Genomic DNA, 71223 nt, shown 5'->3' on the forward strand with positions numbered 1-71223 from the left:
AAAATATAAATCTGACAGTGGGGATGATTGAAACAAAATCTCCATTGGCTTCAATGGCAGCAGAACTGAGTTCCATAGTTTTACAGATAACACTTATATTTCTACAAATAATGTTATATTCAAGTAAGTTGCTAATATATGGAATCAGGATTCATTTTTCCCTCTTTTTTTTTTCCCTCTATCCTAATTTTTTGGAATTTCAATGTGAGTTTAACCTTGAACTTTAAATCACGTATTAAATTTAACCCCATAATACTGAATATTATTGTCTTTCCTAAATAAAATGAAAACTCACTGCTTCTAAGTGGAATTCATCCTATTAGGCAGATGCAAACCTGAAAAGTCAGTGGAATGCTAAAGTGATTGTAATTTATTAATAAATAGGACAAGAATTCTGGAATTTATCAGCCCCATGTAGATCTTTCAGAGATCTAGTACTTGATGCTGGATAAATCACATGGCACCAAGCTATTGAATGTCCCCTTTAAACAAGAATAATAATACTTACCTACATCATGTTCACAGTGGCATGCTCTCTTGTCCAATCCGGTTCCCAAAACCCGGGGCAGACTTTCGACTGACTTTCCTGTTTGTTAGGTCAGCCCTAACTCACCATCTTCTGTAAAGAGTCATGGCCTGGGGCGGGGGGGGGGAAGTGGCTGTGGATGTCTGCAAAATGGATATGATATCAACCAGCAGTGATTTTAGAAATGCGTCTTTAAGGTTTTAATGTACTCCTACTCCCTCCTTATCCCGACAGCTCGGTCGCTTGTTTTGTTTGCTCCACCAGTGGACTTCATAACATCACAATCTGTTGCCATGGAAATGGCTGTGATTTTTGCAAATTCAGCTCTGTGTCTTCACGACGAAATCAGGCAGCATAAAAAGAAATGGGCGATAGGGAAAAAGCCCTTGTTTAAGGGCAAAAGCAATTTGATTCTAAATTCAGGCCTAGAACCTTTGACTTCAGTGGGATAACTTCCCATACGAGCACCTGTTGAAGTTATGCTCTGCTGCTGTTCCCTGGCTTCCCTGGTTGCTTTGGGAAAGGGTGGCCACATCAAGTTTGCTTGAAGGCTGCCTAGCAGAGCAGCCTGATTCAAGTCTCTGGGCTTACTATAGTACAACTAAATCATGATAAAATTATGATAATGATACTGTAAACATGGCTAATAGCATGGGAAATATCCACCCAAACACAGGGCTCGAATGAATTGTCTGTATTTTCACTGCTGTAATTTATCTGCCACCTCAAGCATGTAAGAGCCTGCATTTGGGCCATATTCTGTAGATTCGCACTTTGGCTGCATTTTGAAGTTGGCTTGCATAACCACCCCAGAAGAATTATTTCACTTTTGCTATACTGAGTAATTCCCCATGTAAGTAGTTTCTTTCCAATTACAGGTGACTTTATTCTGAAGTAACTTCTCTGGTTTGGGTAACAATAATTTTTCTGAAATAAAATTATTATTATTTTAGAATAAAATTCCCTGCAACAGAAAATATATTGGAATACCTAAATTAAAGGTATCCAGTGGATCCCCTGTTTAGACAAAACCCATAGGTAGAATTCACAGCATATCCACTGACAAAGTGGGCAAACCTAGACACACACTAAGACCCTATATAGTAAAATTGAGACATGTAGTTCAAAATCCAAAGTTTTGAATACTGCAATAAACCAGGAAAGGCCTTCTTTTGGAGACTGGCAGTTTATTTGAAGCTGATGTGGATACTGAACCCCCCCAAATACACACACACTGCCTGCTGTTAAACTTCGCTCTCCTCTGAGATCACCCCAACAGTACAAAACAAAGATGTGCAATTCTGATAAAATCTGGGGGAGAAGCTGTGACTAGTCACTTTGATAAAAACTCTTAGGTGGAATTTATAATCTATTTATTGTAAAATTAGTTCTACAGAGGGCTTTGTTTTCAAAGTGAGACTTCATTACCAAAATTTCTTCAGATCTCCTCCGATGCTCACTGTAGTTGCTCTCTAACACTGGAGATGTGTGTATCCCATAGCCGTACACCTTTAAAGTTCTCCAAATGCCTAAAGTTCTGCCTAAAGTTCAGCCTATGCATTATGCTGCCTCACAGGGAAGACAAGCAGAGCACACGGGCTGGTTCCTTCTGCAGAGGCTGTTGCAGTTTAGACATTTATGGAGCCAGAGAAAGGAAGGGTGATTGTGATTCTTCAGTTCAGTGGTTACATTTCAACCCATTGCAGCCAACAGTGTCTTTTTCAAGGATCAGTCATGGGATTAAGTACTGAAGTAAGCCCAGGGATGGGAGTTGGAATGTGGGTTGTTTGGTTTTTTTTTGCTGTATGATCTTTTCTAAAGAGAATCTGTTCCAAGACTCCTTTGATCAGCAACATTACTTTGCAAAGGTACTTTATGACAAACTGTTGGATAAGGTCATTGATCATTATGGTGCAGAGCTAGCTAATGAATCTATATAATGTGAGGCTGATCAGACCAAATGTTTATGGTAGAAAGAATAAGGAGGCCAAAGCGATTATTGGAGTAAATTGAATATTTTGAGAGCTACTGAAAAAGTCTTCTTTCCAAATGGTAGTGTTAGCAAACAGTTACAGACTCGAACCGCATTCATTGGAAAGACATACCTTGGCACAACTACAGAAAACAGAGTTAGCAGAAGGTGAAAAAGAAGGACAAGTTGGTTTGCATAAATGTAGGACAACTGTAAGACACTTCAAAACTGCTCCGTGAAAAGGGATGCAATCATGTGTCTAGCTAAGCTGGCATAATTGTATGAAGCCTCGGCTTAAATTTTGCTGTGCCTGTTACAAACCTGAAGACAGGGATATGCACTGAAAAGCTTGTCTTTCTCCCATTTACAGCATTTGGTCTAATGAATTGTACTGCCTTTCTCTGCCTTACATGATTTACTTATATAATGTAAACGTGCACCCACCGCTCAGGAAAATTGTTATGGTGTAAGAGCAAACACACGTATGTGAGCAAACAGCTTGAGGACAAAGCTGTGATCACATGGGAGCAGATCTCTCTGAGGCTCTAAATACATGTTCAAAGCAGGATTTTGTACCTGATTAGTTCCTGGATGTAAATTTCAAAATAAATATTGGTATTCAGTGCAAGATAATTACTAGAGGCATTATGAGCCTGACCACTTACTGTCAAAAGCAAAAGCTATGCTTGTTTAATGATGTGAACAGAATGGCAACCCTTATATCTGAACCAGTTTGAATCACATTACAAGAAGATGAAAATAGCACTTGAAACAATGCAACAGGGATCCCGTGTGAATTTGAATTGAAGAGCAGGCTGCAGAATCAGACTATCAACTGTGTGTTTTGGGTAGACTTTGACTGCTGATCAGGATTCAAATGCTTTTCTTAAAGCTCTCACGCACTTTGTTAAGTTCTGTGTGTGCTTTGAGCAAAAGGTAACGCATCGGTATAAATTCCATTGTGCTGAACAGTTAACACCAAAAGAGAGCTAAGTGGTTAAAATAATAGTTACTGAATAAATTCAGGCACCAGTAAGGTAATAATAAGCTCAGTGTTGAAAAAACAAGATGAGGAGCCAAAGACAGTGGCAGATACCACCACTGCATTTTGAAATGAAGCATTGTTATTTTACTAAAAAAAAAAGCAAGCCATTAGTTTGAGGAGAACCAACTTAGTAAAGAAGGTTCAGAAGTGTTACGTCTATTCTTAGTAGATACCTCTTTCCAAATTTTCTCTATAGCTTGAACCCAGCCCAGCAATTAAAAGCCTTCAAAATGCCATGACCTGACTCTTCAGGGTTCTAGAAGAAGAAGAAGTAACCTCTGGACCACTTACCTGAAGTAAAACTAGTTAGTCCCACGCTCTGGGAGACAGACTGAACTACACATAGCAGGGACTAGATGTCAGGAAAGGATTAACCGTACTAACTACAGAGCAGTTGTACTCACTGGCAAATCTCATCAGAGCACCATACGGGAGGGACAGTTGCACACAACAAGGAGAGCCTTTGAAAAGCACCGTTACATGCCAAGGTACCTGGGCAACAGCCCCCCACACGTTCTGCTTGGGCTGGAGCTTGAGGACAGTATGACTGATACGCTACCAGGAGGACTGGCACAGGAAAAAACCTTATGGAAGTTACAGAAACAAATTATTAATTATTTTTTAAGTCTAACAAAGCACAAAAATCCCTCATTAATCTTTCTGCTAGATGATCATCCAGTGGCGCAAACTTCTGATCGATTCTCATTTTAAATATTGAGCTTATGCTGAATATCAAAGGCTTATCATAATTTGGCCAAGCTGGGATTCCACGCAAGTTCATAGATAGTGATTTACAAGTTGCAACTGCCTCATCTTTGTTATGCTCTGTTGTGTCAGTTCAAGTATAACATACCTGGCTTTATGGTCACAAGTGCTAGAATAAAAATCAGCATAAATACAAGAGAAATTGAGTTTTTAAGAAAACAAAGTATCAAAAACATAATGCCTTTTTCCTAAACTGAGAGTATCACTTATTAGAATTACCAGATCTGAGACTTAGAGGCCAGAGGAAAAGAAAAATGTTGCCAATACCGAACAAAAACAAGAATTACCAAAATTATTGTCACCGCAGATCAAACGGAACATGATAACAAATTACTCCTATCTCAAACTGAAAAAAGAGATAAATTTCAGACAGTGGTTGCTAACCCAGGAAGATAACAGATAGTCCATTCCCATAAAAGTAATGTATTATCATTCACCCCTGGGTCAATTTTACAGGAAGAATCAAAGCTCCTTCGACAAAACTCGGGATAGTCTACGAGGATAGAGACAGCGTGAGCGAGAGGTTATAACAGCTGCTGGAGGTAGGATTATGTAGTTTACACATCTTATTTTTCAATCGTTATTCAGATATAGCTGAGGTTAGGTGATAACCTATTGCCAATGCTTTTGCCACACCTTCCACACAAAGGCTATTTCTAAGCACGCATGGGATTGTTTTTCTTGTATAATCTCATAGGGTAGTCACTAATCAGGGTGAATAATACTTCAGGAGACTGCTTGTTAGGCCTTTCCTTGCACTGAGCAATTTTTATATTTGTCAATCTAGCTTGCCAAGGCCCTATCCCCGACTTTCCTGCTCCGTTAAATTTTCAGGAATGCCCTGAAGGGCCCCTCTCCTTCCTTGTGTCAGACACTACAGGTGCCCTCGCAATGCCGGACGTCGCCAGCTGTGAGTCCTTCCTTCCACCCCCAAGCCATTCACTCTTCATCCTATATACGTGTCGGACTCTTGTGGCTCTTTCCTCCAGACCTATCTTTCACGCCGTTGTTAATTCTCTTTTCCTACAGTGAGAAGACAAGCAGAGACGAGATGTTTTGTTGTTATACTGCGTGCGGTTAATGGCTTTGATCTGTAGACAATTACAGGTCATACTGAGGCTTCTGGTTCCGCCAGCTCTATATCTGAGCTTCACATATTGCCTGTTTAGCTTTCTCATTTGATTCTGCTTAAATCTGTAAATACCTATGCATTTATGCCTAGGCCATTCTTTGAGAAATTGTGGAACTGGCTGGATGTATTATTCAAAAGTTCCCACGTTACAACCAGAAAGACAAATGACGCCAGCCTGGGAATAAAACCTTGCTTCATTTGGCTACCTGTGTTATCTGCAGCACTTGTCCTGGGGCGAGCTATTTGGAGGATATACAGAAGCACGCGCGACTTTCATGTTGCTGTTAAGGTGAAGCCATTGTGACAAGAGCTGTGACTAGTTTTCATAAAGATAGTTTGAAAAGACAAAACCAGGACATGGGCTTTACTTCACAGGTAGGTGAAAGAAGGCAAGGGGCACAGCTAGAGGAACTAGGAACCAAGAACAGCCAGCTAGAGAAAGTTCTGTGATCAAAGTCCAAGAAAAGGTTTTTTTTTCATTAAATTTGCCATTAGAGATATTGAGGAGGCCTATGTATTAAATTCCTGAGTTTTGAGGCACTGTAATAGAGCTGTCAAACAAAGATATAGAAAGTGCTACTGTTTCCACTAGACATGACAAGCTAAGGATTCCCAACAAAGTAAGCTGTCGAGGCCACCTGAAGAGGGATAATGAAAGTGATTACATCAGCAAAGAGGAAGGAACAATCCAGGTAAAGAGTTGGTGGATGTTTGATCTTGGAGGGTTGCTGTTACCTCCAGTGCAGTCATCCAAAGCTGTCTAAAAATTAAATAGGCTAAAAGAACAAGAATGCCTAGGATTTCTTCCAGGAATTTCTGTAGTTACCTACTAGGCATCAAAGGAGACTTCTTTTGAACCTTCAAATATACAAGGAGGTCACATGCACTAGTGACTGCAGATTTGGTAACCTATTATTCATTATTTTCTTTTATTGATTGTTTTACAGTCCCCAAGGCATGTGTGTTGCTTTCTGTGACACAGAAAAAAAAAGGGTCTGTAAAATCTTGGGGTTTTTTACAGGAGTAAGAGCGACTGTCTGTCATTGTTAATGACAATGGCGGCTTACTTCTTCCCCTATTCATTCCGATTAGGGGCTGTCATACAAATATTAAATCTGATTTTTTATGATGAATGATGTCCTGCAACCAGGGAAAAAAAAGGTCAGGTTGACCTAAGATATTTCCTCTACATGTAATCTTATTTAACAATTATCTTTAAAATCCCCAAATGACAATAAATTATTTGGCTTAACCACTTCGTTAATTTTTTTTAAAAGAACATTAGATGCAATACTTGGGTTATACTGACGTTCAGGACAAAGGGACAAGCCAAAGTAATGAGAAAATTGTGGAAGAAGTAAGGTACCACCCACGAATATAAATAGCCACTAATTAAATAGCTCTAGTTATAAAAATCATATACTTGGTTTATAACTCTAGGTGGCAGCAGTGGAACGAAATAGAGAAAAATGTATGCTTATGATTATACTTGCTCACTGTTAATACAAAAATTCATTAATTAAATAGTGCTGATGGTGTTTCTTGACACAATATCACTTTTATACTCTAGATGGCAGCAGCATCACAAAATACAGAAAAATAAGATTCGTTGTATTCATGCTGTGTCCAAATATGCAGCTCCCTCAAGTTTTTGGAGGTCAAAGTTGGAGAGATCAAAATGCAATTTCCTGTAGGCACTTTCCCACCACAAAAGGAGGAAAAAAACCTAACAGTGGTTGTTAAATACCATGTACAATTAGAGGTAAATCACTTCTGAAGTAAGGCTACGTTTTACTTGTCTTAGAACATTCTGGGTTTTACTAACGGGGAACTGGTGTGCAGGAAACGTAACGGGCAGCACCTCCCCAGCTGGGTGTGGTATACTGACCCTTGAAAACCTGTGCCTGTGCATACCTCTCGTGGGCCTTGCTCTCGTGTGTCAGGGCAGTTGCAGCTTCTGCAAGAGAAAGTGATAACAGCAACTATATCGCGTGTTTGGTCTTCAAAGTCTAAGTTTTTACGTGTATCAGTCCAGGAGGACTTTGTACATGTAAGTCTGGTCAAAGGACTTTGAGGTGAGAAGGTGGCATTTGTTTTAGATTATACAAAGTTTTGGTAAAACCCTTTTTGAACATTGTTTGAATAGGAAGCATCACAGGTGCCAGCTCAGAAGAAGGCTGACCTGGAGGTAGAAGTAGGAGGGACTAGAACCACACAACCTCAGCTCCCCTGCTTTTTCCTCGCCTGATGGAGGCAAGGTCCCAACTGGATGAAAAGCTCAAGCAGTCCAGGAGTACCTTCCTATTCAAATCATTACCTGCCAGGTGAGGTTATATAAAATTCTGCAGAGAATTATTTAAGCGTAGCAAGTCTGTTGTTTGGATTGTTGTGGGTGTGCCCCTGGTTAATTTTACTGCTGCTAGGGCCAAAAGAGCACGTACCCACCAGAGACTCTGTGATAGGCAGTGCAGTACATCACCGGGTGTAAATGCTGCAGATGGAGGGAAATCCAGTGTATGAAGAGATTCTCTTCAGTGTGAGGAGAAAAAAGAATTGAGTTTATTGCTAACATAGAGGAGGGACTTAAGGAAAATGGGGCACTTGCTTTCTCCAGCTGGCTGGTGTGTTATCCTTGGTCTCGGAGGCTTCTTGAGGGTTAAGAAGGGTTTTGCCTGGTCCAGTTTTAATTGTGTCAGGAGCGTGTTTTGTCAGACACAGATTATTGCCCAGTGCCACGGTAGGGTCACACTGTGGAGGTGACTCCTTTGACATATTTTGGGAGCATGCTGTGTTCAAAGGTACAAATCTGTATGCTGAGTGGGATGACTGTGATCTGTTAGTGGGATCTACGAGCAGGACTATGTGAGAGACCCAAACACTAACTGGGGGCCCATCAGGGTCTTCCTTGACTGCTTAATGTTCACACAATATGGAAACGGTCTTGATCTGTGCAGCTTCTGAAAATAATGGCTTTTTAATTAAATTATTTTTTTGTTTTAAAAACTATTAAATCTCTAGTAAAAAAAAAAACAACAGGGAACTAAAATTGTGCTGGTATCACCAGAATTAAGCTAAAGTGATAGTTAAGGCAGTCCACTTACTGAGTGAACCCTGACGGAAGTATTTGGTTATATGAATAGCTGTTTGTTAGCTATTGATATATCGGATTGGAATTAAATCATGCAATTAATTAAATCATCGGATTATCAGTTCCACAGACTGCCTGTAAATGCTAAATAATTCATTATGAGCTCTTTGATTATAAACCCTAAACAATTTCATCTGCTGAATCTGTAACTCAGAAATGGTTAATATTTTGACACGGAAGTGAAAAAAAAACCCTCTAGCACCTGAACAAAACTTTCTGGCAAAGATATGAAGGTCTCCTTTCATTTTGGTTCCTCTGCGGTGGCTAATACCTACCTTTTCTCAAAAGTACGCTTACCCAACTATTGTTTCAGACTGCTTAAAACTATTATAAAGTTTTCTGGCACTTTTCCCAGATAAACTACAGGTGCTTATAATGAACTGGCTTAACTGCATTTTCAAAGCCTAAAATTAAGTTAAAACTACTTTGGCTGTGTCTCACCAAGGAAAAACAAGGATTAAAGTAGATAAAGGAAAAAGCAAATACTGAAGATTGCAAAAATTTTGCAACTTTTCTGTTCTCTGGTCTTACAGTCTCTTGGAAGAAGAGGTGAAGTAATCGCAGGACCCAGTGGGGGGTGCTGGTCCTGTGCTCGCTACAGGCCCAGAAGGATGCTCATGTGCTGGGCTGCACGGGCTGCTCTGAAGCTCTGCAATTAGATGTGCTGAGGTTTCTATTTTCTGGTGGATGCCAGGTGCCACTTGGACTGTGAAGCACGCCGTAAGCTTTGTCTTCGGCGGTCCTATGTAACTTCATGGTTGCAAGCCAGTGATGTGTATGAGATCAGAGGTTTCTGAGGATTAGACATAGCATAGCCACTTGTCCTGCAGGTACAAGTACCTGCTGGGAGGGTTGTTCCAGGGAGACGGTGGTTCCATGGAAATAGTATTTTTTTGCTGTTAAAATGAGATTCCTGTTGAACTTAACACTGTGGCATTAATTTTGCAAGACGTGTATGTGCACGTTCTCTCTTTTACTCCCTCCATGCTGTAGCCAGATTCACAGACAAAGCTGCTTTACTGGTGGGATGAAAAAGTGCAGTGAAAGTAAGGGTGTTGTATCCTTCACCCGGGTAACATCTCTCTGTTCCTTCTCTGCTTTGAATGCATTCTTTTAAGGTTTGGACAACTCTTGATGGTAGAGATCCCACTACCTGGTGCCAGCTAATGTTGCTGATGGGATGAGGGCAAGAACTGCTGCTGCCTTCTCCATAGTAATATGAATATATATAGTAATAGTAGTAGTGTTATTTTCTGCCCGCCATTTAACGTGTCAGCTCAACAGCAGCTATATACTGCAAGACGAATCAGCAGGGTTCATCATTTTGTTTATTTCCTCTTTATTGCAATGATCTCGAATATTTCTTGGGGGGGGTTTCTGTGCCTGAGGCTGTATCAGACTCACCTACTGTCTGACCTACAGTTTAGCTGTATGGGGAAAGGACTGAAGACATGTTCTAGACAGAATATCTTGGAGTAATGCTGGAAGAAGAATGGTACAAGAAGGCTATAGAATGTATGTTTTCTTTGGGGAGGAAAAAATGCATTAAGACAGAAATGTTTTCTGCATGTGCCTGACTGCCTGGCTCACTGATACAATGCCACTTCATTGAAGTGGTCCTCTCAGCCTGTGAGGTACCATCGTTAGCCAGAGAGACATAAATTACTCCTTGCTTTGTGAACTACGATAATGATCATGCAAGGGCATGTCTTAATTTGCTGAAATGAGACAATGACTGAAGGTGCTGAAAAGCACCGGCTGAGGTTGTCACAGGATCCTTGCAGCAGAACCTGGCCTCTTTGAAGTGTTCTCCAGCACTTTTTAATTTTTTTTTTTCCTTATGCCTTATAGAGCATTCCCGTGACTTCCAACACACAGGTACCCCCATTCACAGTCTCAAGCTGTGCAACCATAAATCCTAAAGAAGGCGATTCACCAGCACCTCGATCTGCCTCTGGTGGACATCCTCTGCTGGTAGAGCCTTGGAAATATCACGAAGAGCAGGGAAATTCTCCAACTAATATTTGGTTAATAAAGAGATGTTTGCTTAATAGCATGTGAAGGTTAGGTAGTGAGGAGGGCTTTCGTGCAGGTAATTTGAACTGTTCCCTGGTAAAAATTAGGGCAGGACCTTTCATTAGAAGCCCATGAAAAAGAAGCTACTCAATTAGAATTCTAAATCATTGCATCATGGCACCATTTGGGTGAGAGCACTGTGCTGAAACAATCTGTCGTACTGACGAGCACAGTTTCTGATAGAGCTGTCCTGTTCGTTTGAAGTCTCCCTCACCTGCGTTTTGCTGCTGTGTGATAAGGCAAAGCGGAGATGCGCAGCCTCGGTAGCTGTGCGTTGGCTCTCTGCTTTGCAAAGCCCTGCAGCTCCAGCTGCAGCCTGGGTCCCCGCTCCCCGCAGGCAGCTGGCGCCTCTGCCATCCCCATCGGGCAGCAGCTCTCCTGCCCTGTCTAACCCGCCCAAGCAGGCTTCAACCTCTACCCTTTGGCACAGCCAGCAGCACCTTGCTCACCTCCTCAGCCACCTAAATCACCTCCGCTGGGTCAGCAGCGATACTCTCCTCTTCACCGCTCGGTCAGCTTTCACTTCCCTGAAGCCCCTGCTACTAGACCTCATTTTCTATATCTGTAGAAGGCTGCTGCAGCAGGGAGGAGGAAGAGGTAGGCAAAAGGTCTGGGCAGGGAAGAGGAAAGGCTGGAGCTAGAATGGAAATAGCTTATGGGCCAACTCCAGTGTCAGAGCTGACTGCTACACCACCACGGACTGTAGTGCTTTCATGTACTAAGAATGAAGCTGGCCTTCTCCAGCTCCAGCTCACATGTACCCCAACTGAGATGACAGTCTTCTGTCCATGTTCTGCTGAGCTTTGCAGCTTGGGTTCAGCATTAATGGACATTATGGTTTCCACTTAGTGGATTTTAAATGCAATTTTAAAAAAACCCTCCCCTCTCGATGTACACAGCACTGCGTCACTCCAGACAATCCCAGAAAGTTCAGTAGATCTTACTCTGCTGTAAACACCAAAGCTGTCACTGCTTGTTTAGTAACCAGATTTGAGCAGTATGTTTTGAACCAAAGATCTCAAACCTAGGAGAAGAATAATCTCACCATTTCATACTGAAAGCAACTGTTATCTTTGAGGCATGAACAAGCTGTGCCAATAACGCTCCCAGCTGAGCACGCAGATTCTTAGTTTGGCTTTGCTGATAACTAAAAATTAACAATTCAGCATGAGTCTTAATATAGACATATCTCTCTGGCACCTGCAAGACTGTCCTGCAGAACTTTCTCTCTCTTAATGCTGTAAACATCGGTATTAGCAATGACTGATTCAGCAACGTATGCCCTGAACTTTGGAGCAGTGCTTGGCACCTCAGCGCAGTACTCTCTTACAGCTTACCAAGTCTTCCCTTCAAAGGTTACATGTCAAAATGCCACCAGACTGTATTACCAGCCTATTCAGAAAATGGGGAGTATCAAAGTAAGATTTGGTATTTATGATACAGTTTCTACTCTGATAAAGGGATAGGCAGAGATACGGTTTTTTCATAACTGATTTAACCCTTTCGTTATGTTCAGTCTTACCTACTGCCTTCCAACTGCATTTTACACCAGCTAATTTTTTCCAGACCCAAGGAGGTGAGCGAGACACCAATTTTACCACTTTTTTGTCCTATTAATTGAATTGTTTACTAAGTTTCAGGTAATTACATGCATACAGATCTATTGAATGAAGCCAGACAGATGATGTAAGTTGACGTTTGAAAGGCAGAGGTCCTGACTGACTGCAGGTGAAAGCCTAAAATATTACATATGCACAACGTGATGAAACACTGGAAGCACAAGCTCTAGCTGCAGTTTCAACTGCAGGGGTATGGTGTCAGGCCTTGGGTTGCAGGTTTTCCAAACCCAGTGGTACAAAAATTATATCTTTTGCCTATGAAGTGAATAAATTTTGTGCAGAATCATTGACAGACAGTGGCAGTACATCTGCTCTGCAGAGAAGAATAGGTAGAAAATCAAGTATAATGTGTAACCTCATCATCAAAGAGAAGGCAAAGCTCTGATGCCAATGGGAGTCCTTCTGTGGACTTCGATATAGAATTAATTTCTGTAATCTTAATTATTTTTCCCATCTTAATATTTTATTGCACCATGAAATCGTGTTTTCCTAAGTTTGGGGATTTTTTTTGTTTGGTTAGGGTTTTTTTGTTGTTTTTTTCAATTTTGTTTTGGTTTTAGTGGGAGCATTTGTTAGTTGCGTTGCTGAGAGAAAAGCGAAATGCCTTTGTCCAGAGGGACAGCAGAGGATGTGTGTGTCTTGTAAGGGAGGCATAGGTGGTATGTTGGCCTGATGGTGGGTGCTCAGGAATGAAGAGAGAGAATTCGTTCAAAATCCCTGGCTGTAATATTTTGATGTATTATGACAATATAATCCTGCATGTTCGTATCAGATTATAATATGTATATTTAAAGGGCAGTATTTAGCCATATGGGATTTGCTTATGAAAATGCTACTACCTTTGTTTGAAACTGATAGTGGCTGTTACTTCATAGTGCTCAAAAAAAAGCAAGCGTAGCTTCAGATTTAGGTGGGATTGTGGCTTTGGGGGAGTCTCTCCATGGTTATTTGTTTCATCCTCACTCTTCATGGAGGATCCCTAGAAAAATATATTCCATCCAAGATCTCTAGTGTTCTTCTAATTTGGTGATATTAATTTCATTTAGTTCCGTGCCCTTTTCACAGGCTCAATTTAATGTGCCGTTTTCCTCTGTCACACAGAACAGGGATGAGCGAGGAGGAACCAAAACTTTCCTGAAAACAGAAAGAAATGCTTTATTATGTGAAGCTGAAACAGAAAAGCAAGAGCGACAGGATTTCCATACAACTGAAAGATTATCTTCTTTAAATGTGTAACTCATGTTTGCTCTTTATGGGTAGACTGTTAGACTGCATGTTCCGCTCTCTCAAGAGGCATTTAGGACTTCAAATACAGTAATAAATTAATTTGCAAGATAGAGACTATAATGAAAGATTTAATTTCAAACCGCTGACGTGAAACTTTTGTGGAATTTTCAAACATTAAAAAGCAAAAATGACAGCCTTATTTACTTGTGTAAGCGAACCCACCGATGAAGTGAAGTACAGGACTGGCAGCATTAGGAAGAGAAGCTCCTTTTTTTAATCTCCAAAGAGACATGACTTACACGAGCATTGTTGCTAGCTTGCTTCCAACGTCACTTGGCCACCCCGCTCCCCTGCAAGGGCAGTCACAAGGTGAGGGCAGAGCGGAGGTCTGGCGTGCCCAGTCCTTGCTTCCTCCTAGATGACTAAGGTTACTCTTGCCAACAGGGAGGCGATGAGTTGACACCCCTCCTCTAAGAAAGGAAGCCATTAGTTTACTCAGAGGCCAGTACAAAGCTACCAGATGGGGACAGTTTTCTGTCAGTATCTACAAGGCTAGAGCACAGCTATCCAGCCTTCTGTGACATCAATTTTATGCTGAGAGCACAGCAGTCTCAAAAAACACTGAAGAGCCATTTACTTGTAAAGTATAAGAAACATCTGTCAGGGGCTAAAAGCGTTAAAGAAATGCTTAACCGTACATTGAGTTGGCAGATTCTTAGGCTCAGGTTACAGGAAAAACATTAGCAGTGAAAGTCCACAAGATTTATCCTAATTTATCAGATTACTTCCTCAGAAACTCTCCTTTTGAACTGCTCTTCAACAGAAGAACAAATGTGTAGACTTCAATGCTTAATAAAGCTAAAAGCTTCTCCCTGGGGTAATTGAAATTTTTCTATCAAAGGGTAGATAGACCTGGTTGCAGCTGCAACAAAGAAGAAACATATAAAGCCAAGTGGAAAGCAGTTAGACAGCATTGGTGGTGTAGGACCATTGAACATGGTCTTGCTAATTGGAATCTATAGCACAGGACATTCAACTACATGCTGGGCAAATGACCCTGAAAGTTTCAAGTCTATCTAGTATAAAAAAAAGTTCAGATGTAAAAATAATCATACGAATGATGGATTCTGTATCCTTGAATGGGCATAACCAACCAGAGATCTGGGTAACTGGCAAATTTCTTTTTTAAATAAGGCCCTTTGAGTCCCATATATGCATCTACTTTCACAAGCATTTCAAAACCTGTCTTCTAATAATTTCACACAGAGCTTTCAGAGAAGCAATGTTCAAAAGAATGAAAGTAATGAAACACAGCAAAGTTTTACATTTTTATTTCTGTACTTTGGGAAAATTCCTATTGAAGACAGAAGGCAGTTCAAATTGGAATTGCTTTACTGCCAACAAAAATGTGTGACTCTTGATCTAATGAAAAATTAGAGAGATTGAAAAGCAGAAGTAGACTTAGGACGGATTTCAGTTACAGCAGGATGCAGCCCTTATTGCATTTGTAGTTCAAACTGTGATCTCTAAGGAGACCTAAATTGCTCCAGAGTGTGGAATTTCGGGTATTTGAGACTCTCTTCTCAGAGGAACAAGTATGGGTAGCTGAGACATCAGGCTTTATTGTCATGCGTTTAGAAAATATAGTTTAGTTTAATTAAAATGTTGTTTAATGATGAAGCTGTTCAGTTCTTAAAACATTTGTCATGTCATGTGAATTAGAAGTTGTTTGAAATGGTTCCATAAAGTGGAACTTGTGAATTTTTTCAAAGTTTTCAGTCCTGCAAACTCATTTGGATAAGCATACTTTTATTTTATATAGAAAAAGCTATTGTATTTGTGATTGTTATTGGTATGCAAGGATTCACCAGCTCAAAACCTAACCTGTTGTTCTCACGCGCTCTGTAGCTTTGTGAGCGCTAAAGTATTTCTGGGAGGTGAAACAGCTCCCACAGAAGAAGCTGAATTACATCTGTACTTCACGGTGTGCTAACATACAAGGAGGTCAGAACAAGCTGCCTCGGGCATCGGAAACGCTTTGCCCATGCTTGTTTGGCTTTCCACACGGGCTAAGCTCCCTACTGAAAGGCAGGTGCCTTAGCTTGGGTGCAACGCTATGGTACGTGGCGATGTTGCTTCCCACGCAAATCCTACTTCATTCCGAGCTTAGCCCAGTATCTTGACATGACGCAACAATGTGCGGTACAGACACGCTCACACAGTAAAAGAGTTGCCACCAAATTCCTGCTCCAAGTCAGCAATAAATAGATTTGAACTCGGATTTCCCAAATGCCAGCAAACACTATGTTAGATATGAATTAGTCTTGTGGGTTACATTGTTGACGTCTTCTACCATCTCTTCTTCCCTTTTCATTTAGTAAGAAAAAGCACGTGAACGTCAGAGGCGGCAATCCTATTTTCATGTATTCCCCAGCACTGTTCTTTCTCTCGCGCCTTTCCTCATTTATCACCCATTTTAACTGTCTTCCTCTTACCTCATCTTTTTCATTCATCAAACTTTTCTTTCTTCAAAGCCTAAATTTTGAACCTTCCTTTCTTCTGCTGTTCTTTTCCAGCTGCTCTTGACGTTTTTTATCATTTGTCTCCTCCTTGTTCCTATTTCTTTTCTTGCGTATTTCATCTGTTTGCATTAGTCCTCCTCAGCCCCTCCTTCTGATGACTCTTTAATGTGTTTGGTTTCTGACAATTGGCCACTTCTTCCCCCCTGCCTAAAGCAGCATTTTAAACGTTGAGCAGAGGAGCTCCTTCTGAGGCACCAATTCAGCCCAGCAGGAAGGGTCCGGGGCTGGAGGTGTAACTCCACCAAGCCAGGCCAGAACAAGCGGGCACACGCAGTTGTGGGAAGAGCAGGTTAAAGCACCCTCAGTTTTTAGGGCTCTGATGATGAGTCTTGTTGCAATAAATCACAGGTGAAATCAGGAACTGCAGTGTCCAGACAGCCTAGAGCATTTGGTATCAGGGTAACAAACAACTGGAAAAAAAAAAAAAGAAGTGGGAGTGTGCCAAAGACATGACGATCTGAGCACTCGTGCAATAATGTTACCGATTAGATCGAAAGGATGGTCGGTTTTGGTGTATTTATCAGAACTGTCCGCCTCATCACCAAAGTAGCTTCACGAGTTCCCTTCTGCAGCTCAACAGATACGCAGTCTGGGAAAACACTACGCTATTAATGGAATGTTATTTTTAGAAAGATGGAAGAAAGAAAAAAACAAGAGTCCAGATTTTATCCCACCCTCTTCAATGGCATTTGTGATACAAGTGGAACACACAAACCCCAGAGGAAGGTTGTCTCAGTTAAGAGACTGACCACAAAAGCCACAGAAAACATATTTTAACTTCTTGATAACTCATTTCCCTGAAATACTTTCTGTACCGTACTGCCTCGTTGCACCTAACAGTAGAGCAGGTTTCAGGTAATGCGTATTTATGTGGTATCGATTACTAGCTATGTCTTGCAGACATCAAAATGCACATGTTTAACCCCTGATTCTGAGTATTGGTATTGAATTTCTTAAAGCCAGTGCCTTTGCTCCTAGGGCACTGTGACTCAGTATTTATCTGCCATTTCTTTATGTATTTATATATACACATACATATAGTAACAAAACGTACAACAAATATATAAATATATACATGTGCATTTCTATATATATATCTCTGTTGTTCTACAGGTGGGACTTTTCAGAGGAATCTGGAAATATCTACATTCAGAATGTTTTACATTATTGTTCTGCCAACCAATTAACAGAAAACTTTCTGCTCATCTTTTTCCTTCCTGGAAGAGCACAGATTAAGCCAACTATTTAAAGTCAGTCTGACATCCCTTCTGTTCAGACACTAAATCAAGTACCTACTGAAGTACTTTGCTGTTTTGGGCCCTTCAAAAAGTAAAGCATGACAAGACAGAAACCTGGTTTTGGGACTCTCACGGGGAGAGTACCCTGAGCCGACAGCCGATCTCCTCTTGAAAGGGACCGCTCTGTGCTTTAGCTTCCATCAGGTAATCCTACAGGCTTTCCAGTTTGTTTGCTTAGTTTCACACGGGTGTGTTGCTGACTCCTCCCTACCTGTGAGCTCCCTCCCTGCTCTTCCATACTGCATTTCCCCATTCGGACTGATGTGCGTCCCTCTGCTACTTCAGATACACCTCTGTTTAAGCACTACTGTTTCAGTTTTTGATGTCCTGTGGCACTAAATCCCTATACCTCAGATCATATGTTTCTGTCAGCAGCATGTCCGCTGTCTCTTGCAGATCTGGCTCAGGATGTCATTGCCTTTTTTTTTAGAATAGGCCCTGGCTTTAAGAAATTAAATACTAATGCTCAGAACCGGGTATTAAACATGCACGTTTTGATGTTTGCAAGTAGCTAGTAAGTCGTATCACATAAATCTACATTACCCGAAACCCTGCTCTGGTCCAGCCCAACACTAGAAATGCAGGTATCTCTTTACACTCCACTGACACTAAAAGTTAACCCAGGTGTCAAGTCAAACCAAAAGGTAGTCTAGACTTGTCTGAGGATTGAACAAGGCCCAGGACTGGATCAGCAATAGAGAAAAATATAATACTTTCCTTTCCTGGTTTCCGTGTAAGGTACTCAGAAGACAGAAAATACTCATTTGGGGTTATGTGGGTAACAACAGTGACAGGAAGGAGATAACTCTTAGCCCTTGGAGATGAGAACTTCTAGGCTTCGATGCCTAAAGCTAATACTTTGACCAGCCTTTCCACGTCATTACTTCACCATGACCCCCCACTACCACAGAGGTCCCTCTCTGGTGCTCGGTGTGTTTCGCTTTTTGGCTTGGAACAAAGTCAGGCACAAGCCAGGTTATTTTTGATCAGCTGCATCCATAGTAGCATTCAAAAGAGGCAGATGTAAAGTGATGAGGAAGGTTGCCAAGCCAAGCCAACCCCATGACAAGCTGTATTGTGGATGGATGAGCTTCAGGCCATTGCACGAAGTCCGTTAAACAGCGGTGTTCTTGCTTAAGTTTGGTTAAATTTTGGTGATATGATTTTGCGGCTTCTTTGCACAGTGCCAGAATTAACACCGCGCTTAGAGCAGGCATTGTCTAGCGCTTCTCCTTGCTTTTAGAATGACATCAGACTTCTAGCTGTATTGTGCTTACTTTCCTGTGCTGCTACTGACAAAAACAGGAAGGCCAGACAAGCGATGGTAAGCCAGAAGTTCATCCAGTGTGAGAAAACAAGCTTCGTATGTTGTCATTCGGTGTGAAGTTACTTTCACATAGTAGTCTGTTGCCCGGACGTATAGCTTTCTTTTGCTGAGTGTGCACGTTATCTTATGGGCTTAGAGCAAATGAAATCTGAATCATATTACTCATCATTACTTCAGCATAAACGCAACTGTAGTCAAAACCAATTTTCTTTTAATACTAGTTCCTGATGTCTTCCTTATATTATTTAATTAGCTCAGTGACTTTTTCTTCTTTATTCTGCAGTAACAGGAAGTAGAATAATAGTAAACACCTACTGCATTCTGTGGATTATTAACACTTTTTATCCTACCAGACATGGTGGGGGGTGTTGACCCTGTAACTGTGAAACGCTGAAGTTCATTGTGTCTAGACAAAGATAGATAAACGTGAGTGCTGCCAGCTGTAAAGCACACAAAATAAAATAGCTCTAAAGATTTTTCCCTTTCAGGAGAGGTGTAAGTAACTACAAATGTTTCTCTCCAATTATAGGAACACTTAGGACTTCTTCTTTCTCTGATTTCCACACCAGACAGGGGGTTTTAAACGGCACTGCACAAAAATGTTTTTACATACACTCACTTAGCAACACCTTTTGTGGATCCTATTTTCAGAAGCGGTGTCTGCTTACAGTACTCGCAGATGTATCTGGGTATGGCACGCTCAGTTCAGCTAGCCTCCAGACAAATATTCATTCATTTGTAAAGGTCAGGAATGCATTTGTAAAAGGCTGCTGAAAATTGGTAGAGGTTCTTCTTCAGCTCAATATTCAAGGAGTGCAAAAATCACAGTGAAGAACAAAATAAAACAAACCACGAGATTTTTCTTTAGTTTTCTTTCTGTTCTTCCAAGAATCTGGCCCTTTACGCAGTGACAGCCCAACAGAGCGACCTGTACCGAGACCTTAATACCGGTTTTGTGCCACAGAATAGTAGATTCCCCCGCTCTTCTTGTACAAGTCTACTGGTGCTGATTTTGTGTGTCTCACAAACCTCCTTCTGCTGCCAAAGTACAGTATGTGGAATAACAAAAACGCACATACGTGAGTAAACCCCCCACACTTGGAAGCCTGTAATTCTGCAAAAGAACTTCTCCAAGCCTTTTTCTAAGATGCAGTTTTGTCATTTGGTAAGACATGAGGCCAATATGATCTTATCTCATAATATCCTTCAAATATTCACCTGTGTTCCTTGTCTCCACTGAGGACAAGGGATGCGCAGCAATTTACAGAGGGTCTAAGTGCTGCCAGTTGCCTAAGCTTCTGCTAAGGTTGCAAGTCTCTGGATGCACATCTCATACATATCCTTCTACCAAAATTTCAGAATGAGCAACTGAACCAAAGAGGGTTTTAGCCACTTAAAGGCAAAGCTAGATTAATATTTTATCATTATTTTACTCTTTTTTTAATGGCACAAGTTGCTAAGTGTCAGGATTTTCCTTCACTGAATGAAATGTGAGACCCAGGTTATTACACCCTGTGTTTGTAAGTAAAGGCACAAGCCTGAATTTAGTTGACCTTGATTTTTGCCTAATTATTTTTACAAAGCGTGCTAAGCAAGTATGCTTCTGGGGTTTTATTTTACTGAAGGGTAGGGAATATGTTCAGTAAAACACAGCAATACTCCTAGTTTTGCTATCAGCAAAGATGCTTAAAGTTAATTGGCATAGAAGTAACTGATCAGTTAAAGCTACAAAAATTTTTCAGAAATAAACTACTAGTAGTTTTCAGGTTGTTAGTAGTTTAAGATGGCTGTCAACTTGTGCTTCTTTTCCTAACTAAATATAGCCTCAGTTAAAAAGAGCGCTGTTCTGAGGAGTTCTGCTGTTGATTTCACAGTTGTCTCACAGTTGTGCCCAAGTTGCTGAAAATGGCTGAAATTTGGAAGATGAACATCTAACAGAGCCTGATGTCAGAAGGTCCCAAGATGACAACTCCATTCTGGCCTTCAGTTGCAGAGATAAGATGGCCATAAATTCAATTTTGTATAAACCAATCTTGATTTTAAAATTGCTAGTGATAGGAATCTAAAGGGGCCCTTATAATTTTTTCTCCTACCCTGGGTACTTGCAGATTGTGGCCAAAAAATAATTTCAAAATATTAAACCTCCGCTGTGATACTGTTTCACTGAGTTACATTTTCACAGTCCCTGGTTTTGTGGCTTTTTCCTGAGCCCAGTTTGTCCACGTACTTCCTGAATTTTAGAGGGCAGCATTTAGAAGGATGGGGATGGGGGCTGGTTGTTTATTTGCTGGAGTCAATACTTCCAAAGTCTCCTATCTTGAAAATATGGTTTATATTGCTTATATCATAAATGCTTTTCCCATCCTAAAAGGAGGCAGGCTTTATTAACTCTCATTATTACATTTTGAAAGGCTATTCCAGAAACTTCCTCAACCTCCCATTTTAAACTCTAACTTCCAGACCAGATTATTAATAAATTTAGTATTTAATATTAAATAAATGTAATGGTCAGTCTATACCTGTTGGGGAATCTTTTTGCTAGTCTTGTTTTCTGTCTCTTATAGCCATACTCTCTCATTGATCGTTATCTCCTCCGTGTGCCTTGATGCATTTGAAGACAGCAATCCTAATCTTTTGGTGTTTAATCCTTTATATGGTGTTTGTTTGGCATTTAAAGCCTTTATTTTGCTCACTTAAATAAGCAAACCCTTTTTCTGCTCTTTCCCACCCAGGGCCCCAGGGATACAGAACCCTGCTATTTCTTGCTTACTCTCCCTTTGCCACGATGAAGCTTGCTCTCCCTCCAGCATCGCCGAACAGTTTCAACAGAGGACAGAGCGCGGTTCAACTAGACTTTCTCATAGCATCTCCCTGACCAGAACTGCTCTATGAAATGCAAGTGGCAGTTTCACTGCGGGTGTTGCAAAATTAAAACAAAAATAATAATCACCTCACGTGGTCTTGTGAAAAAAGTTGTGAGTAGCTGCTATCAGAGAAGACTCCTGAGTTCCTGAAGCAGAGCAAAAGAACCTACGTTTCCCTGTTTCAGTAATTACTCAAAGTAATTTAATCTAGTAGTTACTTCTAATTTACGTTAAGTGAAAACTAAACTTAGAACAGACCCTTCCTCCCCTGTCTGGCTGCGTGCTGCAAACCATTATGGCCCACAACCTCATAATAATCCTCTTCCACCGCAGTTTTCACCTAGGTATAGCAATCTGCCTCAATATTCATCTATAAATGACCCTGTCACTTTAACTGCTATCATGCGCACACTTCCAGAAAAACAAATTTTTTATCAGGGAAATTTGGATGCAGATTGCATTGGCTCAAGCCAGTTCTCATTATCATTATTGACCAGAACTGTCCTGCAAAGGTGGACGCCCAGATACCTCACGCTGTTCTGAGGTAATTTTTTTTTACTCTGGAGGACGGCAGCTCATGCACAGTTTGGGTTTGCTTTTTTTTTTTAAAGAAAACCCTGAATGCCTCTTTTTAGCGGTTGACATGGAGAGCCTGTGTCTTGGAAGCTAAATATTCATTCAGGCTCAGGCTATACAATCTTGGGGCAATAGAAGTTTTTGGTGTAGAACTTTTGTAGCACAACTGCTTCCTTCATATTATCAGGTTTCACACTTTATCCCGGAAAGTCCGGGGTGCGCTCTACCAATAGGAGAGGGGGCACCTACCATTTCGCAAGAAGGGCTCTTACCTATGCGTGGCCTAGGCACCCCTAAGAGTAAATTGTGGGTCACTTCTGAAGATGTAAACAATATTTGTGATAAAAGGTACCCTCCAACATTCCTGTGGAATACACATTATTATGCAAGAATGAGAATATTCATGCACACAGCATGGGAAAAGAGTAGATCATGTAATTGCTTTTCTTCTAAACACTACCTCATAGCCAAAGATATGAGTTATTGACTGGAAAAAACCACGGTGTTCTCTGGATTGAGCAGAGCCTAGCGGGGTTTTTTCCCCAATTAATTTGCGTCTCATTTCCCCTCATGCTTTGCCACGGTGACTCAAGGCCCTACAGTCCACAGAGCCGATGGCTTCAGCCATGCCTTGGTCCCCAGCCCTTGCCCAGTGAACCCTCCCCGCCCACCCGCATCCCCTCCCGACTCGCTGGACGCTAGCACAGGGTGTCGTGGCCAGAGGTGTGTGGCGGGCACCGGGCAGGCGCGGGGCGAGCCAGCAGCATGCTGCCGAGCTGGGGGCTGAGCCGCCGTCCCACCTGAGCCTGCCCCGCAGCAGCCAGCCTTCCCAAAACTTCCAGGCCTGCCTACCTGAAATCCTCATCCCTCTGACAGACATGGTTAAAACTGGGGGAAAAAAAAAAAAAAGCTACGCTAGGAGATTAACATGGAGAAACTAAGAATGAAAGCATGATGGGTGAAATACCGTCGTGTACGCCTCTTCATCTGGGGCTGGCATCTAACGGGGGGATCAGCAGGAAGGACATTTGAAAGCACTCTTATTGATATTTAAAGCTATTGCAAAAAAATATATGCGTTTGGCAGAGACACGGGCCTTCCATCAAGCTCTGCATGACTAAGCTGCTGCGAGCGCTGAGCTCACGGAACTGGGCTCTGGCGGCGGTGCGAGGGGCGCCCGGCCGCACCGCCATGCCGGGCCGGGGCTCCCCGCGGCAGCACCTGGAGGGCGGGCGCGGGCTGCGCGGGCCGCCCCCCGCTCCCGCCGGGGGCCGGGCCCTGAGGAGGGGCGGGCGGGGGCGAGGCCGGCCCGGAGCGCGGCGGGGACAAAGGGAGCCGGGCGGTGCCATCTTGGCTGCGCGGGGCGCCGAGCCAGGCCGCCCGAGGCGCCTCGGGAGCGAAGGTGTCCCCTCGGGCCCGGCCTTTTGAGTCATTATTCAGTTTAAAAAAAAAAAAAAAAAACCAAACCAAACACCACCGCACTTCCCTGCAGCGCTGGCGGCGGCCGCGCGGCGCGGGCCGGACCGGCGCCTGAGGGCGGGAAGGCGCGCAGGGCCCCCCTCAGACTCCGCGCCGGCCGCTCCCACTCCCGCGGGCCGCGGCGGGGGGGGGGAAGGCGGCGGCCGGCCGCCCTTCCCGCGGGGATCGCCCCGCTCCGCCGCCCCCGCGCCCCCCGCCCCGCGGCGTGGGCAGGCCCATCGGGGGGGAGGGAGGAGGGGCGGGGCGGGGCCGGCGCCCCCCGCGGGGGGCGGGGAGCCCGCCAGCGCTCCCCCCCGTGGTGACAGTTTCTAGAAGCACGTCCCGGCGTCCCTTGCGCGCCCAACATGGAGGAGCTGACGGTGGAAGTGCGCGGCTCCAACGGGGCCTTCTACAAGGTGGCGGGGCGGGGAGGAGGCGGTGGCGGCGGGGCGGCGGTGGCGGCGGCGCGGGGGGCCCGGCCCCGGGCGGGGGGAGGCCCTGCGGCGGGACGGGGGGCGGCGGGGTGTGGGGGGCGGCGGCGGCGGGCGGGGGGGGGGACTGCGGCGGGGTTGGAGCGGGGAGGGGGTGGTGGGCCGGGCCGGGCTAGGCTGGGCTCAGCTGGGCTGGGCTCCGCTGCGCGGAGGTCGGGGTGTCGCGGCGGGGGGCGCGGGGGGCAGGTGCGCGGCGCGGGGATGTGCTCAGCCCCCGTTTTGGCAAGGGTGGGCGGGCGCGGGGGGCGTTTGTGGAAGCAGAAGGGGCTCTGGGTGCGATGGGTGAGCTGAGCCGAAATGATAATAATTTTTAAATGTTTCAAATAATTCCTCAGAGATTTCGAGTTTATTTATGTCATCAGAAGGCTTCCTTCGCCATCACCCTCCCCGGAATGTCAGGATGTTGCAGGATCAATGCAAAATACCCTCAGCTGCCGCCCGTCAGTCATTTTCCCCTAAGCCTGGCTTCAGATGTTTAAGAATCCCAGCTCTTTTTATGGCAAGAGCCTTCTGTCTTCCTTTCCAGGAGGGCTGATCCCAGCCAGTATTGTGAGCACGCAGCGTAGCTGCGCTCTGGGAGCGTTTAATCTCGGGACTCTCTGTAGCTATTGTGCCTGACCGCATACGCGGTCTGCTCTTGCACATGCGGCGTTACACGGGGCGGGGGTCCTTCCCCCCCGCCCGAATTTCCTGTGTGCAGCTGTGCATCTGGCTTGGGAGTCATGTGGTAATTGTACAGTATGTAAAGGCAGTTCGTGTTTAAAGGATTGTAACCAGCTGACTTCAGGAGTTCGTTTTTTTAACTGCTTGTCTATTAAAAGAGACAAATAGGAGATACTCTTATGAGGAAAGAATGTAGTGGGGTAAGCTCTATCCCCTTGCTAAGTAAGCCTCTTAAATTTTTACCCAGATCTGTAGATAATAAATATCATCAATCAGATACATTTTAGTTGGACTTAAAATACCACACAGAAACCCACATTAGAATTGTTTGCATTTAGAACAGGATACTCCTAAATAGAATCGATTTCCCCCGCCCATTAGGAAGCCCAGAATTTGGACACACTCTTCTTAGCTTTCCATTTTCTACCTTGTGATCTTGGACGAATGTAAAAACCATGGATTAGTTGTTCTTCTGCTTAAGAGGAATGTGAGACTAATGGGAGTATTAGGAGGCATACTGAATTCTTGGACCGAAGGGGTCTGTGTACACAGAATTTATTATAATAAGCCTGTTTTAAAATCTATGACAATTACGTCGCCTTAGTCAGTGAGAATTGTCAGGCTTGGATTAGCACCAGCATGTGTTTTAGCCCTCTGAACAGTGACTAACAAAAGCAAAAGTTTTACTTAAAAATGGCATTAATGGCTTTCAGATCAACGAAATGGGGATTAAGTCCAGCGATGGCATCTTCACGGAGAATGAAGTCCGGTTAGAGCGATTGGGCCTGTAGTGACCCAAGCCCCAACTGGGGATATTCCACTGTTAAATGTGGAGGGGGAAGAAAGGCACAGACACCCACCCCCAGAAAGCAAAACTGAACAAACCAAACTGGAACACAGTTTTGTAAGATTATTCTTGTGAGCTAAATGCAGTGAAATGTGTGTGTCAGTGACTCCATTTTGTGAGCCTTGCTGTTGAGGGAGGCAGAGGTTATGCCTGCATTTTGGAGCTAAGAAATGCTACCAGTAACTTTCTGTTTAAAGTCTCTGAAGCAAAGGAGGGAGGGGTGTCAGTCTTTTTATAAAGTACCCTGTTTTGGACACCTATAACACTGATAATAGCATTTGTGAGATAGTGAGAATAGCCTCATCTTCTCTAAGCCCCATGTCACTGCATAGGAGGTGGCAAACATTTTCTAAAGAGAAAAGCAGAATTTGTATGATGGGATGAAATTAGAGGTTTGCCCCTCAGAGCAGTAGGAATTCAGATTCAGTAGGACAGCACGCCTCCCAGTAAATGAGATGAGAAGGATCCTGCTATGCCAACAGAGATAAAACCCAAAATAATTATGTATACAATTACATGACAGAATTTTTTTAATGAGTTAATATGATGTGCAATTTAGAACGTTAGTAGAACAAACGTAATGATTAAATCTGCTGGAGCGTTCTAGTGGGGGTTTTGGTAGTTATTAGAGATACGACCATGGTAAATGATACTCTGTAGGTTCTCTTGTTCCTCTAATAAGTGTTCTTCATTTTAGAAAAATCCAGTTTTAACGGGCGATGCTTCATACGTGTATTTATGTGTACACTGTGGTTGCTATAAATGACTAAGGAAAATGAGGTTCTTTACTGAAGTACATGAAAAGTCAAAATATTTTTCGTGATGCATAAACCAACAGACAGTAACTGTGGTTATCGTGGGCATCCCAAGATAACTCTTTTATGCTCTGTTTTTACAAAAAATATTATGATCTAAGTGTAACATTTTTTTTATAAATCTTCAAACTAATTTATGCTCTTTTTTTTCCCCTTTTGCTTTAAATAAGTAATATAATCTGGAGAACAGAACAGCATCTATTTTGTATTTATCCCAGGCCCTCAACCAGCATACAGCAGAGCCAATGTTTAGCCACTCCCTGCAGCTCGGAAGACTTTGCATATATCACAATATTGAGCACCCATTGTCTTTGGAGAGCAGATGGGGCTCAAAGTGGTCATGGTCTTCTGAAAAAAAGATGAGGTTTGTGTTGTGGGACAGGGAGGAGAATGGGCAGGGTTGATGAACCCTACTAGTTAAGGGTCTGCATATATTAGAGGTGTGGTGAGGACTTCCTGAGAGCAGAACAGTCAATGCTTTCTAGGTGAGGGGTAGATTGCAGGTTAGTTTTGATCTCTGGGACATTGGGATGAGACTTTTAATGTGAAATGGTCAAAAATATCTGGATTTCTTTGGGCTCCAAGTGGGTTGGAGAGAAAAAAAGCTGAATACTCCCAGCCTCATCTTGGCCTGACTGCAGTGTTTTCAGGATGATGATTCTCTGTGTCATTAAGATCGTTAAGTAATTCACAGAATCCCTGTGGGATGGTTGAGGCTGGCAGAGAGTGTGGGAGGTCAGCTGGTCCCCACCCCTGCTCAGGCAGGGCCACCTCGAGCCCCAGATGGCCTTTGAATATCTCTGAGGATGGAGGCTCCACAACCTCCCTGGGCAGCCCGTGCCCGTGCTCTGTCACCCTCACAGTACAACGTTTCCTGGTGTTCGTACAGAAACTCCCGTGTTTCAGCTTGCACCTGTGGCCTCTGGTCCCGCCGGCTGTGACGGGTGTCTGCGCAGCTCTTGGCACGAATGAGACGAAAGCTTCTGTTTTATCCAGTGTCTCCCTCAGCCGGCGTACGCTCACTTGTGTGCAGAGTAGAGCCCCGGTTCTGCACGTTATTCATGAGTTCAGGTGTCAGCTTACACGAAATAGGTTGGGCCTTACGATACAGTGAGACCAAGGTACAGGAATTGAATGCCAGATAACTTCCTCCACCTGAATCCGTCAGTGGCATCTGAATAACACTGGAAGATCCATTGCGTTCTTCATTGTAGGGACTTACCTGTGCTGAAAAACTGACTCTGGTGTGTTGCGGGCCCTTGCGCTCTTTCTGTTCTGGAGTAGTCGCTGTTTAGATTACGCATGGGCATGAAATAGATAAAAATGTGAATGAGGATGAAACTCGGCCTTTAGTTCGCAGGTTCTAACAGGGCTTCCTTCTTGGTGTGTTTGTCTTTCAAGAGGTGCAGGTGTTGTGGTAACAGGACTGAGCGAAGCGTTGGTGGCAGGAGTTGGCGTAGGCCTCAAGGTAGAGGCTAAGGCTAGCCAGAAGACTGCTAAGGGAAAAAATGATGAGAGGTACATGGAGTTTCTCCACATGTACAGTGTTGAAGCACAATGAGCAGTTCTGTGTGACAAAAAGTTTATGCATTAGTTAAAAAATGCAATGGCTTTTTAATTTTTCTTACTATTTTTAATTAGTGGCTTTGAAAACAACCCTGAGTTCCTCTGAATGGTTTTTTAGCTTGATGGTTATTAAAACAGGAAACTCATTAAGAGTATAGCTTCCACAGCTGTTTGTGCCAATTACTGCACCAGTGAATGTGGTAACTGGAATGACTTTTTTTTCCTTTAAAGATCTCACCTGTTTTATAATGATCAGCATTTATTTATTAAATCTGGCCCTAATTGGTGGGAAATTTCAGACATTTTAAAGTAGTTACTGATCTCTTGAAAGTTGTGTGGGCTGGTGCTGGAAGTGTCTGTAGTCATTATTGCTGTTGATGAGCCGTTTGCTTGACCCTCTTAGGCTGATAACAGGGAGGTGCCACAGGCAGTGGTTACTGATTGCCGATGTGTGTAATCAGTGCAGGGGGTCTCAGAAGCTTTGCCCTTTGGGAATATGCGTACGAAGAAAGCAGTGTAAGCCATGGGAGTCATTTAGTGAATAAGCCTAAACCAGGGGGTTTGGCGCTGAAGTTCTTGCGTAGCTGTCATAAGGATCCTTGGATTTACATGTGATAATTGTGAATGGAAATAAGCAATAACGTCATAGCTTAAACTGTGCTTGCTAAAATTGGTATAATACTTCAGGATTTCTTTCTCACCTGATACCTGCTTGTAATATTTGTGCTTTGTGGCAAGCTAGATCTGCTTTCTTTATCAATACCTTGTATAAGTAGGTGCAGCTAGTCACTTCTAACGAAAATAATGCTTTATGAAGTTCAGTTGTCTTTTGTCCAGTGGTTTGATTATTTGCCAGTTTCCTGTGTTTGCTTTGATTTCTTAAATTATTTATTAATTTCCACCGGGGGGTCAGCATGGGATACATCCCTTAGTAGTAATTATTTCGCATACTTGTTACGTGAAAAAGTTGTGTATGAATGTTAGTTAAAAATACTACTGGTTCTTGCTTCTGAAAGGAGTGAAAGGACTGGTAATTGGATATAAGCTTCTTGACCTTTATGCCACTGATGCAGAACAGTCCATGGCACCAGATGCCAAAGCGTTTACTGTTTGAAATTCGCGCAGCAGTGGGTAAGGTGATCTTCGTATAGGTTTTAGTGTGCAGGTATGTGTGACTCAAAAGCCAACGCAGTGGCTATCCCTGGAAAGAATGTTTGCAGCTAAACCAACAGCATCTCATTTTTAGATCAGGCTATCCTACGTGGGGGTCAGATAAATTTAAGAAAGCAGGATGAAGAGGGAACTTGGATTGCATCTGCCTGTTACGCAGGGTTAGTGACTTCGCCTGGAACTGGATTTAAAAAAAAAAAGTGTGTATATATACAGAGATGTACAGTTCACTGTAAGGGCACTTCAGTAAGTCTTGATCCGTTTATGTTATCAGCAGATCCTAATCCTAAATCCATGAGCAAAACCCAGGTAAAAGGGAAAGAGTGAGTGTGTGTTAAGAGATGAAGTCTCAGCTGTTGTGGTTTTGGTGGCAAATGATCCATTCATAGTTTGCTGTCCTTCCGTTCATACTTCACGCGGTACGGCCCCGCCTTAGATTTGCTGGCTGTCTGATCCCCAACCCAGGCAAGAGCCCTAGTGGCATTACCCCTGGTTTTACAGGTGCTTGCGTTGGCAGCTGGCTTCTGCCAAGTGAGTGGCAGAGACAGGTCTGTACCGAAGCACCCGGGGAGCCAGCACGACATTAATAGCCCGTAGTACAGTACGGTCTCCTGCCGGCCCCGCGAGCTGGGCCTCAGCAAGCAGGGCATACATGGACTGCCAGCGATCCAGCCCGCACTTGAACTGAGTGACTGACACTAATATCTGGACGATCCAAATCAGAGGTCTGGCAAGGTGAAGTCACATCAACTTTTCTTCCCTTCCTGCCCTCCGCAGTTCTGTACGTGGTGTGGAACACGCAAACGTTACGTGTAAGGTTACTTGCTGATAACAGGATTCATCACTGCGTGTTTCTGATGCCAGTGTGTTTATTGATGATGTGTGTGGTGGGCTCTTGTTAGCTCTGCCTCATCACCCCTGTTTGGAACGAGGACACATGGAATGATGTGTAAGGAACGTAGAACGTTTCAAACTTAGATATTGGCGTGTCTACCTCAGGCAATGCTGTTGAATTTAAATTTCAGTGATGGAATACCTTGTTCAGTTGAGCAAAAGTTAAAATGATGCGTCATTACTTAATTTAGTATAAAATAGTTTTGGTACAGTAGCAGACGTGACTAGTGCAAGCTTGGAGTATGAATCTATTTATAGAGGTTACCTCACTGATAAAGAACTCCTTCAAAATTCCTAGTTGAAAACCAGGATATTTGCTGTTCCGTTTCATGGTCGTCATGTTCTTGCTGAAAAAATCCTTGTGAATTTATAGGATTTAATATAAATTTTAATGTTAAAAAAAATGTGCTTTGTATTGCAAATGCTTTAATGTCAAAGGTTTTTTGTAAAACCTTTTTTAAAAAATCTCTAGGTTCTTTGAATACTTTTTCAAAAGTTACACTAAATCTCATCCTCACATGCATGAAATCTATTCCTCTGTTTTATCTTGGAGTTGTAAGTAACAGCTGATAATGCTTATAGTAAAGGTCAGGGTTGTAGGTAGGAAGGCAGCATGCAGGAATTTTTACTTTCGACAAATGTTCGCATGATGCCTTTGGCATGTTTCTTGGCAATAAGGGAATAATTTATTATAAAACTATTTAAAAACCTATATTGAATTCTGATTATTCCTAGTTGTATCACAAATGAATCATACAATCTATGATGCCTCATAGGCTGCTGTGCTTCAGTTACTGTAAATGTGATTTCTTCCCCACAGCTGTGGAGAAAATTGATAACAGTAGGAGAATTGGGGATTTTTGACTTTTATGTTACTCCTTCACTATTAGTCTTTCGTTTGTGCAGTTAGGCTCTGATCAGACTTTTTTTTTCAGGCCTCACAACGATATGATTCAGTAATAATATAATTTTATTTAATGCTTTACATATGTCCGTTTGTGCCCTGAAGCGCATATCCGATAAATGTTGTATTTGATTCCGAGTGTTTCTCATATGGAGACACTGAGGAGTTAGAGTGTGAGAGTGCCAGCTGAAAATGCTGTTCAGATAATTTCAAGCGAGTTACTGCTGCATACATGTCTGCTAGCCGTGAGTCTGCAATATATTCTTGTCTGGAAGAGCGTTGTGCGTGCTTTGAACTGAAAGACTTCCTTGTGCGAAGGAGTTCCTGAAACCCACACGGTGTTGTAAAATGTACAGACTCTTCGTCAGAATTTGTACTTTCGATTTTATTAAAAAGTGTTCAGCGTTTCTGTTCCTGCAGCTGACGTTTGTGCAGTGTCAGCTGTTAGGCTGCTGCTAGTCATATCTCCGCATTATTGTTCCACTTCAGCATTCCCATTCTTCAGCAGGATGTTAGCTTGGAAATCTGTTGTGGATATTAAACCTGTTTGTACTGTTACACGGAAAGCCAGACTTTACCTAGTAATGGACTAATTGTCTGAAATCCTCGTAATTCGATGCAGTCGGCATTCCTCTTTTCCACTACTCTGTCTAATTAATGAAACCTGCAGCTAGTCAATGGATTCAGGATTTTCTAAACTCTGCAGAGCATTGTTCTGAATGTTTTTCAGGTGGTTTATGGTACCTGATTTTGAATCTCTCTTGATTCTGAAGTTCTGCTTTTTAACAAAGGAAAGATAACTAAATTCAGATCTGCAGACTAAATTCTTAGCTACTGTAGGCTGACCTTAGAAATTAAGTATCATGTATTTTTCTCCCCATGTTGAGTACTGTGAGAGCATGTAATAACGTACATAAAAGTTTGGCTATGAAATAAAGCAGCATGATGAAGCAAAGACTAATATTGAATCACAGGCTGTTGGAATGCAGATAAACGGCTGCCCATAGTGGGGAGTTGCATCTCTTTCTGTAAATACTGCTTTCTGTTGGTGAGTTGTTGTTGGGCAGAACGTGGGACTGCGTGAGCTCGGTGTGCAGTGCTGGGACTTGGGGTGTTTCGTCCCTGGATAGAAGTTGAATGAATTGTAGTAGAACAATTCTTGTTTTCTGCACTTCATGCCGTGTTATTCCATCCCCATGTTGGGGCATGTTCAAAGGGGACATTGGTTGCATCAGCTTAGTAGAAGTTCTACTTTACCTCTGTTAGTAGCTAATGCATAGTTCAGGCGGCTTTTTGCATCTTTAAACAGACACAACTTCAGTATTCCTGTCCAGTCTACCTGTCCAGAAACTTTCTTGACACTGGAAGTCCCTGATTACAGGTGTATTTCATTGCCGACTGTTTCAGTTGCTTACCCTTCAAAGAGCGAGATTTGCCTTCCTTCCCTTGCAGTGGCCAGACGGCCTTTGAAAGGGTTTATTTTATGTTAGGAGCGCACTGGGGGTTCTGCGAGGTGATTTCTGGTGACCTGCTTTGTTCAGGATTACCAGTGTGCTTTCTGCTGGAATCAGCCTTCCATGTTGCTGGCAGATGGTTGTGAGTGAAGCTCGGGGAGCAGAAAGGCAGGTTTTGAGCAAATGCCTTCGCAGCGTTGCCCAAGTACGAGCTCAGGTAAAAGGAGATTTGTTGATATAGGCCCGTTGCAACCAGCTCTCCGTGTGGGCTCCTTCACTGTCTGTTGTTACACTGAGGGATCTCCTGTGTCAAAATTTATCTTTCCTTGAGCTGACACATAATACCTCTGTGGGCTAGTTGCTCCTTGCACAGTTGATACGCTCCTCGTCCTCAGTTGGCAGTTTCTTGAGTGGCTGTAACTCATTCAGCAGATTTCCTGGAACTGCTCTTAACGTAGCTATGCGTCTCTCTTACTCCTTTAAAACTGCAGGTTCCTCCTTGACGTCCTGTGCTTGGGCAGATACCAGGCTATAGCAAAAGCAGTAGTTTGAAAGATCTTGTTCCTTTATCTGATTTTTTTTGCAACATGCCTGCCTTCCTTAACCAAGAGGTGTAGGAACTTAATTTCTGCATGGATACTTGAGTACAGCTGTATCTAGCAGGTTATTCTTTGTCTTCAGGTTTTTGACATAATTAGCGCTGCCGAAAGGAGCCCCCTTTGTTTTTCAAAAGAGAGAAAGGGAAGTGGGATTTCCCCATAGTTGTTCCTGAGATCATAATAATGTGACACAAAAAAAGCCATGAAATACTGTATTCTTTCCTTGTTCTCCTGTGAGGTCCTACAGGTATTTGGCTTCACACAGTCCTCAGTTTGGTACTTGAAAGATGACACCATAAGCAGCTCTATGGCAGCCTGTATTGCCAAATTTTATCCAAACTGGCTGCCATGTAGTTCTGAAGGACAGGTGTTTGGGATTCAGTTCTGTGTTGCGACCACCTATAAAGCAAATAGCACTCTGCACAGGTCTTTGGCATCGATTGCGAGTTGTACTAATTGCCCTGGGACTGGATCTCTCACTTTGTTCCTGTAAAACAGTTATGCACACCTGTAGATAAAATAATAAACTCTGGTAGTGAGTTTTCAGTGGTCGGATTTGAGCATTCGTTGGAAATGGTCGATGCGCGATGTATTTCTTGGAATAGCCAACTAGGAATATCAGCAGCCTCGTGCAAACAGTGGCATCGTGTCTTGCACCTTTGCTCAGCTGGAACCACAGTATTAGTGGTGGTCTGCTGTTCGGCTTAGTTTCCAGCTGTATTGAAATTGCTGCCTTGTTTTGATTTCACATGCATACTTATAATAAAAATGTTTTTGTTTTAGGGATTTATCAAAGATGTTCATGAGGACTCGCTCACTGTTGTATTTGAAAACAAGTAAGTATTTAAAAAAATAATCTTTTGAGTATTAGGTTGTTATTTTGGTTTTGTGGTTTTGGTGTTGTGCTTTTGTTTGGTTGTTTTGACGTTAAGAGGAAGTAGATTTCATTAGCAAGGTACAGTTCTAGAAGTACAGGCTCACTGTTCTGTTCACAGCCTCCATCAACTACTTTCTGGCCCTGCTGCATCAGAATTCAACTCCTTAGTTACATAGCCCTTTACATTTTCTTGATATCTTTAGTGATGACCATAGATGTGATGGCCAAATTTAATTAAAATAGTAATCAGTGGCAGAGGCCTGCTACTCTTACACTAAAGCAGAAGATCAAAAATACCAAAATACTTCTATTAAATGAACAATTCTCTCTGTGTCTAATCCGAGGAATGCTGATTGGTGTTCTCAACAGAGGGAAATAGACAGAAGCATCCTGATGGTGATTGATATTGTTTTTTCTTCTTAACTATTAAGAAAATAAATATATGTATCCAGTCTGAAGACCCAATCTTTTTTAGTGGAAAAGAGTGCAAATCTGTAAGCAAATCTGGAGAAAGAATTATCCATGAGGCCCCTTCACTTTATATATAAACACAGCAGTGCTATTAGGGACTTGTAGTGGCAAGTCAAAGATAATCCATGGGATAGTAAAGTACAAATGAATATCTGTTGTTCAGCGTTCAGACTGATAACACCATGGATTACCTGGGAGATTCCGGGGCTAATTTAAGATATTCCAGGAGCTACATCTTCTTTCCTGTTTCCCTTCCAGTTGCTAGGTGGAGATCCTAAAACTGTGTCAGCTTTTGATGTGAAAATTGTTATTAAACTCTGCCAGCACCTACCTGTAGATTAGTCTTTGAGGCTTTCTTTGAGAAAGATGGCTGAGTAATAAGGGTTGTATTAGGGAGCGTGTGTTTATAAACAGTATTTTATAATCCTGAATATGTAATCTTAGGGGGTGTGTGCATACATATATACACACGTGTATAAAAATAACTCTGGGGGGGTGGGGGGAGGAGGTAATCCTAGGGTTTACCCTGCAAAGTCCAGTCTTTGTTTCTTTCTAACCTGTATTTTCTAGCCCTTCTTTTATGAAAAATAGTTGGAAGATGAGGTGGCAACCGTCATTGGTACTAACGCTTACTGAAGTGGTTAAGGAAGTTGTACTATCTCCTAGGGTTTCATAGCCCCACCCCAAAACCCAACAAACAGGAAAGAACCAAATTGGGTCCTTCAGCCTATCCATGGTCCGAGGAGATGTGACACATCTTCGGTTTCATATTCAACATGCATATTACTTTCCTCTAAGGTAGGAGGCTCTTTGCCTCTGAAGCATACACTTTCACGTCAGAAACGAAGTAAGCTAAAGGAAGAGCCTGTGGGTCACAGCAGGGGTCTGATTGTTGGCAAACGTGTTTCTAGTGTCACAGAATCATTAAGGTTGGAGAAGACCTTTTAAGATCACCAAGTCCAACCAAACAAAGGAACCAAACTAGTGTTTAGTATCTGTGTGCTTACAGAAGGTCTGGCAGCAGCAGCCATGTTCCAAAAAGGATGGAGTGTTGACCAAAAAAAAAGGTCTTAACAGGAAATGTGTATACAGTTCTAATCAAATTATTGCGATGTAAATATGATAAGTTATTACCCTTTTTACTGAGTTATGTTCATAAGGACTTTAGTAGAACTGGAGTTTTCAAGGGTCGTGTCTGTTAGTGCTGATCACGATCGCAACAGAAGGATGCATTCCAAAGTAAGCGCGTCTGCTCTGCTGAAGGCAGTCTGAATTGTCAGTTTGCATTTTCTGCTGTTGGTCACCAGTCTTCATCTGCAGCTGTTGTAAGGTTCCCAAAGCTGGTGTACCAGCACAGACTGCTAATGATGGTTTTGTGGCCATAGCAATAATTAATCTCCGGGCAGATATCCTTGATTCTTTTAAGAAACCTTTTTTTGGAGGTGAGGAGGCAGAGAACGAACACAGAATCTTCAGGAACTGGAAACTTCTATTAGTCTGTAAGACAGAAAATGGGAAATTGGTGCAATTCCATATAGGCCTGTTGGAGTTTGAAGCAACGATATTGAAAGAAAGACTTCGTTGTAAGAAGCAAGCACCTCCCTCTTCTGTAATTTGTGGCAGGTATTTGGGGTAATCCCTCTGACTATTAGGTGTCAGTTCGGTCAGATGCTCTTAATAGATAATTTGTAGCCAGTCACAAGTCACTTCTTAAAACACCTTGCTTTGCATATCGTCAGTGAGATGCTCCGGTTTTGGACTTTTTGCCATTAAAACTTTGACTCCTTATTCTGAGAACTGAGCCTCCTGTGCACTTTTCCATGGTTTTATTAAGAAAATACCAAAACAGCTTGCAGTTTATAGGGTAAGTCATTATTGGCCCATCTGCTTCTAGTGGATGGAGTTCCTCTAGACCATCAGAGGTGGAACCAAAATTAGCCTACTGCAACTTCAGACGGCTCTTACTGAAGGTACAAGGTCTCTTCAATTATAACATCCCAGTATGGGCAGTTTATAACTTTCTGTAAGTTCCCGCTTGCTAGATTCTTTAACTACAAGGCACAGCTGAAATTCTCAAGAGGACTTTAAGCAGCTTCTTTGAGTCTGCAACGTTTTTGATCCTGTTGTTCAGTTACACTTATTACGCTCACACTGTTCCTAAACTGAAATTTTATATACCCTATAATTTAGGAAATGCATTTTGTCCTCGAGTCTTACTATTTGCCTTTGCACCTGTGAGAGTAATAACTTCACGGAGGCAGGGAAGGAAAAACCCAAACCCTGAATTTAGTGACCGTTATAGTTGCAACAAGGGCAATTGAACTGCAAGTGATGCTTGCCAGCCCCCTTCACCATTTCTCAGATATAAAATGTGATTTAAATCTGTAATAATGGCTAGAGCAGAACTGTATGGAGACCTAACATCTTTAGTAAGTGAGGTGCTTGAGCGTAAGCTGTCTTTTCAGGGAAAACATATAAATGTGTCCATCTTGGAGAAAGTTGCAGAAGTGCCCTTTGCTCTTAATGCTGAGACTTGTTCCACTGACTTAGGCTGCTCTGTCTGCAGGTATTAGAAGTAAGCAAAACAAATTGCTTGCCGTAATCCTCGCAAGTTGGTTCTGGACCCTGTCTGTTCCTGATGTGAGCTTTAAGATGGGCATAAATGCTGGGCTTTGGAATGCTTTGACAGATATTGCCCAAGTGCCCCAGATATTCTAAGCTAATAAGTTTTTAGGGAGTGTTTTTTTTCCCCTGGTTTTATTTCAACCTCTGTAGAGTCTTCAGTTGGGTTTCTCACTAAAACGAGTGGAGAACAGCTGATGGCATTCTGTGACATGCACAGAGTAGAAGGAAGAGGGATTTCAGGAGGACACAGAGGATGTGAATTGCTCCGGTAGTCTTTGTAAAATGCACCTAAAATAGGCACTTCTACAACTAAAATGCTTTGTAGAGCCAGCTACAGCAAAATGAATAGCCTTTCCCTACAAGAAGGTAAAATTTTCATTTTATATGCCTAGTAATAATAGGTTTTGATAAGCAGATATAAAGGTACGTTTTGAACTGGATCTGTTTGCCAGATGCTTACTGGGGTGCGTTAATAAGTTTATAGGTAGAAATGCAAAGTTTTGTTAATGATCAGAGTCAGGATTTCCTGGAGAACTCAAACATTGACGGCAAGCAGTTGAAATGTTAAATATGGGGTGAAGAAGTAGATGAACCCCATGGTGGGCTGCAGGGAGAAGCTTACATCTGTATAAAGGCTCTATGACTTGAACTGTAGAATTGTAAGTACATCATCTAATAATCTCTTCACCGAGGTTTTATGAACACTGCTTAGTGAACCCCGTCAAGTTAAATTTTTCAGTTAATATAAAATTTTTTTTGTCATAAAATATCTTCCCAGATACTAGTTTTGTCTTGACAGAGTTTTGTTCCTTTGCTTATAAGGTTTGCTTTCTAGCAGTGAAGAAACAGACTTGATTATGTGGAAGGAGTGAGTTTTAGCTAAACTCAGTCCTAAAAATAAAGCTAAGAAGGCAACAGAAAAATTCTAGAAATAATGTGTAATGTCCCTTCAACTTCCAGTTGGCAACCAGAGCGCCAGGTGCCCTTTAATGAAGTCAGATTACCGCCACCCCCCGATATCAAGAAAGAAATTGGTGAAGGAGATGAAGTGGAGGTGAGTTTATCCCAATGAACTGTCCTGATACAGAACCTATGTGTCCGTTTGAGGCGGCGATGACTGTAAGTGAAGGTCTAAAACGAAGCGTGTCTCTAGCAATGGATTTATTAGGCTTTGAGTGAAACTGACATTTCAGTATTTTCACAGACCTACCATTGGAACTTTCTCAAAATCTAAAACTTCAGGTAGCTGAGAATGTTTCAGAATTAAAAAGAAAACTGGGTAATTTTTATTTTTTATCTGGAATGTAACTGTTGGAAATATTTTGATGTGAAGACATAATAAAGCTCTTCCAATAACAAGAGTTTTAACCCAGATGAAATATCTGATACAATCTGGTAGGAAATTGGGTGAATTATACTGTTTTACAGAGAAACAGTATTAATTAGAAATGATGTATTAAACTGGGAAATTAAAAGGTGCATGTTCTGTTCCCAGCTTATTGCAGTATCTTCAGTAATTTAGTAATTAGTTTAACTTCTGCTTTTTTACTTGTCCTTAAAATCAAAGTTACAAGTTTCTTTAGGATACCTGTATAGTTTTGGGCTAGTAATCTAAGAAACAATGTAGTATAGGTGCTGAGTTTTTCTGTTATTTTATTTGAAATACGTTGTCTGTGTCGCCTTTGTTAGAGGTTAAATGTAAAGGATTATTTTCTGCCTCTTCGCTGTTGCAAAATTTCTTGTTTAGTCTGCTGGCAAATGACTTTGGCCTGTCAGCAATGTAGGAGGGGTAAACGAAACTTAGAGAAGATAAAGAAAATGAGTTTCAGAAGTCTTCTGTGTCTGGTCTTGCATTAACTTGGTAGCATTTGTTAAATACAGAATATGTAGTCATAGGATGACTTGGTTTATTTCAGTAGTCCTGGGTATATCAAGCCGAGAACAGAATTAAAAACCTTAATTGTGGAGTTACTTCTATGTGTGAGCTTTCAGCCTGAAGATGAAGTTTGAATGTAGTGAGGAGCTGCCCCTGAATAAGTGTTGAGCCAAGGTCTTATCTTCCTTTAGAAATGTCTGTTGAATTGTCAGCGATGTACGCACAGGAAATCCGTTCAGTCCTTGTAGTGCAAAATAAAAAAATTGTGCAGGAAGCACATGCTTGGATAATTTATACAAAAACTACTTTTTTGTAGAATACTGTTCCATTTTAATGAAAATTAGAAAAGGTGGGGTGTTCTCTCTTAGTTACACGTGCAGGCAGTGAATTAGGTCTGTACCTGCTTTCAATATTTCTTCCTACTTTCATTTTCAGGTTTATTCTAGAGCAAATGACCAAGAACCTTGTGGCTGGTGGCTGGCAAAAGTTCGAATGATGAAAGGAGAGGTAAATTATTTTAAAACCTATTGATTTCATGCTGTTATGTTAAATACAGTAAATATGAAAGGTCTTTGTGATGGAAAAAACTATTAAGTACTACAAATACAAAACCGTGATTAAACAGAATTACAAGTTGAGATCACTTTGGAGTGATCCCTGCTGCATTATGCAGCTGAGGGATGTGTGTTTATAGCTGAACAAGTCACTTCCATTATTAGTAGTTTAATTGCTTGGAGGGCTCTCTGCATGCGTAGGAACAGGACTTCTAACAAACCTACTTTGTGAATTGAATCGGTGCTAGAAACTGCTTCACCTGTGGTTAAAGTCTGCTTAAACTCCATAACCTAAGCATGCTATAGCTATCGATCTGTGTTGCTGTGGGTGCTTTTGTGTGTGTGTTTCTGCTGAGTGCAGTGGACAGACACTGGTAGGGTTTTTTTTTTACTTATCTCAGGTTTATGTTTTATTGTTGACTTAGAGTTGCAGCTGCGAGCTAACTTGTAGGCTGAGACACTTAAGTGTATAGAGCTATGGCAGTGTGTGATAGAGGCTCAGAAAGCTTTGTTTTGTGACATGACAGCAAGAGAATTTAACTTCATAATAGGAAGGGTCTTGTGTTTTGATGCTTCTATTCTATTAGATTCCCAAAACCAAGGAAACAGGGCTGAGGGAAAAAAATTGTCCGATTTCTGGTATTGTTTACAAACTATCAACAAATCGTAACTGCTGTTGACCTCTGTAAGGGCAAGGTGGGGGAGAACAGTTATCAAAGGCAGATGCTGTGTCTTGATCCTTGTGGATGAACGGCTCGTTAAGAAAACAAGAGAAAAAGAGACAAACTGATTTTCATGATAGTTTCTCATTTGGGGCTAATCTGTATCTCTTATGTCACAGAAATTCAGAAATTTACTGTCAGTGACCTTGCTATGCTAGTTATTTAAAAAAATCATTAAAGAAAATTTTTAAATTCAGAATTTAAATCCAGTTTGATTTAACTCTTAATTTTCTAGTATTTTTGACAGGGAAAAACATGATTTTTCACCCTCAGATGGCTGGTGTCTTTATATATCATTGTCAAATTACTTATTTTATGGAATTGTCCAGTCCATCCGTGTCCCCCCACCCCCCCCCCACCCCCCCCCAAAAAAACCCACCCTCATGGTCCAATTTTGGCTTCTTTATAGTCTTCAACATGGTTCCATATTCAGTTTTTTTCTTCAGGGTAAATGTGAAATTTCCAAACAACCTACGTCTCTAATGATAGTTAGCTTTGTTACTGTTTTGATAACCAGAATTATCTTTAACTTCTATAGGAGTTAATTTTTTGAAGCATATAGCGGTAGTTCTCTTAAATTTAGTAGTCTATTATTTATTTTTCATGATTATTAAAGTTGTTTTGTGATATGTTTCAAAGCAGCTTTACGTGATTAGGATGGTACATAAGCTAAACTTAAAACTTGAAATGGCAAAATACCATGTGGAAAAGTACCTCATGACATTAGAGATTTATTTTTTTCCTGAAACTTGAGTAAATTTTGTCTGTTGACAAAAACAGATACCAGTTTTGAGGGAGGAAGAGGCGAAAGTACTGCTGCACTCCTAAATTGCATACAGGTGGAAGGGAGGATGGCAGAAGGCTGCATCCCTGAGACAAAGCCAGGATACTGTGCACACAAGCTTCTCTATGCTTGCATGTGTTGGGTGGGCGTGTAGGAGTAGATTATTGGAAGCTGTTAAATCTTCTTAGTTCTCTTGCCTTCCTAAATGTGGGGTAGTGTCTATCAAAAATATTGATTTTTATTTTTTTTTTTAAATTTTCCTTTTGATCCTACATGATTCACAGGTAGTTTGCCCATTGAATGAGTGGATTTGCCTTTTTTCTTTTTTTTCTTTTAAACTGTTGCAGTGCAGATATTTCTGTGAAGAATGAGTTGTTTGCTTTTCTGTTGGGTATTTCTTAGAATCAGAGCTCCAGTAAACATTTTGAATTTTGGAATTTGAACTAGACTAAAGCAGGTATTGAAGGGGGATGGGCATGAAAAAAATCAATCCAAGATGCTTTTGTGGGGGACTGAAATTAGGCTGTTTTAGTGCCCTGACTTCACTGAGGTATCAGATGGGTGCTGAAATATGTCCAGATTAGGTTTTTTAGAATTTGTAGCATTATATCAACTCCGGTTTATATTTAGTCTATATATTCCTATTTTGTACTCTCTGGTGATGTTGGTAATGTTCTTACTGAAGTTACCATTTAAAAAACAAATTCTTCCATAGTTTTACGTCATTGAATATGCTGCTTGTGATGCCACTTACAATGAAATTGTCACTTACGAACGACTCCGACCTGTGAATCAAAATAAAACCGTCAAGAAGAACACCTTTTTCAAGTGCACAGTGGATGTTCCTGAGGATCTGAGAGATGCGTGAGTAGCTCTGTACACTTTAATAAGGCATTTTCTGACTTTGAGGGGGTGGAGCCCCACTTGGCTTGTATGTTGGAGGCCAGCGTAGAGGTCCATGAAGAACCTTAAGGGTGGCTATGGCTGCAGTAGCTGGTTTAGAAACTACGGACTGGGATCCCTGCTGAGCTTCTGGGGTGGGGACTAAAAGTGAGTTCTGAGATGGGAGCTTCAGGTCTTGCCGTAGCCCTGTACAGGTGATGCACTCGCAGTGGCCTCTGGTACCGAGACTTGTCAGATAACCGTGACGACAAACAGTCCACAGAGAAATGAGCTCTGGAGCCATGTTAAGCAGAACGGGAGTTTTCCAGTTTCGTAGCAGTCTTTGCCATAAACTGCTCTGAAATGTTCTTGGTTCTCATCATGATATTACATGTTCTGTTTTGATGCAGCTTGTTGAAATAACAACCATTCTCTCTCCTTAGGTGTGCTAATGAAAATGCACATAAAGATTTCAAGAAAGCTGTGGGAGCATGTCGAATTTTTTATCATGCTGAAACTGCTCAGCTAATAATACTGGTAAGTTATTTTTATAAATGTTGCATGAATTTTTGGTATATTATTTGTGGGAAGCATATAGCCGGCTGTATATTGGTATGGAAAATGGTTTAACTTGTCAAGCTATGTAAATAGAGAGAGAGTTAATGTAAGTAGATGTGTTTAAATTTAGTCTTTGGGGATAGGCCTTTTGGAGGGACTACAGGTACTACACTGCATACAGCCTAAATTTAGGAACAGCTTTCAGTCTCATCGTTCTTACGGTTTTTGTCATCCACAACTGAGTGCCGCTTTACTGATCCGTGCAGATGGCTCAAAGCTAACTCTAGCTTACTCTGCTCTGGAGCAGATCTCGCCCTGCGCTGTGCCCGCGGTGCACTTTGACCTACAGCTGGGCTTCCGCGTGAAGAACTGCCCCGGTGCAGCATAGCCGTTAAGGAATTAGTCACTTAAAATCTTCTGTGACAGTTTTCTCTTACTGCATAGACATTTCCCAGCATTAGGCTCTGTTTGCTTAATATTATCCACTTGAACCTCGCTCTCCAGAACTGTTTGCCTCGCTTATTTCCTTAGCTCTGCCATTCAGACAAGTGAGTGACAGGCATGTATATGGTAGAATGGTATTGGCTTGTCTGGGGAGCGTCAAGGGGAAAGAGTTGCTGTGTATATCCAGCAGCAAAGTCTTCAGTGTAAAATATGCTGTGAGTGAGAACAGAAAATTGTTGGTTTGCAGAGGTGGTGCTGAATTTCTCGTGCTTTGTTTTGAGGAGGAATAATGTCCATGTAAGTACTGGAAATTTGGGTCATGGCTATGATGTAGTTTAAATAGGATCCTGATTTATCCTTTAAATGTGGTTTTGCTTAAGAAAATGAAACTTCATGTTCTTTCTCTTTGTAGTCTGCCAGCGAAGCAACAGTGAAGAGAGTGAATATACTGAGTGACATGCATTTGCGCAGCATTCGTACCAAACTTATGCTTATGTCAAGAAACGAAGAAGCTACAAAGCACTTAGAAGTATGCCATGGCTTGTAATTCTCGTTGCTCGGAACCGAGCACATAACTGTGTTACACTGAGTGTATGTGAGTGAGTCTTACTTTGTTTTCCCTTCAGTGCACAAAGCAGCTTGCTGCAGCATTTCATGAGGAATTTGTAGTCAGAGAAGATTTAATGGGACTTGCTATAGGAACACATGGGAGTAACATACAACAAGCCAGAAAGGTTCCAGGAGTTACTGCCATTGAACTTGAGGAGGATACTGGTACTTTCCGAATCTACGGAGAGGTAAGGGGGAAGCTTTGTAGGAATCTGATGAGCGTTTCACACGATACCTGCTTTTAGAGTGGCGAGAGCTCTATGCAGAATTAAGAACTGGAAATAGCTCAGTAGTCATCTGAGTGTCTAGATGTGTGTTCATGCCATGGCAGGTTGTACTACGTGTATTTGAAACACAAGGCTTGGTCCAGAAGATGTGTTTTGTCCTAATCACTCCATGTCCTGATGCACACATGCTGTAACTTCACTGTGTGTCTCAGTCACCCTGAGAGAAGTATCATTTACAGCTGTTTTACTTGATCACAGATTTTTTTTTTTTCCCTTCAGACTGCATATGCTCTTCCTGTTGGTTCTTCCCCTTCCCCCTTTCGAGTTCATGTGTGTTTTGCTGTGTGGTGTCTCTTCCTCTGACGCAGCCAAATGTGCTAAAGCAGATATCTGCTGCCTCTAACCCTTTTATTTTGGCAATTTAATGCTGGCTTTGGCAAAATAATGCTGGATTGCTCCAAGTTAATTCCATTTCTGTGTCTCTGATGTGCTTTAAATCTCACAAGTGCTTTGAAATGTAGCTGGTCTTCAGACCAAAACAAGGATCCGTTCAGGAGGCAGAAGAGCCAGTGACAAAGATGCCACTGTCACCAGTGCCTTGTCAGAATGTTTCTTGAGGGTTTTTATCCCATGGCACCTGTAGAGTTGGTAACACTAACACCTGAGGCTCTGGTGTTAAGACTTCTAGTTCTTGGTTGCCTACTATTTCAGGAATCTGTGGTCTTGGATTATGCTCCGTGCGTGTCAGGAGTAGAACCTGGTTGTGATCCAAGGGTCAGATGAAGTTGATATAGCTGAGGGGAGGACAAACATCTGTACGCTTTAGTATCTCTAAAGTTCTGTGTCCTTTGTGGTGTTTTGGTTTTTTCTTTTTTTCTTTTTTCTTTTTTTTAAACCTTAAAAACTTGCAGGGTGTCAGGGTGGCAACAGACCCTTCTTTGCCCTGGAACTACTAGTAACTCACATCTCTCAGCTCATGAAGAAGACGGGCAGTACAATGTCTAGCGTATTCCAGTTTAGATAAAACTTGAACGTGAATGATGTGGTGCTGAAACTTGCTGAAAGGTTATGACTGTCACCAGCCTCTTTCAGTAGTGCACAGCAATGATTATAAATACCAGATGCCCCCTAAATTAAAATGCCTTTAGATGTATCCAGCCTTGTCCTTCCTAGAAGTGATATCTGCTTCTAAAAAAGCCAGGCAACGTAAATATTCCACGTGACGAGGGTTGCAGCGTCTAGGTATACTTGTCTGCTCTTTTTGCCTTTTTTTCAGCTGAAGTTGGCAGGCAGGCAGGCCCTGATGGCTGAATGTGCAGGCAGTTTTAGGCTGTGAGATCTGTGGGAGTAGCGATCCAGAGTCCTTGGCATTGTAGTCAGGGTCGGAGGGTCTCTCTCAGCTAACATTTCGCATACAAATAAAAGTTCAGTGTTCTTCAGGGCCAGTGTCTTTGAGAGGGGGGGGAACAGGGAGGTAAACGTTAAAGAATATGGGAAAGCTCTATGATCAGAAGGAAGCTTATGGAAGGTATTAGGAAGCTAAACTGTATGGGATGCTGCTCATGCTTTTTTCCCTTGTGTGGCCAAGGGCACTTGATTCCAAGCCCCTTCCCCTCCTGCCTGAACTGCCGCTTCAGATACCTGTTGCGGAGACCACAGTACTGTGGACTTCAGAGCTTGGACAGTGAGTAGCTCTCCCTGCTTTTGAAATCCTGTGCTTCCCCAGGAGGGAGAGCCTCATCAGGAACAGAAAAGCTTCTCTTAGACCCTCATTACTGGCAAAATTGAATTGCATTCAATTTTTGTGCAATTCTTAACCCTTCAGCTTCTTCCCTCTTACACCGTTTTTTCTTAAGGTACTTAACTGTATGATAACCATTCCTTTGGGCAGGATCTTGCTAACCTATCTACCCTGGCTTTTTCAGGAGACTGTTACTTCTTGCTTTCCCTTTGGAGCTTTCATGAGCTCAGTTCCATTTAAACTAGGAGACTAATATGCCTTTTTTTTTTTTCCTTGAAAAAGACTTGCATCACAGTGGAAAAAGCATTGTTCCCTGCCATGACTTAGGAGGCCTTTGCCTTTATCTGCGTGGGATACGGCTTTTCAAATGGTTCTCAGAGGTAGTTTTGTCTTTTTTTCCATTAGGGAAAGTCTAAAAGAGCTCTCAGGACTTTGGAGAGACTTCCAAAACCTTGTCTCAGAAACTGGTGTGAGTCTCTTGAGGCAGATCCACCACTTGTAATAGGAGTGCACTCCACCAGTGTGTAACCACCAGATCTACGTTAGTGACTGTGTTACAAAACATTTTCCCTAAAATCTGCAGTCATACAGTTATTTGACACTTTCATTTAGCACTATCCTGCTGCAAAAGGTATAATGCTGAGTTTAGAAAAATACCCTGCATTTAATCTTTCTATTAAAGGCTCTTCAGGTAACCTAGACGTGTCTTGATGGTAAGGGCTACAATGTGTAGTAGCCAAAGCACGAATGGATGTGTAGACTGTCATTCGAAGTTAGAAAGGTAGTTACTAGTAACTGATTTTTAGAGAAAGTAAAATTATTTTTCTTTTCCTTTTCTGAATTACTGACTGCGAGGGACTGAGACTACACTGTCCAATTCAGCTTTATGTGGTATCTCGTATCGGGTGTGAATGAGTCACACAGGCTGTACTCGCACAGAAGCTCTGGGCGCTTGTGGCGAAGCGTAGATGTGCACATGGCTGTGCTGGAGAACTCCAGTTACTGGCAGTTGTTTTTCTCATCCTGATTCTGCTTCTGTGAAAGCAGTCGCTGTGCCTTCATCTTTATTGGGGAAAGAATTGATGAACGTACCTCCAAGGCAGGACATTGCGAACTCTTTAGTTAATTGTGTCCTGTTCATAGAGCTCATTGAAGGTGAAAAAAATACGTGTGTTGAAGTTCATAGCGCTCTAGCAATTGCTTTGAGGCGCAGCGTAGCCTCTGCTCCCTCCAGCGACTTCCTGTTCAGCTGTTCTCCCTGCTTTATTGCTTGTTTCAGTACCTCGAAATCCAATTAGCCCATGTTGCCCTTGCTATCACTCTGCCAGTAGTGGTTTATAAATTTGCTTGGTCTTCTAAGCCTTCCCCTACTTGATGGCAAGATGCAGGAGCTGGTGGTACTCTTACTTCATGTGTTGCCTAGAAAATGACAGATAAAAGGGCTGAGGCATTAGCATAAAATGGAAACTGCTCAAAGGCTGTGTTACTGACTAGGTGCTGATATTTGTTTGTAATTCTGCACTTCGCTGTCGCTAATTCGAAGCTTCTGTTTCTTGTTACCGCATCTGTGTAACCTCAATTAACTGTCAATTAATTTGTCATTTAATAATAAAGCTATAAGAGAGCATTTATGGGAGTTCTCCCACTAACCAATGACACTCTCCTGTCTTGGAACACGTTGTGGACGAACTGTGGCCAGAAACCAGCGTTCTGGAAGGAGAGTGCCTTGGTTGTAGCGTTACTCCCGGCGCAGAGGTGGCGTGGCTAGGGGAGGTTCCGCAGTGCGGTACGCCATTCGAGCGCTGGCTCTAGAGTTCAGGTTGCACTAGTGTAATTTGTCTGTTACAACAAAGGTTCTGTGACTGGTTTTGTTGTGTTCTTTCTGTTCGCTGGATGTTGAGTAAGAGAGCAGAAAGCCCAGGGAGGAAAAGGCTCCTAATGGCTGTTCTACTTAGGCTGTTCTGAAAAATCAGTACACCTTTCTTATGGAAAAGGTTGTAAAGCCAGTCACTGCTTACGGTGCGCTTGCGAAGTTCTGTGGAGAGACTGCCCTTCAACCTTGGAAATGTCTTATCTTTATCAGGTGACATAATCTTTAGATACTGTCAAGATACAAGTCTAAAATTCACTTTTTCCTTCCCCATTTTCCCACGTCTGGCCCTCTGGGAAATGTAATAGTGTGTTACACATTAAAAACTATGTTAAAAATTGCCAAACCAAATTTATATTGCTGACAATATCGCTGGTAGCACAGTTTCTGCGGAGAGAAGAAACTGGATGCTTCCAAAGCAGTTTGGAGGGAAATGCAGAGGTTAAACTATAGTTTTATGGCTTGCCCATCTAATCATAGCCGTATAACTACTCATTCACCGCGAAGGCGGGTGAAATGAGATATATGATCTAAAGTTTCCTTTAGCATAGTATTCTTGTAAGCTGATGTTTCTACAAATGCTGGTAGGACCTCTAAGTCTGTTTCTTTTCAGTACAGAATTTTTGTGATAATTGCTATATTGATTTTTTTTTTTCCTTGAGAAAAAGAATATAGTTAGCTGGGTTTTGCCAATTAATGTCTACCAGAAGCTGCTTCAAGATACTCAAGATATGTTATGATTGGGGTTTACTCGTTATAAGTTGCAGATAATGTTTTAAAACATCTTAAAATAGCATGGAAAAAGTTGTTTCATTCATTACTGATGCTTTGCTTTGCTACTGAATTTTGTTTCTAGGCAGTTTACTCCGTTTTTTTCTTCAACATTTAGTTCAAAACTCTTGTGTCTGTGCCTCTCTTTTTGAACATAAGTTTGACATTTGGAAGACTGCAGCTGTCGCTGCAAGGTTTTATTTTTAATATATTTTATTCACAACTAAACACTTTATTTATTCATTTCCAGACTGCTGATGCAGTAAAAAAGGCTAGAAGTTACTTGGAATTTGTGGAGGATTTTATTCAAGTTCCCAGGAATCTCGTTGGTATGTAATACTGCTAAAACTTGACAACTTGGGAAAAGGGAGCCCAATCAGCATGACTCTGCAAAGGAGATTTGAATGGAGAAATCGAATTATTGTACTGGCATCTAAGTAGGAAGTGATTAATCTTTTGAAACTGTATGCATCAGGGAATTAAGAAATTACATATATTATTGTTCAATAATGCTTTGCCAGGATTTTAACAATGAAAATGCTTTGATTACAGACTTGTACAATCTAATTTAGTGGTAATTTTTGAAGTTCAGATTCTAGTTTTAAAAAAAAAAAGTTTTATAGATCGACTGCTTAGAAGTGCTGAAACTAAATTCCAAAATTCAATATGGAAGTACAGCAGTTGAGTCGCAAGAGCGACGCAAGACCATTCTCATGTTGTTGTTCCCTGCCGCGCTGGGGTTTGGTAGAGGCGGCGGTTGGGTGGCGGTGAGCTGCTCTGCAGATCAGCAGCGCTCATCAGCCGCCTCAGGCTAGAAACGGGCACCTTCCCGTTACAGCTTCCCAAAACTTGTAAAAGCACATTGTGGTGGCTTCTGGCTTGTGAGAAGCTTTTCCTTTCCCCTCATTCTACTCCTCTTAGCTTGCTGCTTGTGTTCTCCGAGTCTGGCGCCTTCCTGCTCCACATTGCCGGCTCACAGGCAGCGCGGCCACGAAGGGAGTATTAAGAGTGCAGGCGTTGCACCTGGTTCAACAGCAATTCGGATTATCCAAAGTCGAAATTGAAAGCTGTGCTTTAGCCTCCTATAGTTTTGGGCTTAGAGCTTGCATATTATGACTACATAATTTAATAATTCATGTGCAAACTCCTAAAAATTAGACTTCCAGGTTTTATAACTTGCTCAAGTTAAGGTGTAGTGTGTTGTTGCTTTTTCTTAATAGCACTGCTGCAAATCACGTATCTGGTGCAATTTGATGATTCTCATTTAACCAAACGTTAAAGCTTGTTTTCACATTTAGCAAATTAATTGTTAGTTTGTACCTGAACGCATTTTCTTCTGTAGCCTCATTCAGTGAAGTTCCTTGGCTCAGCTAGGTTTGCTGAATCTAATGTTTTACGAATTGAGGCTTTTGGGGGTTTGGATGGCATTCTGCCAGTCGTGAACATGCCCATATAGGAATCATGGCACTAGTCATAGTAATGCCTTAAACTGAAAAGGCTACTTTTAAACAGTCACAACACCAATTTATGACGAAGGCAGACACGCGGCCCAAATCACCTATGGTCGTATAGGTAAGCAGACACATATTTATCTGCACTTTTTGAAGGCACGCAAGTTAAAAGAGGTGTAGTGACTATTAATGACTCAAACTTAAGGTATCGCGCTATGCATTTCTTTCTGTACCGAGAGAAGTGTGCCATCTACTGAATTGCCAGTTTCAGCTACTGAAGCTCCTTGGGACTGAGGACTTCTGTATAACTTCAGTTTAAGGAAGAGCTAAAATCTTTTACTAAGGGAGCAAAGGAGTCACTTTTTTTTGAGATTTAAGCATACAAGTTCTGAAGAACCTTTTGGTTGAGATCCCACACATGATCTCAAAACAAATATCTTAAAGGTAATATGGGAAGTATGGGCAGTACTCACGCTTGTTGTAAAGGCAAAATTAATTTCCAGAAAACAACTACGTAGTTTTCCCCCTTTTTTTAAGAGGCTCCCAAAAAAACATATATGGAATATGCCTTTCAAAATGTCAGGGAAGATTGAATGTGGTGGAATAAATTTAAAATAGGCATTTGAAAAACTTTTGTGTCGCTTTACTCTTAGTCTGGTTCTGTTTGAAACTTGTGTGAAGTGATCTTCATCAGTGCTTGTCATTCTATGCATATATGTGTATATAGAGAGTTTAATTTTGGAAGTTTTCACTGCTCTCTTCTATCACAATGTGGGGGTTTTCTTTGTGTTTTTTATTTGTACCTGTGTGGAGTAAGAGAAAACTTTGAAACAAAGTGAACAGTAAAGGACAGTCAGGTGGTTGTTAGAATTATGTGATATGTAACTTAAAATATGAAGAAACCTGTTAAAATATTTTGCATGTGGGTGCAAAATTAACTATTCTTGCCCTCTGAAGGAAAAGTTATCGGAAAAAATGGAAAAGTCATTCAGGAGATTGTGGACAAGTCTGGAGTCGTCCGGGTGAGAATTGAAGGAGATAATGAAAATAAACTGCCCCGTGAAGACGTAAGTACTTTATTCCTTCATCCTGTGGTTAGGTTTTCATTCAACAAAGCTAGTTTTACCACTTTTCTGTGGGTACAGAGAGAGCAGTTTTTGAGGTGGTTTTTTTTTTCAGCCTGGCGTCTTGCCGTGTATTTTATATTCAACAATTCAAGAAAGGTTTTGTGCTGCTGAAGCAAGACTTCTTTAAATCTTTCTCAGATACGTACTTCAGATGCCTAATTAATTTGAGATCAATAGTGTTAATAGCATTCACATTTTAAATACATGAAAGCATAAGATAAAGTAAGTCTTCTAAAGGTTCTTCATCTTGTAAAGTTGGCTTAATTAACCACTGGACAATTCTTGGTGAACCATGGATGCTTCTACTGTGCGCACACACCTACTGCGATAAACACGCACAGCAAGTTTGTTGAGGGGTGTGTGTGATGTAAACGCTGTGTCGGCTTGCCTCAGCTGCCAAAACAGGTTCTTGGGAAAGCTGGATGGTCGTAAGTCCTTAACATACAAGCCCCTCACCCCCGTCTGAGCTATTCCAGTGCATCTGTGCAGCCGAAGATGCAGTTACTATCTTTGCTAGTTTAGGTCGCTTCTGTAATTTAAAAACTCTTTTTTATATATATATAGTTGAAGCAGAAAGCATTGTTTTGATGATAACGTTCTTCCTGCAAATAATATTTGACATTTGGTTTCTGTAGGGAATGGTACCATTTGTATTTGTTGGTACTAAAGAAAGCATTGGAAACGTCCAAGTTCTTTTAGAATACCACATCGCATATCTAAAGGTGAGTGTATTTCAGAAGAAAGAACCTACAGAGGAAACTTTGGTTGAAATAACAGCACTTTTGAGCAACAGCTTCCATGGGATTTGCAGATGCTGAACTATTCCCCTGTACATCAGGATTTAAGGTGTCATGTCTTGAACCACCACCCCCTTGTCCAGATGTATTATGTAGGCCTTGAAATGCATTATCGTGGTTACTTGGTACTGTTGGTGTCGGGAGGATTGGACTGTAAAGAACATGCTGTTAAGTGGCATTTGAGAAGTAATACAATTTTTTTATGTTAGTCTTCTGTGGTCTGAGGTTAATGCTCTATTGAGGTAGGATGGAATTTCTAATAGTAACACACTAATACTATGTAGTGTTAGAACAGTTATCCATTTAGATCAGTTGTCTTTGTATGGAGTTGTGGTGTTGGCATAACAGAAATAATGAATGAATTTGAATCACATTACTTCATCAGTTTTGCTTTTTTTCAATTTGACTACAAAACTTGTGGTGAAGTGTAGTTAAGAGAGGGAATAATAGTCTTGGAAATAGTCTTTCAGCATGGTGATTTAAGAGGAAAGCTTTAGACTTCTTCAAGGTGGTGTTAACCCTCCTACGGGAGCGCTAGTTCTTAAGATGACTGGATGGACAATGGTATTTTGTGAGGGGAAATAACATACCTTCATCAGCAAATTTTTTTTGTTTCCTTTTACGTAGGAGGTAGAACAACTAAGACTGGAAAGGCTTCAGATCGATGAACAGCTGCGTCAGATCGGTATGGGTTTCAGACCTTCCTCTGCTAGAGTTCCTGAAAAAGAGAAGGGTTATACAACCGATGAGAGCACCCTCTCCTCGGTGCAAGGCTCCCGATCCTACAGCGGAAGAGGGAGAGGCCGCAGAGGCCCCAATTACACATCTGGTTACGGTGAGTTTTCTTGAGCATCCGTTGAGCGAGTCCTCAGTATACTTTTGAATCCAGAACTCTCTAAACTTCTCTGTGTTCAGCGTAGTTGAGTGAAGGTACGGTTCAAGATGTAGAATTGACGTCCTATTTTTTTATACAGCACAAAACACTTAACTTCAGCAAGGATGTAAATCTAATTGTTTTGCATTGAAGCCGAACACTGGTAAGATATTGGCCTTCAACAGCAGTAGTTACATCACAAAAAGCTGAGAGAAAGACCTACAGACACTCTTCAGGAGACACCAGTAAAAAAATCTGAAAATAGCATTATCTGTTTTGACTGAGGAGGAGAAAAAAGGCTTGTCTGTCATCATGGCCACCTTATGAATGTAGCTTTGAAAAGTAAAGCAAAATAAGTGAAAATGGAGACAGACAAATGTTTTTATTTGGTCAGGAACTATCTGGGTTTGTTTAATATGTAGTGAGATATTCTGATATATTTTTAAATTAACAAGGAACTGCTATTCAGTCCCCTAGAGGTGTGCACATCCCCTTCTCGTTCAGCAGCAACTCCCCGAATGGAGAGAATCTGCATTTGAATATAGACGTATTTCACAAAGAAACAAGCGCTCCTGTAAACAGGAAGAAGAAAAATCTGTTCAGTGCAGTAAATTACTGCCAAACACCTGTACATAGCTCACTTCTACAAAATCAAACCAGTTTTTCTTTTGGATTTTATAGTCTGTCCAGGATCGTGCCATGTTGCTCAGGTTGATTCTGATGATAATGCTAATGTTTGTAACTTCATTTTGTACTGTTTCTGAATGAATTGTTTCACTAAACCGTAATTAAAGTTGTTCAGTGTGTTCATATACCCACAGACTTTCATTTGGAAAACGTGCTTCTTTCTCCCCCAAAATGGCAAGAGCTATACATTAGAACTGTATGGGTCTAAATTTCTTTATTGCAGAACGGTTAGTAGGGAGAGTTCCTGGATGTTTAAATAGCAGGTGTTGAATTTTTTAGTAAAAAGCTGTGTGGGTTTGGTCAGCTCCGAGGCGGTGGGATATTAGGAACACTATTTAATATAAACAGTTAAATTGTTCGAGCAGCATTACAACAGCGAGAAGAGGTTGCTTAGCAACAGCCATCAGCTATAAAGTTGTCCTTGGGAATTTCAGAGAAGTTGCCTAGAAACTGCACCAAATGCCTGCAGTGTATACACAAAGGGAGGAAATGCTGTGTAATCCTTGATTTATCCGTGTACATAAATTACAGTTTTGGTTTTTCATCTTATTATGAACAAACTTAGGTTGAGAAACTTAAACTTAGGTAATTTATGCTCTATATTTTATATATGCATATATTTTATATGAGTGTACATAATATAAAATTACATATTTTTACAATTATGTATTGATAAACTTACCTGTTTTATATATTTATATATATATATAAACTAGCCACATAGGTTGGAAGACTTCTGTGAGAATCTGAAACTAGAATATAATCCCAAATTTCTTACTCGTTTCTCATCTTCTTTCCCTTCTCGTACAAGGTACAAACTCTGAGCTCTCCAATCCCTCTGAAACGGAATCGGAGAGAAAAGATGAACTTAGTGACTGGTCCTTAGCAGGAGAAGATGACAGAGAAAGCAGACATCAACGTGACAATAGACGACGTCCAGGAGGACGAGGACGCAGTGTATCTGGAGGCCGTGGGCGTGGTGGACCTCGTGGTGGCAAGTCATCCATTAGCTCTGGTACTGTGATCCAGATGTATTTTGGTTTTTGTTCCTGGTGATTTTCTGTATAACCTCTTACTCTCTTGAAATACTCCATTTTCACATTTACATCTTAATGCATTGGGATTTCAGTGGAGTTGTATGATAGTTCCTTATCGTACGCTATGTTAGATTTTAATTAGTTTATCTTCTGCTCACAATGATCATTTCCCTCCTCTGCTACACACACAGTAATATTATCAAAGTCTGTAAATCCTTCCCATTTTACCTATGGCTGCCTTCTGAGTTAAGCTTGTGTTTAGATGCAGAATGAGAGAAGCAGCCATAGAATGGGAGTTACTGTTTTATCAGAATTGGACTGTGCTAATGCACAACGCTGCTACAAAGCGAACTGTATATTTTACCCATTTAGCAGTTTTGAGCAGAAGTTCTCTAAATGTCACCTTGGAAATCTTTGATGAAATAAGACAAGTGCCTGTAGTGGTGCCTTGGAATACTTACTGGTGGATTAGTCAGAGAGGAACCAGTGTGAAATCATAAATACTGTAGTTCTCTGTATTATACCTTTCTGCAAGGTTGCTTTATATTTTGAAACTTTCAAAGACAGATGTAAGTCAGCCTGGAAATGAAATTATATGTAACCACAGTGTCTCAGATGGAAACTTTCTGTTTGTATAGTGCTTAAAGATCCGGATAGCAACCCTTACAGCCTGCTTGATAACACAGAGTCAGACCAGACTGTGGATACCGATGCTAGTGAATCTCACCACAGTAGTAACCGACGCAGGAGGTCACGCCGGCGAAGGACTGACGAAGATGCTGTTCTTATGGATGGAATGACAGAATCTGATACAGCTTCTGTTAATGAGAATGGTTTAGGTATGTAAACAGTTGGACAGTAGTCCCCGAACAAGCTAAGAAAAAATGTGTTGTCAGTGTAAGTGTAGTGAACGCTTGTTCAGTTTTGTTAGTGGCGAATCGTTTTTGTGTTGAAGGTTGCTCTTTAATCAAAGAAAGGCTTCCTCCATGGTTCTGCCATGGTATCTCCTGTTTACTGAGCCCCACTAGTATTTTCGTACGCCTCTTTTGTAAAAACCGTCTGATGGAGACACCAAAGACTAACTCGTCATTTCCCAGTAGCACTGGTGCTTTCATAGAAACAGTACTGCGGGATCAGCGTTCTGTTTTCTCCTGGGTAACCTCGGCCTCAGTGTTGGGAAGCTACTTCAGCGGTTAATTTGTCTCTGCCCAGCTTCTGCTGAAGTACTTTACCCGCAGTAAATTCTCTTGGAGTTCACTGGGACAAGAATGTTATCTGTTGCTTAATAATGTAGGAAAAAAACCTTTTCCTGTCATGGGTTATGTGGCTAAAATTTGACATATGGTTGGTTACTTAATAAATGAAATCTGAGGTCGTTAAGCATATGCCTAAATGTTTTAATAAGCCGAGAGCAAAAAAGTAAAATCTAGCTTTTGCATTAATGTGTATGCTTTCAGTATAAAATGTTTTTCTTTCAGCTTGTCTTATTTAGCCTGTCTCTTTACAGAAGCAATTTTAAATGCCCCATGCTGAAACTGCTGAAGAATTTATTTATTTATTTTTATCATCAGAAATAGTTCATGGTAAACTTTGCAATTGCAGATGATAGTGACAAAAAACCCCAGCGACGCAATCGTAGCCGCAGGCGTCGCTTCAGGGGTCAGGCAGAAGATAGACAGCCAGGTAATTCGAGTGGAGCTGTGGGTAATCTCAGGTCAAAAGCATGAGAGAATGTTGTGTCTGCTGTTTTACATATAGCTGCATAATATAAAAAGGTTACTCAATAACTAATAAGACTACCAGATAAAGATGACAGATGTTTCTTCTACTAGGAGAACTTTTAAAAGTTCTTAATCTGTCTAATGAAACTAATTCATAATGTCTAACGTTTCGCTTGGACATACGAGTTGCGCTTCTGGTCCGGCGCTCATTGAAGCCAATAGCCAAGCTGCTGTTGACTTCAGTGGTCCAGGATCCAGGCGAAGGCGAAGGTCCGTGACCTGCACTCGCTTGCATCTGTGCACTTGCACTGAACGTGACACAACCTTTTCAGCACTGGCTGAGAGGCCAAGAGTCGGGATGGCGGGATGCGGGCGCGCTGGCAGAGCGCTGTGAGGGAACTCACGTGGGATCTGCAGGCCCGCGCCCGCGGCAAACCGCGGCCGTCGGTCCTTGGCTTTTGTGAATATTTGTAAGTCATCGACAAATTGAGGGTGGGAAGGAGGAGGAATTCAAATGAAATTGCATGTTTCCAATTTTTTGTTGTTGTGGCTTGTTGCATTTCTTTTGTGTGTACTAACACTGGAAATGTTAAAGGTGACCTAGCTGACTTCCAATATAATGCCCTGTTTAGAAAACGCTTGCACATACACGGCGTAAGGTAGTAACAGAAGGTCTTCTAGATCGACAGGTTCAAAATTTCACCCGTATTTGTCTTCCTTATATCTGTGGTGCTCATACATCATTTGATTTGAGAAGAAGAAAGTAGTTGCATTACACTAACTAAAACCTGGGGGAAGAAAAAGAACCCCAAACACCCTAACCCCCCCCTAAAAAGACCAAACCCAAAGTAACCCATTGCTTCTCAACTTTCTGGTTTTGTAACAGTGATACGAGTTTATAAAGGGGTGGAAAAAGTAAAAATGGATTTCAGCTTTTACTTTGAAGAAACTAATTTCAGCCAGTGGCATAAAGAGACGTTAGTCATCTCTACAAAAGCTATGATGTTTTTGTTTTAAATCTGAGCATTAGAAGAACAAACCAAAATTTCCCGAACAAGAATTACCAGTTTTTTCCTGTTGATGTCTTTGTTCCAGATGCCATTTTCAGTTTGCGTAATAAATATTTTTAAATGCAACAGTGAGAGCAACGGTAGCTAGGTATACTGTCTTTGTGAAAAACACTCTAGCAATTTAATCCCCTCACAAATACTTAGTGTTACAGTGAGTGAAATTAAGACAGAGGGAACTTGCCCCCCCCCCCCCCCCAGATGCTAATGATGTGCTTCAGTCATTTAGCTGTATTATTTGATTTCCATTGCTAGATGCTTTGGGTTCCTACAGCATACGTGAATATTAAGAACTGGTGTCTTACCCTGCGTGCATAAGACATGCTTCAGCTTTACCTTAGAGGAGCTGGGTACAGAACCTCATTTTAAAGAAATAGTTCTTGTGCAGAAACTCACTTGGTTTTGACAGTTATGCAAGGACCCAGTTGTAAGAAGTCCAGTTACTGTAACAGAAAATCCAGGTGCTGCACCTCCTATTCTGATGTAGGCTTTATGCACAGTCATTCCGAAATGCAGGAAAATAGTTCACCTGCATGCATGATATCCTAAATACAAGTGACTACTGTCCGATAGGTAACACTTGCCAACTCTAATGTGCTTTAGCTCATCAAAGATACAAGTGTGTATTTAAATTTGTTAGTACTGTGTATTCTAAAGATAGAACTGACTCTCGGTGTGGTTACAAGAGGGCGGGATAAGACAAAACCAGGCTCCAGGAACGTGTGCCGAGGTGGTAAGAAGAAAAGAGGTCAGAACCCCCTGGCCAGCATCCAGTAAGTGTAGCCTAACAGTGCACACAGGGCTGTCCTGCTTTTGAGCACGGGCCACTCCTACAGAGCCGCTTCGAGCGTCTGTACACACACAATTAACCCACCCACCCACAAGCCAGAGCTAACTGCGGATTGCGTGTTGAATACCAGGAGGAGGGCGAGTTCTCTTGCCAACGGCTTCATGAAGTAACAAAGATTTGAATGCTGCCGTATCGTAAGTGACACCACGCTCTGAACCTCCCCCAGTTCTTATTTTAACTTACCTTCATTCCATTAGCGTGAGAGTCTCTGCTACTCGAGATGGTAAAACCCCAGTGACAAACACGGGCTATAAAGAGCCTGCAGTCTGAGCTCTTTAAACCCAGTAGAGAAAGCCCTGATTTTTCCCATGAAATTTATAATTGGACCAAAATAACTCTTTTATTAAGATTCCACCTTCAGATCATCACGTTACCACTGATTTTAGTGAAAATTGTATTTAACAGAAACAAATTAATCCTTGCTATGTAGTCGATACCTGTAAGTGTGAAGGCCTTTTGTGAGATGTCTCCCAGTTACGCTATAACTTGTACAGAAAAGACATATGAAGCTTAATGCTAAATGAGACTTCTGATGTGTCACTGTAATCTTTTTTTCCTTGAACAGTAACAGTAGCTGATTACATATCACGAGCTGAATCTCAAAGCCGACAGCGAAACCCTCCGAAGGAGACACTAGCCAAAACCAAGAAAGAAACAGTAAGATTTTTTTTTAATGTATAGGGGTTGTTTCCCTTCTGTTGCAGCAAAACAGTAGAAAAGGAGTGCTTCCTTTAGCCAGCCCTCATTTGACTACAAATGTGTTTAAGAATAAATTAAGAGCAAAAATGGCCTAAACAGAACTGACTCCGACTCGTAGGCTACCTTTGCAGACTTCAGTGACCCAGTGTAATGCTCAAATTCAGTCTTTACGCATTATAAAACACTACACTCACTAATGCAGCATTACATAGTAAAATGTGAAAATTACCATGGGTAAATCTTGAGGGCTAATCCTTAGAACGCTTCATAAATCGAGGATACTAGGTAGCGTGTCTCGTGACTTGTACGAACTTGTTCAGAAAGAACGTTATGAAGATGGCAGATTTGAGATCTGGTCTCCTTAAAGGACCAGTGTGGCGTTACGTATCGTGTTCAGAACTGAATAAAGCAGAAGTCCTTTACTTCTGAAGTAACACTGAACTTACTGCCGCAAGTTCTCTTTGGTTTAGCAAGGTAAAGCTCCATTGCTATATGATTAACAAAATCTGGTCTTACTGTAGACTTTAACTGGGAAGTTCAGTTTTACACCCCTTTAACTCCTGCATTGGCTTAGAAAAATAGAAATTGTGCAGTGGAACATTTCTGGGTACGCTGCCTGAGGGGTCCCTTGGCATCATCTCCTCGGAAGCAACCCGTAAGCGACAAGGTAAGTGATAGGATGCTGTAAGCGATGGGATACTGGCACAGGCAGATGAGGCGTTTCCTACTGCAAAGTTGCTCTGCGAGCCGGAGGGAAATTTAGACTACGCTCTCTGTATTTTCACAGAATTTTTACTACTATCCTGGTTTTGTTTTTGCAAGGCAAAAGATGCGATTGATGAAAACAGCCCTTCCGAAAAGGCAGTGAACGGTCCTGCTACAACTGCCGGGGATGAGCCTTCTAAACTACAGCACAGTCCTGATGAAAAGAAGGTTACTGTTCAGGAGGATGGGAATAATCAGGAAGAAGCAGTGCTGAATGGTGTTTCATAAACTGAAGTTCCTAGTTTACAGTTCTTTTACATTACATTTAAAATAGTGCTTGTATAAGCTTGCCAAAGATAGAATACGGATCGCCAGTCTTGACACCGCACTTTCAGTTCCTCCATTTTGGAATACAGAAAGGGGAGGGATCCTGAAGAAATCATATGTTAAACATACTTTGACACCTACTGTGTTATAAATATATCATCAGATGTGCCTTGAGATAGTATATGTAACATTTAAATAAACAAAATTGCTGGCTATAGGAAATGTTATTTTGTTTTCAAAATATGGCAAAGATGTGAGGGGGATCCCTAACATAATACTCTTTATGAAAGCATTAGCTGCTTTTGTTACATTTTTAATAATATGCAACCACTTCTTCACCTGAGGAATACTAGAAAGAAATGCAGTCTAAAATATTTTGCACTGAAATGTAATTTCTCCATTAGTTTAGTCTGGAAACTGGTCTGTTTTAATACATGTTTTTTAAATGCTGTATGTAGAGGAAAAAAATCTGCAGACCACTGGAATACATTTGTTAAATTCTCATAATCTGCAGGGATTCTGGGTGACATTGGCAGTGACTGTTCTACATTGAGGCTTTGTTTGGTTTATTTATTAAACTGTACAGTATTTAAAAATCAAACATAGCTTTAGTTAACACTAAGCTGAATTAGTCATGTCCATTAAGACATAACCTGAACTACTGAAAAGATCAATTTCCAGAAAGTTTATTCTGTATAAACTACATATGTTAGTCCTTAGTAGAGTATTTTTATTTTTGTTTTGGTTGTTTGATGTGCAATATGTTTTTTTTGTATGCTGGTAGTAAAAGAAAATAAACTTTGATCTTCCATCTGTTGACTGTTTCTATCAGAAATTTAAATTACTATTGACTTCAAGGTTTTCAAGCTGTTATCACTAACAATTGGAGCTTAATGGCAAGGCAGCTTGAACCTTTAACTCTTCTCTAAGAGTTTTCTAACACACTAATCTTCCATTCTTTAAGGCGATGATGTAAAACATCAGCTAACAAGTCTCAAAAACAGACTTTGTCTTGGAGAATCACCTACCCTGACTAACATATATAGGAATTAATGCAGATGTAGTTTGTAACAGAGAAGTTAGAAGCATGACACACTAACTCGTCTTTCCAGGCACATGAGCGAGTGCGCTGAAGCTGAGAACAGGTGTGGAAAAACAACTGGGTAGCAAGGAGCTGTTGTAAGAAGGGGGAGCAAAGGCGTAGTGCTGAACTTGGGCTGGCTTGAAAGAAAAAAATTCCATCTTACCTGATTTCATCAGAGGTAAGGACAGAACCAAGTATCCTGAAGCACCTGGCTGGGCCTCCAGCGGCTCTACCCGATGCAGCTGCAGGAGAGTTTTGCCAGCTTGGCTTGGGTATGTGTTTCACTTAAGGCATGTAAGTTTTTAGTGCCTTAAGCAGTGGCATTTGTTTCACTGTTCCCTCCTGGAGAACAAGCAGTTAAGTTATTACAACTCTCAACTGCACACAAGCATCTCGAGTAAAGAAAATTTAAAGAACAGTGAAGAGAAAAAAGCTGTGTTTAAATTAATGTCAGTATTATTTGGCAGAGAAAAGCACAACCCCATTCTGCACATAGTTTGAGATACGCACACTCTGGAAGGGCTGCGTGGCAGTGTTCCAGCTGGTTTTTCATGCCACTTCAAAATCTGTAGTAAAGCAAAGCTTTATGCCTCTCTGTACAGGTTGTAAACGTTTTCTGTTTCCTATGTCACTGCTTTGATCCTCTCCTGAAGGCACAGAACGCTTCTTTACAGTTGTTCTGGTGATACTACGTGGCCTGCAGCTACACAGCATCCACGCAGAGGACGTATGACTTATTTAACTACTCCCAAGTAGAGCCTTGTTCGGTCTGGGAAAACAAAAGCTCTGCTATCCTTTGTATTTGTGAAGGGATGAGTGTAACTATTACATACACTGCACAGTGGTTTTGGCGTAGCTGCGGAAAGAGGGGCGAGGTCCCTGGTGTGTGACCCAGCCCCTTGGCCCCAGTGCAGATACTTACAGAGGCATCGGGGGTACGCCCGGCTCGGGTCCCTACAGTGGCTTAAGTGAAGAGTTCCTGTTTCCCAGTCACTATTAACACAAACCTTACTATACGATTTCTAACTTTGTAGTGTAAGAGAACATAAAACTACAGTACTGAATTACAAACCTCAAATTTATTAAGTGCTAGAAAAGCCATTAAAAATTGAAAGCTGCTAAAAAACCTGGGCCGTTCCAGACCCATCAGTAACGCTTCAGAAGCTCAACCAGCCTTGTTTGTCACAAGGCAAAAGACAACAGGGTACAGTGTTTCCTGTATTTTATTTCTTCACTCGGAGACAACCACACATCTGTCCCAATTCATCCCACCCAATAAAGCCGCCTGGATTTTTTCCGCCCCCTCCCCAAACCGGTCCATCATGCTAACTTTGGCATACGAAAGAGCAGCAGCATCGACTTCAAACACAGCTAGTTTAACAAAAATCAGGTAGCAGCGTGTCAGGCTACCTGTAGCTGGTAACATGCACTGGCCAAACCATTGCTCTTCTACATGGAGAATATGTCTGAGTGGCAGATTTTGCTGCTTAATGAAGAACAGCTATGAAAAAAACCTCAAGCCTCACCCCCCCCTTAAACATTTCCCCAAAAAACAACTAAGAGGTGAGTGGGGAGGGAAGGATCTCCCTGGATCCGTATTTCCAGCTTAATTTATATTAAGTCAGCGATTGACATTAGAAATTTTCTTAAGCCGTTTATCAAAAATAATCATTTGCATGGACAAACCCTCGTGATTTTTTCTCTCATTCATTTTTTAGCTTGGTCTTCCAGCAAATCTTTAGCTTCATTGATTTTGGCTGCTACATATGGAGAGCCACCTAGAAAAAAAAAAGATATGTCACATCAGATGAAAAAAAAAGTATTTTCGGTGTTGTTAATAATGTCACAGTACGCAGGGGGAAAAAAACCAAGAGTATGGGCTGAAAGTTACTCAAGGTAAACGAACAAACTGCATTATGACTGAAGCCACGGAAGGTTACACGGGCAGTCACTGCAGCAGCCGGATGTGCAGACAGCTTGTTCCTCGTAGGCTGCTTGCAGTTCACTGGCGTAGGGTGTTTCCCTCCAGTTCCATCAGTCACAAGTGATTTGGTCACCAATGCCTTAGCAGACAAGGCACAGAGCGTGCCTTTGACACAAATGATTTACGGAGATACTGAAACAGAATCCGCAACGCCAACGCGCTGGAATTAACTGCCCGTGAGGTGCACAGATCTGTAGCGTGTGTACCACCTGAGTACTAGACTCACTCTAGTTACTTGAAGCTTAGTTTAACTTACTTAGGTTATGTAAAAACATGTGAAATGCTCCTAGCAGTCTTTCAGGCTCTGCATCTATTCAGTAAAGTTAATTTTGAGGTTAACTTCCGCTAGATATTATCTATGGAAGCAATACCCCCCGGATTATTTTGGGTTTTGGTGCATAAAGGTGATGACGTTCAACAGTCATGTCACAGGAAGCCATTTTACCTTTTAAGTGAGGATTAAACAGTGAAATGCCACGCACTAACAGATGAGTCTGACTCACTGAAGTAAGTGGTATTTAGCCCAGGTATTAACTTGAGGCGTAACTAGACTCTGAGCCTTCGGAGAACCAAACAGGAATATTTCAGTTTAGTGCCTTGAAGCAGCTGCAGAAGGCTCAGTGCCCGCCGCTCACCGTGAGCTCCCAACGCATTCAAATGAACGCAAACTCACACGGTACATAGTGCACACACATAGGCTCTGGTCTTTCAGCTAAAATTAAGGCAAGTTTAAGTCTCATTTTACCAAATCGTATTTTGAGCTGACATGCACAGAAGACAGAGCAAGCAACAAGCTGACCTGCGGAATCTGACTGCTTGCTTTAGAGCAGCCAAACACAACAATACGCTCCAAAGCCATAAGCATTAAGGCACCCTAAAATTTGTTTTCCCTCAGTTTCCTGGTTTTTTTTTTTCAGCAGCTGAGGTAGTCATATGTCTGTCACTTCTCCCCACCCAGCTGTATTAATCTGTGTTAGAAAACATGTATTACTGAATCAATGTGACTTAATTTACTTAACCTTTATCTGGATGATTCAGAAGCATGATCCGTCTATGGGCTTCTCGGATTTTACTTCTGTTGGCTGTAGGGCTTTAAAGAGAGAGAAAAGCTGACTTAAAGGAACTTCATAAAATCCCCCAGATCTTTAAAAGATGTCTTAGAACAAGCAAGCACTCCCATTTTATCTGTAAACTCTCTTGCTTAAGTGTATGTATGTTTTCCTTCTCCTATTACTGATGTGTAGCACATACATCCTGGAGAAGGGTTCTAAAGTTTTCCCAAAACACAGTGTGCTGTCAAGACAAGCTGTGGCAGTCTAATATGGAGGGGGACATTCACACGGTTGAAAACAAACAGAACTGTGTTGTAATGTTTTTACTGGGACAAATTCCTAAAGGCTGAAGGAAAAAAGTGAGAGGATTCACTCCTGATTTATTTAAAAAACCCAAACCAACAACAATAAAAAAACCAACAAACTTTGTATACAGACTTCAAAGTTGGACACTGACTTCAAACAGAAATGGTTCCTGTTATGTATCTTATTAAATTTGTGTATTTGGTCTTAAGCCTCTCTCAGTTTCAGCAGGGGTAGTCACCACGCTCCTGCCTAAGACATTCTAGAGCAAGTGATGAGTTCACCCCACACACATGAATTGGGCTTGCAGCACCTTCACACTGCCTCTCTGAAATTCACCAGCAGGGACGGGAACCACAACCAACGGCACAACTGTGTTCCCCACACCGAGTAAACCCCCAGGCTTCTTGAAAACAGCGTATTCACCTGGACCCGCACGCGGCTTTTGAATGCGCTAGGGATTCGCAGATGTGTAAGCAAGCTAACATGCAGCAAGGAATCCCAAATAAGTACAGAAAATCCTGAAAGGCTGCTTCGCGTTTCCTGCCTCAGCAGCGCCGCTCCCAGGGGAAGCCGGGCAAGGACAGTCTTACGCACTGAGAATTATGTCCGTTTCAAACCAGGCTGGCAACTAGGTAACACCGTAACCTCCTTTTTACCTTTCATTTCTAATAACGTTCCTTTTACCTCACTCCTAGTATTAAAGCTGCTTCTCGTTTAGTCATTTTGGGTTCAAATCCACCTCTGTAATAACCGCTGAAGGCCTGAAAGAGAAAACATCTCAGGTTAAAAAAAGAAAAACAACACTGATTTTTAAGTTCAACTTTAGCAGTTAAAACAACTCACCATTGCTTTAGTGGCTGCTGAGCTTTTAGTCTGTAAAATACTGCGAAGCCTCTTTTGCACTTGTAATAAGAAATTCAGTTGACGTAGAGCATCGTTATTTGAATGAGTACTTAATCTCACCAAAACAAGTTCCCCATTAGTCAACAACCACCACCAGAATCGCTGAGATTAATTCTGTTTATTACTGCCAAAATTATGTTTGGTATTAGAAGAAAGTACAGCAATGCTACACAGAGACAACAATCTGTAGGTATTTTACCAAATAAGCTTTTAAGTAAAAGCATGCTATTAGTAAATCAAAAACTTACAGGTTTTGGCAGGTTCTGAAGCGCTTGTTTCACTTGTGGCTCCATTTGCTTCATAGCTTTTACTGCATAGCGACCTTAGAGAAACCAGCGTTGGACAGGGCTAAGTTTAAAGTTTCTTGAAGGTTTAGCGATTCATAGCAACTGCTAACTCGGGGATTAGAAAGCAAAATACCGCTTTCTGGGGTCGTCAAAAAAAGTAAGAACTTCGACCCTCGATTACCGCCGCGTTTCCCGGCGCGGGCTCGCCCTGCCCCCGCTGCCGCGCCGCCGGTGACCCCCGGCACCCACCAACCTGCAAATCCCGCGGCCGCTATGGTCAGGCCCACCGCCACCATCGTGCTGGCCTGCGCAGGGAACACACAAACCGCTCGGTTAACAAAGGGAAAGGAAATAAAGCTCCACCGGCGACCCCTGCGGCGGGCGCAGCGCCATCGCCTCCGGGACTCCCGGCTGTGGGGGCGAGGGAGGCCCAGCCCGGCGGCCCCGGCCCCGCCGCGGCCTGGACGGGTCAGCGCCCACCCTCCGGGCACAGGCACCACGGCCGGGCCGGCCCACGGACCAGCCGAGCTCCCCGGCCCGGTGCTGGGAGCGGCCGGCCCCGACACAAGGGCTGCCCCGGCCGCACTCACCATGGCGGCCCCGGCCCGCGCTCCGCCGGGCCCCGCTCGCCGTACGGCACCACCGGCCGCAAAGCTGCCCCCGGCTGTCGTAAAGCGGCGCGGGGCGGGGCGGGGCGGGACGGGCGCTGAGGGCACCGCCCCGGCGCCGGGGGCGGGAAGGGACAGTGTGGGGCTTATTCCTGAGGTAAAGGGACGGTTCGTCCTGGCTGGCGGAGCCAGCAGTGCCCAGATGGCCAAGGAGGCCACCAGCCCCCGGGCTTGTGTCAGCCCTGGTGCGGCCAGCAGGAGCCGGGCAGGGATGGGGCCCCTGTGCTCGGCCCTGGGGAGGCCCCACCTCGAGTGCTGGGCTCAGGTTTGGGCCCCTCGGGACAAGAAGGGCCTGGAGGGGCTGGAGCGTGTCCAGAGAAGGGCAGCGGGGCTGGGGCAGGGTCTGGAGCACAAGTGTGCTGGGGGGCGGCTGAGGGGGCTGGGGGGGTTTAGCCTGGAGAAGGGGGGGCTGAGGGGAGCCCTTCTCGCTCTCTGCAGCTGCCTGAGAGGGGCTGGAGTGAGGGGGGGGCTGGTCTCTGCTCCCAAGTCACCAGTGACAGGGCGAGAGGGAACGGCCTCAGGCTGCGCCAGGGGAGGTTTAGGTTGGGTATGAGGGAAAATGCCTTCCCTGCCAGAGTGGTCAGGCCCTGGCACAGGCTGCCCAGGGAGGTGGGGGAGTCGACATCCCTGGGGATGGCCCTTCAGGACATGGTTTAGGAGGCCTAGGGGTGTTGGGTTGGCAGTTGGCCTTGATCTCAGAGGTCTTTTCCAACTGTAGTGATTCTATGATTCTATGATTTTGACCCTGAGCTAGAGCCTTCTCTCACACCAGATTTGTTTTTTAGAAAAAGTAATTTTTCTTCCATTTTTCTTATCCTTTATTCTAGTAATTCTCTGACCATCTGGCCGCTGGTGCGGCCTGTGGAGGTGTCATGCCAGGCTCTGGTTCCCGATGGGCAAGCTTGGTTATCTGGTTGTTGAAGATTACGAAATGAGGGAGAATAACAGACCTGGCGCTTGTATTTGAATATTATTATTAACATAGTGTCATCTACTAATAACGTGGTGTTGTATGCAGCACAACAGTCAAGTGTGCATCTGTCTGTCTGTAGTTCTAGTCTGAAGGCACAGACTTGGAAACAGACCAACGCGGCGGTGAGACCGTGCCAGCCCTTCGCCCTAAGCTGCTGCTTCACACCGGTCGCAGCTCCACGCTCTGTGCGCTACTCTCTGACATTTAGTTTGCAGGAGCGAAGAGCTTTGGTGCCATCCTCTGTGCTCGCAGACGTGTCAGTGTCCTCAGGGGCCCCAGGAGGACTGAGTGATCAAAGGCAGCTAGCTTTTGGTTGCTTGAGGCCTCATGTAAGCAGTTTAGTATGAGAGCTGATCGCTGGCTAAGCAGCTTGTAATTTTGCTGGCTCTTGCAGTGGAAGGTCGAATTTTTCTTTTCTGCTCTATAGTTTCTGTGAGTACTGTGTTCACTTTGAGTATGTCATCGTTTCAGTTTGAGCCTGATTTGGTTTTTCAGTAGAAATTTCAAGTGCCCGATTTAATGTCTTCTGAGATAATGTTTGGAGGTAGTCTCCTGTCTCTTTCCTTCCCTGTCATCCAGATAACCCTACAAGAAAATAACCTTCTGCCTTTTAAAGAGGATAGGAGAAAGGTTTTGGTTAAGGCACTTGTACAAGTGTTTCATGAGATGGAAATAAAAGGAAACTTTTATATTTGGTAAGGGACTCAAATCCATTCATTGCAGCACACGAGGCCCCCGACAGAAAGGTGAGTCAGCCAGTGGAAAACAACTAGATATTTGTTTTGTGGGGGAACAATGAAAGAGTAGAGATGTGTGGGTCTGGGAGCTAACTAGAGTTTCTTCATACCTAGAAGAGGATTTTGTTTTAAGATGGTTTCCTCTTTGTCGCTTTTCTGTCAAAAAAGAAGGGGTAGAGCTGTGCGAGCTAATGACTTTACGGGGGCATGACTAGTATTTAATATTTCATATCATCTAAACCAATAAATTAAGAGACGGGGACTCCTTCCCTGTAATTAATTACATGAGGTTTGATTCTTCCATCTTGACAGAGCCTTTTGCTACGTCCAAATCTTAGTGGCTTTCAGGAGAAAACTTTCCTGAAAGGGAGTTTTATTTTATTTCTTTCCTCATTTTCCCCAGTCCCTCTTTAGAGGGTCTGTAGCTCTACTTGCAAAGGGGTTTTTACAGATTAATACTTAGTGGTTCTTTCTATTGTGAAATTTCTCAGTTTTGGAGAAAAAGGACAGACATAAAACGTCCAGATTTCCACATGGGTTAGGGACAGGTTAATAACTGCTACCTAATCCTTCCTCTGTGACAGCCCTTTAAAGAAAAGCCAGAAAGGGAGATCTTGGGAAGCCTCTACTTACTTCAGAGAGAGATTTCATCTTTCCTGAGGAGGAAGGAGACTTCCATCTGTAAATGGGAAGGCCTGGCACAAGTTGAGGTGGGATGGAGGGACATGTTTGATACCAGCAATTGGACAAGACTGTTTTCTGAGCCTGGAGGTGGAATAATTAAAATTTTTTAAATAATTAGATTGAATAATTTATAACACAGCATTTAAAGGTGGTGTGCCATAATTCCTTTAAAATATGCTGTATGTATTTTTACTCCATGAGACAATCCAAACTTCGTTCCTTCCCACAGTTTCTTGCGCTCCCCTGTCAGAACTGAAGGAGGACTAGGTGTGTCCCGGCTGGGATGTCACTGTGGGCCCATTCTGTACTTTGGCATGGGCGGTGGGTGTCAGCTTTGTAGCTCTTTACTGACCACAGTACCTAAACGCTGACACTAAGCTTTCCAAACCTCTATCAGACTAAAATAAGTTTTCTGTGCATAAATTTGCAAATAGCTGCTGTAATTTGTCTAAATCTATTCCCTTTTCCACCTCTGCTGCTCAGGAAACCTGTATGCAGTGCAGAAAGGGACTGGGTGTTTAAAAGCTATGTTTAAGTTCATGTCAGTTCACATTTCAACACACAAAGTCAGTAAACACTTTTGTATCTGCGTAGCTTTAATAACAAGTGCTTGAAGGATCAGAGGTGTGACACATTATTTCTGAAACTGAAAGGTTTATGAATTATTACCCATACATAGGTTGTGTTTTCCAGAAACTGATCATCTAGATGCACTCTTGGCAAATGGTGTTTTAAGTCTTGCCAAAGGCTGAAAGTTGATTTTGTTCAGGTTCTGTACATAAATATTAATCTTGTGCTCGTTACACAACAGGTAGCTTTGTGGTTGCTAAGCCTTGGTCCCTCAAGCTACTAGAGCTAGAGCTTTGCAGCCACGTTGGTGGCCATATAGATGCAGGGGCACGGTGCTGAAATAATAGTCATTACTGCTGATTTTATAGGAAGCAGGAATCGGGCATCATGAGGAATATCAAAATCGAACAAAACCAGAAAATGTAGAAAACCTCACGGAGCCAGCATTATTTTTCCCCCACAAATGAAGTCAGAAGTTACTTCTTTTGCTATGAGAGTTCCCATTTATTTAGAAATCGAAGTTCTGTTCTGTTTGCCTGATTAGTTCATTTTAGAGCACCTTATTCCTCTGGATCTTCTATCAGTCAGCCTTGTGGGGTGTGTGGAAGGTCATTCACGGGGGAAGGTTAATAAGCTCTAATGGGCTCAAATGGAATAGATGTGCTACTGGTTTTATCCCTTCTGCAGAATGTCTGTTTCTGAAATCAGGAGGAAGGCAAAATTATTGAGTGTTTAAGAAATACACTCTCAGTTGGAGTACAAACCCTTTTATTTTGCCTACTCTGTTTCTAAAGTGCTCCCTTTCTGTTGTTTGGAGAGACCCTGAAGCTTTTGTAGTTTCTTCTCTCAGCAGTTTTGTCCTACTGCTGTCTTCAGGTTTTCCAATCTGGGGTTGAAATACCTCATGATAGAAGATTAGTTTTCTTTTGGAGGCTTTATCTTACTGGACTATCCAAAGCAGCTGATACGTAGCACATAAGTAAACTTCCATTAAAGCAGACCACTTCTGCAGAAGTCTGGCAGTGCTTCTTCTCAGCTGTATCTTCCACAAACTGGACAGAAGGTGAAACAGATAGTTGTGCTTTCAGAAGTTTCGTGATGTACCTGTTAAAGGCCTATATAAGGCTGTTAAACATTTGTTTAAGTGAAAACACTGTACTAAATACGTAGCGGACAAGAAATAATTTGTGTATAACTCTTTTTACTCTTCTGTTTTGACAGGACTATTTAATAAACGTGCTTCTGAGAGACGGGCGTATGTGGAACAGAGGATATGACGTGTCTGCAATGTTGTAAGTTGTATGCTTGTGGTTTTTTTTCTTCTTTTTTTCTTGAAACACACAAGTGTGCCTGGATTTCACTTGGGAAGAAACCTACCCTCTAACGGAGTGCTAGCAGTGAAGGGTACCGCACAAAGCACATCCTGCTCTCCCCACTTCAGTAGTGACATTCTGCCAGCGAGAGGAGGGGGAGCAGGATGAGATCAGCACACCAAGTGCGTTTTTTTCTGGGAGAAGCTGGAAGGGTAGTCTAGGTCTTCTGCAACACCTCATTTGGGAAGGAGGGGAAGGGATTAGGGACACCTCTGAATCTCTCCTTGTAGTAGGGACACTGGGGAGGTGGGGCCTTACCAGACCATTCTCTCCATGCAGAATCGAGTATTTAATACAACCCAATGGTAAGTGTGGTCACCAACAGCAGCAGAAATAGCACAAAATCAGAAAACTTGCTCTGCTGGTCTCTCACATCTTTGGCTAATACACCATTTCTCAGGGTAGTGACACCGGGATGGTTATCCTCTGTTCTTTTATTTAGGAGTGTTTCTAGATTGTATAAATCCTTGATTATTTACCAGGTGTGTGACTTGTGTCATGGTCCTGTGTCCCACTCTAGCCACTGGCTTGTGGGAGAGGCAGAGACTTGTTTATTGGTTCCAGTAAATACTTCTGAAGCCTCATCTGAAATGTCAGAGACTGCGTTTCCTTCATCACTGACTAATTTCATAAGCCTCACCCTGGGACATCTCACTGTGTCCCTTGCACAGGCTGATATGCAAGCAGTGCAGATTGCACAGGATGATCTCTGTCGTATATAAAACAGGATCAGAATTTGTCCTTCCATGATGGAAAAGCTATGATTGTGTAGCATAGCATAATGTAATACCTCATGACAGAATACATAGTGCAAGTTTTGGGTGGGGTTTTCTTCTCCTTTGAATTTGTGCTTAAGATAGTGCTGATGAGGGGCAGTTAAAGTTAAGAAACAGGTATCCGCTTTGGTCTCGAACTCGAAGGAGGTGAGGAAATCCCTGTATTTTGAGAAGAGAGCTTCTCAGCTTTATTGCCAACAAAGTTTTGGCTAAGTATCCCTTTTGTATATAACTCATTGTCCCCAAGAAACTGGGCCTGGTGAGGAGCATGCCTACATAACCTGATATTAATAGGGAGTCTGTCGAATGAATATGACACTGAAATTGTGCACAACAAGTGGTCTGGCAAGCTGCAGAGTCATGCTGCAATGATACTGGTTAGGGGCAAAACCCCTCCAGTTTCAGGGTCTGTTAGCAGTGACCTGTTTGTGAAACAAGAAAGTCACTACATTTTT

At 42.2% G+C, this 71223-nt stretch overlaps 2 protein-coding genes across 5 annotated transcripts; one reads left to right on the forward strand and one right to left on the reverse strand.

Annotated features, from left to right (window-relative positions):
• The first annotated feature begins 23882 nt into the window (after window positions 1-23882).
• On the forward strand, window positions 23883-60182 carry FXR1 (FMR1 autosomal homolog 1). 4 transcript variants are annotated; one of them, XM_064458063.1, is made up of 17 exons: window positions 23883-24031; window positions 33802-33854; window positions 37952-38045; window positions 39303-39374; window positions 41643-41791; window positions 42253-42346; window positions 43224-43340; window positions 43438-43608; window positions 48280-48358; window positions 50438-50547; window positions 51243-51329; window positions 52032-52239; window positions 53777-53980; window positions 54641-54841; window positions 55605-55685; window positions 58206-58297; window positions 59162-60182. In XM_064458063.1, the coding sequence occupies exons 1-17, from the start codon at window positions 23981-23983 to the stop codon at window positions 59330-59332; spliced, it is 2034 nt and encodes a 677-aa protein (XP_064314133.1). In that variant the 5' UTR covers window positions 23883-23980; the 3' UTR covers window positions 59333-60182. The 4 variants fall into 4 exon arrangements, 2 of the variants coding, with proteins under 2 accessions (XP_064314133.1, XP_064314134.1); XR_010373936.1 differs by lacking the exon at window positions 55605-55685 and having other exon boundaries at window positions 56056-58297; window positions 59162-59219; XR_010373937.1 differs by lacking the exons at window positions 55605-55685; window positions 59162-60182 and adding an exon at window positions 56056-57774.
• A 1333-nt stretch (window positions 60183-61515) lies between these two features.
• On the reverse strand, window positions 61516-65669 carry DNAJC19 (DnaJ heat shock protein family (Hsp40) member C19). Its single transcript, XM_064458066.1, has 6 exons — window positions 65578-65669; window positions 65241-65292; window positions 64949-65022; window positions 64482-64558; window positions 63459-63529; window positions 61516-62233 (listed from the first exon to the last, which is right to left on the reverse strand). Exons 1-6 carry the CDS (start codon window positions 65578-65580, stop codon window positions 62163-62165), a joined length of 348 nt encoding a protein of 115 aa, XP_064314136.1. The 5' UTR covers window positions 65581-65669; the 3' UTR covers window positions 61516-62162.
• Window positions 65670-71223: the final 5554 nt, after the last annotated feature.

Source organism: Phalacrocorax carbo, chromosome 7 (assembly GCF_963921805.1).
Source record: "Phalacrocorax carbo chromosome 7, bPhaCar2.1, whole genome shotgun sequence".
Classification (NCBI taxonomy): Eukaryota; Metazoa; Chordata; class Aves; order Suliformes; family Phalacrocoracidae; genus Phalacrocorax; species Phalacrocorax carbo.

Coding starts and splice junctions, on each gene's coding strand:
- FXR1 (XM_064458063.1), top strand. CDS start 23,981: ATGGAGGAGCTGACGGTGGAAGTGCGCGGCTCCAACGGGGCCTTCTAC. Junction 42,347..43,223: donor CTGCTCAGCTAATAATACTG/GTAAGTTATTTT, acceptor TTCTCTTTGTAG/TCTGCCAGCGAAGCAACAGT. Junction 43,609..48,279: donor CTTTCCGAATCTACGGAGAG/GTAAGGGGGAAG, acceptor ATTCATTTCCAG/ACTGCTGATGCAGTAAAAAA.
- DNAJC19 (XM_064458066.1), bottom strand. Junction 63,530..64,481: donor GCTTTAATACTAGGAGTGAG/GTAAAAGGAACG, acceptor CTCTCTTTAAAG/CCCTACAGCCAACAGAAGTA. Junction 62,234..63,458: donor TCTGAATCATCCAGATAAAG/GTTAAGTAAATT, acceptor TTTTTTTTCTAG/GTGGCTCTCCATATGTAGCA.